Source organism: Chlamydotis macqueenii, chromosome Z (genome assembly GCF_036417535.1).
Source record: "Chlamydotis macqueenii isolate bChlMac1 chromosome Z, bChlMac1.mat, whole genome shotgun sequence".
In the NCBI taxonomy this organism is placed as follows: Eukaryota; Metazoa; Chordata; class Aves; order Otidiformes; family Otididae; genus Chlamydotis; species Chlamydotis macqueenii.
The window spans coordinates 11,239,396-11,303,825 of NC_141593.1; the positions used below are offsets into that span (position 1 = coordinate 11,239,396).

The window sequence follows — 64,430 nt, forward strand, 5'->3', positions numbered from 1 at the left end:
GCGTCGTTGTTCGTTTTAAAATGAGGGATCGGCAGCCTCTCCCGGTGTCTCGAAAGCGGGAACGATGCTTGACAGTCCCTGTCCCAACCGCGGCGGCTTCCCAAACTCAGCCCAGGGAAACGCGCGGGGTTCCCAGCCGGGCAGGCGGGGCGGGACGGGAGCAGGAGGCAGCGACGAAGCCGCCACCGGCGAGTACCGGGGCGGCGGAGGGGGTGGAGTGGGGGTGTGGTGGGCGGGGGGGGGCGCGGCCGCCCGCCCTCAGCACCCGGGAGAGCTCCGCCGCCGCACCGCGCATGCCTCGGCCCCACCGGCGCGGATATAACCGCGGCGCGGGGCGGGACCAGCGCCAGCCGCTCGCACCCGTCGGGACGGAGAGAGCGCGTTCCCGCCCGCCCGCCGCTGGCCCGGCTCCAAGCAGGGGGAAAGGCAGCCGCGGACCCGCCGGTCTCCCTAGCATGGGATGGGCGAGCCCTGCGAGCGCAGTGCCTGCTCGCCGGCCGCCGGCATGAAGGAGGGAGCGGGCGAGGAGCCCTGGGAAGGGCCGCTGGGATTCCTGGAAGGCGCCCCGATGGGCAACAGGAGTAACATGTCCTTCCTGCAGCTCTTCAAGAACGTCAACCTGGAGCGTGCCGACGGGATGCAGGGGGACAGCTCCGACGTGGTGCGGATTCTCATCTCCCTGGTGTACTCCGTGGTGTGCGCCCTGGGGCTGGTGGGCAACCTGCTGGTGCTCTACCTGATGAAGAGCAAGCAAGGCTGGAGAAAGTCCTCCATCAACCTTTTCGTGACCAGCCTGGCAGTGACTGACTTCCAGTTTGTGCTGACCTTGCCTTTCTGGGCAGTGGAGAATGCGCTGGACTTCAACTGGCTCTTTGGCAAGGCAATGTGTAAGATTGTCTCATATGTGACAGCCATGAATATGTATGCCAGTGTCTTCTTTCTCACTGCCATGAGTGTGGCTCGATACCGCTCTGTGGCTTCAGCCTTGAAGAATCAGCGGCAAGGTGACCCGCTGGGTGGCTGCTGCTCGGCCAAGTGGCTTTGTGCACTCATCTGGCTGTCAGCTATTCTGGCTTCCCTGCCCCATGCCATTTTTTCCACCACTGCCACCGTCTTTGATGATGTCCTCTGCCTTGTCAAGTTCCCCGAGGGTCGAGGCAGCAATGCCCAGTTCTGGCTGGGTCTGTACCACATTCAGAAGGTGCTGCTGGGCTTTGTGGTGCCCCTGATCGTCATCAGCCTCTGCTACTTGCTCCTGGTGCGGTTCATTAGTGTCAAGCACGTTGGCAGCACCTGCAGCGGCGCCAGCACCAAGCGCCGCTCCAAAGTGACTAAGTCAGTGTCGATCGTGGTGCTGTCTTTCTTCTTGTGCTGGCTGCCTAACCAAGCGCTCACAATGTGGGGCATCCTCATCAAACTCAATGTGGTGCACTTCAGTACTGAGTACTTCCTCTCCCAAGTGTACCTCTTCCCCATCAGCGTGTGCCTGGCACACTCCAACAGCTGCCTTAATCCCATCCTCTACTGCCTGATGCGCAGGGAGTTTCGCAAGGCGCTGAAGAGTCTTCTCTGGAGGATCACCTCACCGTCCCTCACCACCATGCGCCCTTTCACCGACACCACCAAGCCTGAGCAGGAGGAACAGGCCCTGCACGCCTTGGTGCCTGCCCACCCCATCCCTGCTGCTTCTCCTCCTGCAACTGTCCAGCCAGAGGTGGTCTACTACCCCCCTGGGGTGGTAGTGTACAGCAGCCGCTACGACCTACTGCCTGCTAGCACCACAGAGCAGCGCTGCTGAGATGGGCAGGGGGCTCCGTGGGGTGGGACTGGGGGGGTTTGTGCAAGATGTGGCCTGGGGATATTGAATGCCTGGTAGGGACAAGGGGAGGAGGGATGGGGAATGGAGGGCTTCTGTGTGAAAGGTGCTCTTTTGTCTGCTGGGGTTGTGTCTGCTCTCGGGAGGTTGCTGGTGAAAACTGTCTTGAAGATGTCCCCCAGATTGGAGAACAGGAGTAGGAGGAGGCAGCGGTGGTGCACTGGGGATTGAAGTGTGTCTGGGACATGCTTTTTAGTGCTTGCACCTGCTCTGGGGAAGAGGAGCTGGGGAGTGTGATGGGACTCCATTCTGGGAGGATGCAGGATGTTCAGGACACCAGAGGGAGGAGAGGGGCTGGATGGGGTAGAGTGGGGCTGGGAGGCCTCAGCTGTGTCTCCCAAAACTGTAGGTGGAAGCAGCAAGGGGCCAGCAGCCCTCCCACCCCTGTGTGTTTCTGGCAGGAGGAGGGAGCTGGGCTGCTTTCTCACTGCTGTGTGGCATTGTAAATGATGCCAGCCCAGCTGTGGTCGCTGCTCCCCAGGCTCCAGTGAGGGCACAGGGATCAGGCAGCCTTTGTCCTGTTTCATACCTGCCCTGATGGTAACAGCCAGGACAAGTGAGTACAAGGCTCCAGCTTTTTCAGGCTTGGCCCCTTTCCCTTCTCTTAGGAACCCAGAAAAGAGAAGGGAGAAGGAGTGCTGTGCTCCCCAGTGGATCTCTGCAGGACCTGCTTTTCCAGCTCCCCTGATCCCCTCTGCTGCCGCCGAGAATCAGAGCAACCCAGACAGCCAAGGAGAAACCCAAGAACAGGACTTACAGCTTCACGGAGAGGTGTTGCTTTGGAGAGGAGAATGTGAGCCTCCCAACATCGTGTTCTCCAGCCCCTCCAGGCTGTTGGGGGGCAAACCCACAGCCCCAAACTGTGTGTGGCAAGTCAGGGATCTCTCCTAGGGCACTGATGCTGCAAGCTTTGTTCTTACTGTGCTTCAGACTTTGTATTTTGCTGCAGGAAATACAGCACAGCTATTAAAAAAAAAAAGGGGGGGGGAATAAACAAATCATAGCAACTGCAAGCTGTTTGCTCTGGGATGCTTCTGGATTCAGCTAAAACCAAGCACAAAGGTTTTTGTTCTGCTAAAATGTTTGTTAAGGGTCTGCACTGATACTTGCCAGTGTTTCAATTGACTCCAGTTCAATTCCTCTGGTGTGAGCAGCCCTAGAGCCCGGTGTTCAGTGCTCTCACATCCCAGAGAAGGGCAGGGATGATGCCTGTCCCAGCCTGTGTTCCAGATAAACATCTGGGAAATAATTTGATGTTGATCTGAAATTAACTTTTAAGAGCATGAAAAAAAAGTGCAATTTTAAGCTGTAAAAACTTTTATGGTAAGATTATATATCTACTTTCTAAAATATTTTTTTTAAGTTATGAAGAAAAAATAATTTAAAATAAGGTCAAAATATTTTTTTTAAAAGTTGGAAAAATGCAACAGTTCTGGTTTTATTGTCAGAACACAAGTTTGTTAATCCCCAATACTGCATATGGGATGAATAGATAAATACAATACTGAAAACCTCTCCCAATTTCCAGCCCCTTCCCCTGCACCCTAATTTGAACATCTGCCTGACTCTGCTAAAAAAACATTTCTACAGAGGCTTGTTTGTCACTTCTAAGTATTGATGCAGAGCAAACTTGCTATTTCTGTCCAGATAAAATTGCAGTGCTGTTAGTGGCAATTATGCTTTGCAGACTCTGTTAGGTTTACTGTACATGTCATTAACTCCTGTTGTAGAATTCAGGTTTGGTCTGGAAGCAGCTGGTTCTGCTACTTGCCAGGAGAAGCTGTTGTTCTGTTTTTTTTTTCAAGGCAGAAGAGACTTCTACTACAGCCTTGGGCAGCTGCTAACTGGGAAGATACAGGTGCCTGGAGGAGAACAGTAGAAGTGAGCTGGCAGCTAATGGATGTACTTACACCGATGCAAAGACTCTGAAGAAATCAGATATATCCACAGAAGAACTTGAGCATCTAAGTACTGTACAGCGGCCCCTCTAAGTTCCTAACTCCTGACTTGGCTGCCAGTTGAAGTCTGTAGGTACTTAAAGTTTTTTCTAGTAAAATTTTTTGTGCCTAGAAGTCTGCTCCTGAGCATGCCTAAATTAGGTTTAGTCTGTAGCATATTTATCTGTGCTTCATGGGGATCTCTCAGTCAGGACTGGCCAGAGTGTGTCCTAAGTGAGGGAGGCAGCTCTGCATCCTGACAGAGAACACCCTGTGCCAGAGGACACTAAGTTAGGGGGTGCAAACTTAACTCATTCCCCCCATCCCTTTGTGTGTATGTGTAGATATGCTTCTCCCGTCCCATGTTCAATGCATGTGCAGATTATCTCCTTCCTCTTCACTTTTGAAACAGTAAATAAGTGGGCAGAGCTTTTGCACACAGCCTAGGAAACAGCTTCCCCCTTTCCACATCACTGGAGAATGACTGAAATCTCTGGGCTACTCTGTGAATGTGATAAAATCCTCTGGCTTGAAACAGTTCCCTGTTGCATGAATTGGTCACCATTGCTGTACCGCAAAGGGAAAGCAAGCCCTTGAACACTGCTTTGCAGCATAGTGGTTAGGGTGTGAGCCCCAAAGAGGAAGTGCCAAGATTTTCTTCCTTGTAAATATGGAAGAGAAATTGGATCCAGGTCTGGATTCTAGGGGTCTCATTTCCAAGAAGAATGATTAACTTGCTTCCAGGTCCTGGTTCAGTTAAAATTTAAATATGTCATGCAAGTGCTGAGAGCTTTCTAGACCAATAGATCCAGCAGCCTAATGTGCCAAAGGATTTGTAGGAAATGCATTTGTCTCACATGTTCTGGGATAAAGCCCTGGTGCCTGTGCTAGCAGATGAAAAAAATCTACCATGACGCGTGAGAAAAGGGTACCATGAAGACTTAACTCCAGAGTTCACAGAGATCTAGCTGTATCTTTATAGGCTGGGAGAAATTAATTTCTTAAATTAAGAAAAGGGGATAAATCTCAAAGCCAGACTCCATTGCTTTTGAACAGCATCGTTTCTTGCTTGACTTGCTGGCATCTTGATCCCTATCCTGATGCTTAAATATTCTTGTGTGTTACATAGAAAGCTATCCAGGTGCCTAAAGCATAACTATGAATTTCAGTAGATAGCAAATTGCCTAAAGGACACCTTCTGCAGTCCTCAGTGTGACAAAACTTGTGTGCTTTTGTGGATGTCAACATAGACATAATTTTAGGCCAGCAGAACAGCACAGTAAAATAGACGATGTTTAGACCAACCCATAGTTAACCCCAGAATACTAGCAAGATACCATGCTCAGAGGAAGCCCCAGGTGTCTGATCACTAAAGATATAGAAATCTTGTATTTGGTGAATCACCCAAATAGAAAAATGCCTTGAATGAATAGGGACTGGACTATGGACTTAGAGGGCAGCTCTCTCTTAAGCTACTGATCCACCAAGTATAGGTCATGAATCAGACCAGTAGTTCAGGTGTGCAGGTTAGTGTGTGTCCAGCGTGGCCAAAGAGCACTGCTCTAGCTGGGCATGAGCAGAGGGAAATTTTGCTTCGCTTGTGCTGCAAGTCCCAACTATCAGTGCATGAAATTGGGGCTCTGTGTTGCAGCCTGGGCACCGCAAGGAAGGAGCAATTGCTCTGATTGTACGGGGCATGTGGCATGAGCAGAGGGTCTTTCCAACTTTGAGACTACATGTCAACAGCAACAAACCCTACTGGGTATCTGGGGGGTTTCCTAAGTGATCAGTACAACACTCTTCAAAAACACTCCTGTTTCCTCCAAAGTTCATGTGTTCATTTGTAACAATCGCCTTTTTCATGGACTAAAATAAACACAGCTGAAGGGTACAAAACAATACCTACAGAGTTCTTAACGAGCTTTTTGTGACCGGTTTCCTGCTGTTGGAGATTCCTGGTGGGAGGGGTGCACATTGCTGGGGAGTGGTGGGGACCCGAAGGTGCAGGCTGACACCTAGTGACAAACTGAAAGAACCTTTAAAGCCCAGGTACTCTCATTAGGCACTGACTTTGATTGCCTAAGGACTTTTAAATAGCTCTCCCCCTTCAAATAACTAACCAAGCTCTTAATGTAATAACAGCCTCCAATTGCATTTCCAGGTTTCCATTTGAAAAGCCTCCTCAGTACAAATACTGCTCCATTTTCTCTTTGAGTTATTTTGGCACTCACTTTACCAGTAAAAAAAAAAAAAAAAAAATCCCGTCCCCTTTATTCCCATTCACAACTGTCTGCTTTAAAACTTGATTATTCAATTGAGTGCCTGCACAGAAGCTCTGATCTCATCGGTGTCCCTGAGCTTGAGCAGGCATAGGTGCGGTGTGGCTCAAGGGCAGTAGATTGCGAGCCTGCATCTCCAGTTTTTAGTGAGGGTTATTTCTCTCCTGCATCAAAAGAGAATTTTGATTAATCCATTCAGAGGAGGCTATTGAAAATATGCTTTTATCATGATTAAGCAGTTACAAGAATCTCCTCCAAGTACATTCTCAGCCTCAGCCAGTGCAGAGGTGGTTGAGGCAAAGTCTGCAAGAAAAGGCTGGGCAGCCAGTTAACTTGTTCCTTTGCTGAAGTGTAGCTGGTAACATGCCTTAGACATATTCCCTACTTGCAAGGAGTTGTCTTCCTTAGAACCAGCTCCTTCAGATCCCACATATGTGCAGGTGTCTCAGTCTATTTTTGTGCACATCCTCAGAGTCCTTCCCAAAATTGTAACTGTAAAATACAGACTCACAGGATGCCTGAGCAAATTGGGCAAAAAAACCCACCTGGAGACAGAAATAATTTATTTAGTTGTGCAAGCTTTTAGAAACTTTGACCTACCTGCTTGGGGAGTGCTAACAAAAAGTGAAGGTGACCGATTGCAGACTATTCAGTGTGGGAAATAACAAAATAAAGGCAGCTTACTCAAATATTAACACTCTCCCTCACTGATCTGTTCCTTGGGACAATGAGAGATTATTTCTTCAAGGACCTCTGTTGTTCCTTGCACAGACAAACCGAATGAGCACACACATTGCACAATGATCAAATTAACTATTCAGCACTGACTTCTAGCATCATGACTCAATGAACCTTTCCACTTCCATTCAGCAGTCACATCTATCCTAATGTTGGATAAAACCAGAGTCTTGCGGAAAAATTACTTCTTTCTCTCTGTTAAAAAGTCTCTGATCAGCATAGACAAGAAATCTGAAAATCAAATGCCTTCATTTTTCTTTTCAGGCCAAATCCTAAAACTGAGATAATAAAACTGCTATTAATTCACAGCTACCAACAATTAGCCAAGAGTTAAGACAATGGGGAAATCATGTTTGACCAAGCTGGTAACCTGCGATGAGAAAACTGGCTTGGTGGGTGAGGGGAGAGCAGTGGATGTTGTCTATCTTTACTTAAATAAGGTTTTGATTCTCTCTCCCATGACATCCCCATAGACAAAACAATGAAGAATGTCCTAGGTAAGTGGAAAGTGAGATTAATTGAAACTGTCTGAATTCCCAGGCTTAAAGTGTTGTGACTAGCAGCACAAAGTCCAGCTGGAGGGCAATGACCAGCTGTGTGCCCCAGAGATCAATACTGAGGCCAGTTCTGTTCAACATCTTCACTAATGAACTGGGACAGAATGCACCTCAGCATCTTTGCAACTGATACAAAAGTGGGAGGAGCAGCTAATATACCAGAGGGCTGGGCCACCATTCAGAAGGCCCTCAGTGGGGAGGAGAAATGGCCTGTCAGGAAGCCCAGGCAGTTCGACAAAGGGAAATGCAAAGTTCTGCACCTGGGGGACAGATAACCCCCAGCACCAGTACAGGCTGTGGCCAATCGACTGGAAAGCAGCTTTGCAGACGACTTGGGGATCCTGGTGAACAAGCTGAACACGAGCCAGCAATCTCCCCTTGCAGCAAAGGCAGCCAACAGCATCCTGGGCTGCAGTAGGCAGAGCATCGCTAGCAGATGGAGGGAGGTGATCCTTCCCTTTTGCTCAGCCTGGTGAGGCCACATTTGGGATGCTGTGTCTGGTTCTGGGCTCCCCAGTACAAGAGAGAGATGAACTTGCTGGAGAGGCTCCAGTATGATGGAGGGCTTGGAGCATCTACCATGCAAGGAGAGGCTGGGGGTGTTCAGCCTGGAGCTGAGAAGGCTCAGGAGGATCTTATCAATGTGTGTAAATATGTGATGGGGATGGGAGTTAGGGAAGATGGAACCAGACTTTTCTCAGTGCTGTCCAGGAAATGGACAAGAGGCAATAGGCACAAACTGAAATTCAATACATTTCATTTAAATGTAAGAAAAAAAACTAAGCCTTTTTTATGGTAAGTGTGATCAAGCACTGGAACAGGTTGCCCAGAGAGGTTGTGGAGTCTCCATCTTTGGAGACACGGGGAATCTTGAGGGGACACAGCCTGACCAGCCTGCTTTAGCAACTCTGCACTGAACAGGGGGCTTAGACTAGGTCATCTCCAGAGGCAACCCCAATTATTCTATGCTTCTGTGTGATTCTGTTATGGCAAATAAATTGCTATGAATGTGTCTTTATTCCAATGCAGTAGAATTAGCACGTGTCTCTCTTGTTTGACCTTTATTCTGAAAACCCTCTAAAAATTGTATGCCCTCAAAAAATCTCCTACTGTGTATTTCAAATAATCTACTGTATGTTTATGGTCATAAACAGATTTCAAAAGTGTTGGCACTGCTTTTTATTTCTGCTGAAACAGCTGAGGGGGCTCAAAGGAAATACGCTTTTCCTCTGCTCCATCACAAGGCATTTCACGCTGAACTCCAGTCCCTTATTTGTAGGCAAATGCAGTGGTGCACACAGAGGTAGAGCTACCCATGAGTTCCTAAACAGAAGGTAACAGGGATCCTACAGCATTGTATTAAACAGCTGCTCAACCTGTACAGCCAATCAAAGGTAGTGAAAAGAAGACTCTAGTTTGAATTTCAGATATAGGATTCTGTTTTCAGAGACCCAGACTGAAATCTTGGATTTTGAGTACAGTTGATATAAAGTCATTTCAAGCTAAATATTCCAAAACCCCAAATTCCTTTTCAAAAAAGAACAACACCCTTTGATAAGGCACCATCTCTCTCTCAGAGATAACCATGGCTCTAACAGTTGTTTTATTGCCATGTTTTGCAATGCTATGGCAATCTTACAGTATTTCAGATATATTTCTTAAAAGTCTGCTTATTTGGATTAGGTGTTATGTTGGCATTTTGGCACTTATTAAAGAAACAAATGCTTCAACCCTTAAAATCCCTGGAATTCGATAACTTGTGAATTGTACTGCAAAATGGCATTCATTTTTTTTTATTAAAAGAAAAAAAAATCTGAATGTTGAAAAGCAAAACAAATAATTTGAGATACATTTGCACTTACATAGTTATCTGCCAGCCAAGCAACTCCAGGCTGGTGCTACCAGCCTTTAACAGAAGACATCTCTGCCAGAACCTTTTGCTTTCCTTCATGTAACTTTTTAGACCTTACAGTTCTGCTATTTTTCCCTCTCCTCCTCAGCACCTAATGAGCAGAGGGGCCCTGAAAACAGGGGTGTAAAAGACCCTTTTGCTGCCTGTAGTCCTCTCTATCTGCTCTGACCGCTGTCCCTGGCTTCCAACGCACCTCACTTGTTGGGAACCAGTGCAACAAAAATTCATCTGCCAAACAAATGGGGGATGGCTGCAGCACAGGATTAACGCCTGGCATCAGCATTGAAGGTTTCAAAGGCCAGATTCTACCATGACTCTGATGCTAAGCATGCCCTCGGTGGGCTCCTACCACCACGTGTCCATACAGCGGGGTCTTCATTGGCATGACAGGGCTGGGCTACAACTAGTAACAACCAACTTTCCTTTGTGGTCTACACGCACACACACACAAAAAAAGAGACCTGAACTGCAGCAGTTCGTGACTATAAGGAAACTTCAGAGTAAGATGAAGCAGAGGGAGAGGACTGCGGTTAGAAAGCAGAGCAAGGACAGACAGCCCTGACGCGCTGGAGAAGTGCTATAAAGTCATTGAACACCGGGGGGCAACCAAGCACCCAGCCTTGGGGGGACAGAACCTGAGCCTTAGGAAGGCAGCAGACCCATTCCCTCTCCTTGGAGCAGATAGAGCCTTTGATAATTATCCTTTCAAAAAGCATACAGTTTTTTTTTTTTTAGAAAGTGTCACAGATCTCTCTTCTTGAAAGTATCAGGCAGGATCTGCTTATCTCGTTCTGCTGTGCAATCCAGCATGGAAAGCACCGAATTTTGTTTTCCCAGTACTGCAAATACTTACCCGGAGCAACATAAGGCAATAACTCTCTGGTTTGAGATCTCTGCACGACGTGAAGTAATTATCTTTAGTACACAGGTAAAATATTAATACACAGGGAGAAAAAAAGTTCATTTCCAAGAAGAAACTTTAGGAAATACAACTGATTAACATGCCTTGCATGCCTAAAGGAGCAATGTAAGAAACTGAATACACAGTAGAAAGCAACAGAATTACAAATCACTTTTCACAGCTTAGTCTTGGACAAATGGCCCCGAACATTTGCTGCTTAAATAAACAAAGAAGGAGCAGCCATCGAATAAGAAATGAATGCTGGAAACTTAGAAGGAAAAGTTTTGTTTTATAGATAATTTTTAATAGCTTTATCATGCCAAAAATAATTTGAAGACATTTTACAGCAGATACTTGCACCCTTTTCCTCCATGAAGCAATCCTTCTACTGTTCAGAAATACCAAATGTCATCTACATTTACTTACACCATTCTCCCTATCTTTTGACATGCTGCGGGGACTGGGACCGATTCATGGCCACCAATGCTAAAGCTGTGACTTCTGCCAAGGCAAAGACATTTATGATCCACCCTGACTTGTGTAGTTTATCTGGAAGAAAGGTATCTCCCACAAATGACCTGAGTTGCTTGTTTTTAAGGAAGTCAAAGAAACGTAATGAGATCACTGTGAAAGGCAGAGTGAACATTGGAAAAAAAACCCCAACAATTATGACGTTGCTAATACTGTAAGTCCTCTGAGCAAGAGAACCAAAACTTCCTTGAATGGTTTGCTTGCATGACATGTCTGCTTGTTAAAAGGGAGTAAGTGGCAGACATTCTTAAGAGAAAGAAAAAGGAAAGTATCATGAGGATAAGATGGCAGCCTTGTTTCCTGCCTCATTTCATTCAACCATAACTTGGTTCTGTTAAAGAAGGAGGGAGGAGGGGTTGGTTATCTCAGCACATCTTCATCTAAATGTATCATTTTCATAAACACAATGTGGAGAAGATGTTTATTGATTTGATTTTCTGTATGTGCAATAAAGCCAGATAAGAAAGATCAGACCCAGGGTACTACTAACTTCAAATTTCACATCATTGCAATAAAAGCTGATATTAAGTACAATAACTGATCATATTGATAACTCAAGTCCTGAACTCATGTAAAAGGACAGAAAAGGTGGAACTTCTTAAATTAGTATCATCACAGTACAGTTCTTTATAATTTTTCATATTTTAGTATTGCTGAAATAAATACTTATTTTATCCCTTCTCATGAATTAGTAACATTTTAGAGTGTTTTCAGTAACACACGAAATACATTTTCCATGTCAGAATGAGCACCATCATAATTTTTCTCTTTTAAGCACTGTTTTTCAAATTGTACATAGTTTTTTGTCTGCTTGCTATTTTTGATGAAGACCCATTAAGAAAGATACTATTTTGAAGTCTTAGAAGCAAGAATAGGATGTTTTTATGGAGAGATTTCCAAAGAAAAATGGACTCTATTCTGTGTCCTGTAGCATGCAGTGAATTTTAAAAGGAAAGATGATGAGAAAGATGATAATGTGAGTTCCTGAAACAGTTTTCCCTGAATAAATTTGTAAATAAAAGCACTGATATACATGATGGTCACATCTCCCTTTTCTCTGCGGTTCACAACTCTTGTTACGTTGCTATGGACCTACAGGCACTCTGTGGGCCTGAATCAATCCCAGATCTCTCTTTGTGTAACAGAGCAGAGATAGCAGTGACCATTCAAATTTTTTTTTGTTCTGATGACGTTAATCCTCAAAGAAAATATTGACAAAGACATAGGTAAACATTGCAAAGTTCCTTTCCCAGCCTCACACTGGAATTGAAGCTTTATGTCCTCAGCTCCTGCAGCATGGGTTTACATGGTGCTTCAAGTCATGCAGTCCTATAAAACCAGATCACCTCCTCCTTTCTCTATTTTTATGGCTCCACAGAAGCCTCATTCTTCCCTTAAAAATACCTCCTCCCAGGAGATATTGAATTAGTGGAAGTTAGTGAGTTAAGTTAATGATGGCATAAAGTGAATCAAGAAGACAACCATCCCTCATTTTTCCAGTCTTCTCCTGTTTGCCCGGATTGAGACCCTCGTGCTCCAGCCATCTCAGCACCTACAAAGTCTTTCAAGCACAGTCCAGGGGCTCAGTCTTCCAAGCTTTTCTCTTCCATGGGTGTGACATGAAAGGGATTCGTGAAGAGCCACAAAATGAAAGAAACCATAAAACATGGCAGGATGAAGGAGCTGTGAAGAAAGGTAAGGTTTGCCATGCACTGAGCCCCATTTTGGGAGTGGAGACACTATCATCAAGAAGAAAAGGCAGCTATGGGCTTGTTGTAATTAATAATAGTTTGCCTAAGGGAAAATTGTTTTTCCTGAGAAGAAATTACTCACTCTACCCTTGAAAACATACAAAAACAATGAAGTTGGTGCATCTTGACAGAGGCATCTTATGCTCAAATCTGTTTATTTGTAATTTTTTTTCTGTTTGTATCATGCAAAGCTTCTAAGAGCTGATCAGCTCAACAGTGCATTTGACTGAACAGTGTTGATTATATATGTGCAACATTAAAAACAAACAAACAAACATCATACCTGGCAACAGTCTCCCTGTGTCACTGTTCATTAACAATATTGCATTAACAGAAGGCTTCACGTGGCTTAGCATATAATATAGCAAATGGCATGACAGTTTTCAGGACAGAGGAAGCACAGCATAAATGCAGTGTATTACTTTCACAAACATAGGATTTTCAAAACTCTGGCAATATTATGAAAATAAGAATGAAGCTTCATATGCAATTAAATACAAATAACTGGACTTAAGTATTACTGTACAATGATCCCCAATAATGCTTTGCAGAACAGAATTTATTTACAATATTCTGTAAAAAACAAACACCATTTCACTCAAAGCTAGATGCATGCAGGAAAATAGAGAAAACAGAGATGCTACTTTAAGGTAAATACCGTCATATCCAACGTCAAGATTTAAGTGGCTTACAACCATTTATAAAATTCTTATTTTGGCCAAGTTAATTTTTTTCCCATTTCAGTATCTAGGTCAGGAGGACAATTGTTTAAGAAGGAAGAAATGGCAGCTGTTTCCTGTAGATGGATTGTTTAGGTGCCTACATGTGGCTTTCACGATGAGCTCAGGCAGTACTTTCATTTCATTTCCACAGAAGCAGCAGGATCCAGTATGTAATTACTTTATAGTTATGCTTTTAAAAAACAGACTTCAATCTTTTTTTTTGTATTCCAATCATCTTTGATACCCAAATCTGCTTTTGACAGCAGCTGGGAATTAACAGATCCCATTTAACGGTACTACCCAACTGCACCCTGCGTGGCCTCTGACACCTCTTTGATCCTCCTGCAGCTTTTCACTACCAGAGGGAAGAGCCCTAACCCTAAAGTACTTGACAAACAAGATAAGTAACAACTTTCTTCCTAACTCTGTACATTTTTTTAACTTCTTCAATTTATCACATACTTCATCAATTGACTTCCACAAATTGGTAATGAGGAGTCTTTTAATGACTCCTCAGGTAAGGCATCGAGATACCATGGGCATACACACCGTCACGTGTCATAGCATGTTAATGCACTGAGGTCAGCAGGAATGAAGGAATAAAGCAGTCAACATACAGAAGCTTTCAGTCTGAGGCATTAGGCAACAGTTTTGTCAAGTCTCCATGTTGTCAAGCTCTGGAATTGCAACCAGTCCAAGGAGGTAAGAGAGGAGGACGTGCCAGCAGCATCCACACAACAACAGCACCAGTGTTCCTGACCCAGAAAGAAAACGCTCCCCTAGGGAGATTCCTTCCCATCACTTCACACAGTCCTACTCCACATACTGAACACAAAAAGCAACAAAGCAGCAGCCGATCAGTGCCACTGTAGATGCCGAAATCACAGTGACCACGCTGCCGGCAACGCTAACCAAGAGCCCCAGGCCCACACCTAGAATGATCTGGGCCAGCTGGACCATGCAGGTGAGAGCAGCACAGTCAATGCCCTTCCCTCGCCCGTGCTCTACAGCTTGTTCCCCATCCTGCAGCTTCAGGCTCTGCAAACAAGCACAAAACAAAACCCAGTGAAACGAGACGGCGCTGACAACTCGCAGCTCTCAGCCAATGTGCTGTCACAGCCCCCAGGTGCAGCAAGACACGCTGATAGCTCTCTGCTTCCCTTCCATTTTTTCTGCTTGTCCCACAGAGGTGATGGAATTCAAACAGAGATTTTACAAGTGATAATGAGTTTTCCAAGCTCCCCCCAAATTATGCCATTTCTCCTATCTGCAAATTTTTGTCTGTCCCTTCTCTCAAGGAAATAACTGAAACTTGATCAGAAAAACTAGCTGTTTTCTTGAAGTTCAGGTCTATTTAACCTCTGGCAAACTGACATCCCACAGTACAGGACACCTCGTAATGGATAATTTAGTTCCAACTCTCATGGTTGAAAGAGAGCCTCAAAGGGATGCTAAGATGAGTCATACTATGTCCCACACACATACAGATCATAATTCATTATAATGGAGCACTGTGCTCTGAAGTTATGCCTCAAAGCATATAAAAGCGTTCAGTACTAAAATCTAAATGTAATGCTTTTATTGCTGGGGGAAAAAAAAATCTGAAAACAAATGTCCATACTAGGATTTTTCTACATTACAGAAAATCATTATTAACTACTGATTCTCTATATTTCTGCTATGGTATACATAGCAGAATAAAAGGCTTCATTTACTATATACAAGCATCTTGTATATAAGCACTCTGTGAAGGTAGGTGATCACTGGAACAGACTGACCAGAGGGGTTGTGAAGTCTCCATCCTTGGAAATATTGAAACCAGACTGGAGATGACCCTGGGCAACCTGCTCCAGGTGGCCCTGCCTGAGCAGAGGCGTTGAACTACATGATCTCTGGAGGTCCTTTCTAACTTCAGCAGTTCTTGTGATTTCCTCCAGGAAGGAACTATTTGGGTTTTTGTTTTTTTTTTTTTTTTAAATTATGTGAGAGTTTACATATTTAATGTTGTTCTTGCATAGGCCGTCGAATGGAGAAGGTTGTATTGCAATGAACAAGAGGTTTCCACACTGTAGGCTAGCTGTGCTGCTGTCTTCTGGTGTCCAAACACTCTCAGCCATGAAGATGCTTTTTGCTTTTCGCAAGACTTATTACATTGCCTTTGAGCTGTTACCGCACAAAGCTCAGAAGTTCTAGAGACAAACAGTCTTTTCCTAATCCACTAGACGAAATTGAATTTGGATCCTAGGGAACAGCAGCATGGAATAGGAGTTGAAATGGCAGCATTTTAAAACTCAGCACATGATTTTGGTAGAATGCATAGTGAGGGAAATGTCTGTTCTGGAATGATACAGTCCTTTCACCTAAAGTATTCCAAATTTTAGACACAATTTTTTTTTTAATTATATCTATTTTGCTTAGCTGTGCCCTGTGTTCCTATGTGCCAGTAGTTCTGACCACAATTATATGAATGTGCAAATGAATGCAATCTTACACTTCATGTTTCCTCTTTATTTTTTCTGTGTTGTACATTATAGAAGGTTTGAGCTAAACCTAATTCTGTTAATATCAGATCTAACGTAGACTTATATTTCATTTAAGATCTGGCAGAGCAAGTACCATACACCAAAAAAAGAAACAATCAGTTACCTTAAAACTAACATTTGAGTATATTAGCCTATTAAATATAAGGTCCCTGCACACTCCAGCATATTTTATTTTACTTCTGTCTTGGAGCAGCTCTGAATCAGAACTAGACTAGGATTTTGCCTTTACTCCCTCTCTCTGAGTTGGCTGGCCTAAGGTTAGGATCGTGATCTCGCCCCAAACTGGGTTCATTCCTTGTCCTTTGTTATATCTTTCTAAAACTCTTCATCATGATCATTCTCTGTTGGAAGGAACAGAGAAATTAACTGAAGAATTAGGAATCAGATCTATGCAACATTTAACCACATAGAGACATCCTCCTGGGATTCAATACAATAATTAAGAGTTTTCTGGAATTAATCATTCAGATGGTGATGCTTAAAAGTTGTACAGAACAGTAGGACATGTTCTCAAAGACTTGATCTAGCCCCGTTCTGCTCTGAACTATATTTCTATGTTTGTTTTTTTTTCAAAAGTTCAACTATTCTTTTATTATTTTCTTCAAATATCCCAAGATATAATGAGAACTTTTCCTAAGTCCTCACAATTTTCCTTAATCCTCCTTGTTTCCAGCTCTCTCACTAACTTAAGACACTTGAGAGAACTTTTCCATTAAAGAGCTTAACACTTTACAGACATGAAGATCCTACTGTGCCCAGTAACATGATATAAGGAATGAAAGCTTTTCCATATTTTCCTTGGAAACAGGATTTCATGCTGTGGAGGACCAAAAACCAACTGCAGACATTTTCAGAGATAATGAGAACGCGGTATATAATTTAATACTGAACTACATATAACTGTATTTGAATGTCATATCTTTATTAGCCACCAGTTTTTGTAATACTTTGCAGGTAATTAAAATTCTGCCAGTCTTTACAGTGTAGTTTTTATCCTTAGGAACTCAGAAGTCAAGTCCTCAGCTAATACAGCTTGAAGGAAGTACATAAAGAAGGTAGCGCTTGAAGGCAACACAAACTGGGGACCCTGTTACCTCCTTACTGCCTGAACATGTACTCTGAATGGCTTTGTTTCAGCTGTGATCACAAATAATTATTTGTCTTGCTGCAGGACTGTTCCAAGAGTTTGTAGTTGGGACCTTAACTCTCTCTGTTAGAAACTTTCAATTCATAACATGTGTCATCATAAATAGTTGGAAATCAAAAGCTGCTCACCAGTTCCATCCAGTTTTCTCCCAAAACAGACGAAACAGACCCAGACAGATACAGACTTACCCTTCCTTAGATATTGAACTCACCTCTTCTTCCCTGTGGTACTCTGCAATGAGGTGGAATGGCACCGTGTAGAGTGTGCTGGACATGACGCCAAAGAGGGAGCACAGAGCCAGAGTGGAATAGACATTGGGAAACAAGCCAATTAACCCAGTGCCCAATCCAAAAAGCAGGTATCCAATGAAATAAAGTCCCTTTAATCCTATGTATGGCAAAAGGATTTTTTGCACGTCTGTGGAAAAAAAGTGAAAATGCAGATAACACTAAAACAAAACAGGTCACATTGAATCAGGGTGCTCCTTTAAGGGGTTTTATTTTGTAAAATGCAATAAGGGAGACAATCTCGCTGATTTTGGAAGTTGCCTCAAATTATTATGGGTACAAACTTGCCAAAGAATACATGAGCTCTCTGGGGATAGTCTTATTCTGGCATAGCCAACTCCAGAGAAGAAGTAGTTAACAACCATTCTGGAAGAACTGCCCTCATTGACAACCTCAAACATTTCCACTGTCTGATTATAATGCGGACACTTGGCATCAACCTCCGTCTGAGCTGAGAAAGTCACTGCAGAGACGCCAGTAGTTAATCTCCAGAGGGGAAAAGATTTCCCTTGAGCCTCTTTTAGATGCTCAGTTCAGCCCCCAAAATGCTACTCTTTATAGTTTTCAGATCGCAAGTAGTTTTTTTAATCCTTGGTAAGAGCTATGGTGAAATCTGTCTGGGCAACTGTGCTAGCATATTTACATACAATTTTGGAGAGCAAGGTTCATGCTTCTGGCAAGAACTTCTGCACTGTGAAAAAGTTATGAGGAACGCAGATGGGGAGAGGCTATCAGAGGGACCTTGGACAACCTACAGCTATAGGACTGCTAGGTGAAAGAGCGTCTCATAGTGATGCTCATGGCATCCATTCTAGTCTGACAATTAACTTCAGGATGATTTTCAGTGTTCAGGGTCAGTTCACAAGCAGAACAATGCCTTACTCGCAAAGTGACCCCTCATCCTGTGGTCAAGCACTGTTCATGTTAAGCTATGAGTCTCTAAGAATGCTGGGAATGTAACATTTCTTAAAGTTTTACTGTGGAAAAAAAACCCAGTTAATTTGGCATTGCTTTATTTTTTTTTTAACAATGGCAAACAGCGAACAGTTTAAACACTGTTTTGAAATAGTGTTGGAGTACCTTCCTGGGTACTTACAAGAATAGACTGATGAGGAAATGGCATTGATACACAGCCCCCAGCATCCCACCTCTACTCCTTTTTTGTAGGTAAGGTAAAGTGTGGAGTTATGAGGTGCATAAGGACTACCATGGTACACAACCTGAAAGAGACCACAAAGATCACACAAGGCACGGATGGACTGCAGGTATATAACACCTCCTTCTTACGGGAACAGGATACCCAACACAGGGCCTCATTCCTGCTAGGGGAGATAACTGGCACTCAAGACATCTGTTAAGCAGTGCCCTACCCATTCCTTCACAGTTCTCCAGGTCTCACACTCATTTCTCCCAGACACCCCAGGCTCCTCCTCATTTATTCCCCTCTGCCTTTTCCACTCCACACTGCCTCGTTTGCTCTTTTTCCTTTGGGTGTCTTATTTCCCACTCTCATTCTCTCTCCACTTCTGCCTTAGCCTTTCTTCTCTAATTTATCTACAATTATTTTTTTTTTGTTTTATCTTTCAGGCTTACCCCAACACACTAATTTTTCCACCCAGTAACTGTCTTATTCAGTTCCTTACCTAGGCAAGCAAAACTTTTTATTTCAGTTGTTCATATACATGGCAGGAAAAAAAAACCTCACTCTCACCTACGCAGACCAAAAAAGGCAAGGAAATGGGAATACTGGGTGGAAAGCACAGAGAAGAAGGAAGCAGCAGTGAGAGGATTTGTGCCAGGAGCGTATTTGTACCCTGGAATAAAGGAGGCAGACAGGTACGTATAAGCAAGAACCACTGGCAGGAACATACAATCTTACTGCCTGGGAATGGGGTGTAAAAGGGAGGATTTGGTATCATGAAGGCACAGAATTGCTGGCAGAAGGGACCCAGGGAAAGGTTTAAAGAGGTATGGCAGCGACAGCCAAGTTCAAGGAGACAAGAGCCTTGAGCTTACCAAGTAGCTCCTTGTGTGCAAACGGCCTTGTGCCAACAGTGCCCACGCACCAGGATAAGGCCAGCTGCACCCAAGTAACAGCAACGTTCCTTCAGGTAGGAAACCTGCCCATCTCAGAGCAGCTCCGAAGCCACAGCAGAGAAGGGATGTTTGGAACAGCTCTGAGAGCTTCATTTGAAACATTAGACACAAATAATCTTACAAATGCTAAAAGCTTTTCTCTCAAGACCAACAGAGTGTCTCAGAGCGAGGGCTTGAGATCAATTAGCTGTTTTACAAAACCCTTCTTGACCCATCCAGATACAACCTCTCTGCCACCACTGTTGTTTCTTCAGGATTATAACACTGTCTCATTTCTTTTTGGTAGAGGAGGAGATGCTAAGAGGAAGGAGAAGCGAGAGGATTTTACACTTTTACCTGTCCCATGAAATCCGTGAAGAAGAGCATGTTGGACAGAAAAGCCATCCATCCGAAGAGGTGGCTCACACACAGATAGCGATAATTGGATGGCATGCTTAAAAGTGTCTTCAAGAGTGATTTAAGGGTCATCTGCCTTTGATCCTAAAAGCAAGCATTGGACAATAATACTGTATTATTGCCCTGAAGGTTAATAAAATAGCAAATGCCGAAGGCCTCAGCATCTTTTCATTGCTAAACTTCCAAAGTTTTAAATTTGTTTTTGCTAGGAAGGGTTGCTTGGGTACCAAATGTCCTTCACTATATATTTGTAGAGCCATTGCCTAATAACATCATCCAAAAGTTTCACAAAGACTCTGGAAGAGCTGGGGTACGTCAGCAAGGATATAACATTTCTTGCTGTTATAATCGTAGGATTATTATTTACTTACAGAATCAAGTGAAAATTTTCTGCCAAAACAGATTCAGTGGAGTTTCAAAAAAATCCAAATATAGAAACAAAAAGAATTTCTTTATTGAAACAATCAGCTTACTCTTGAAAATTTAAAGCCATCAGGGAAAAAAATAAAAATAAAAATACTTCCTGAGAATTAAAATGTATCCATTTTAGAACATGGCACTTCTGAGATCCCATTCCCATTCCCCTCTGTGTGCTAAATTCCCCAGAAAACTTTACCTCTTCTGGTGTATCATTACCATGAGATTTCCATGATGTGCTGTCCTCCTCTCCATGAAGCAGGGGAAGACTGTGACACATCACAGGAGATGCAGCACCACTCAAAATCCTAGAACCTAGAGAATGTGAGCTCCTGCACCTGAACACCTCATCCCATGGGAGAAATAGCTCGTTTCAAAACTAAATTACTTTTGGTGCTGGTTAACAAATCTCACTGAAGAGGAAAAACAAAATTTCTCCCCACCTTCAATGCCCCACCTTACCTCCCTCATCCTTCTCTGAGCCCTGTGCCACAAAACTCTCTCTCAACTTCTTTTCCAGTCACATTCATCTGATCACTTGTATCACTTCAATTTTTTTTAGTATGGTGGCAACAGTGTGGGGAGAAATGGTAAGGGAAGCTGTCATGAAATGTTTAAGAACTGTAAAAGTTAGGTTCATTACTGGAAAGCTGAATTTTGTTTGCAATTTGCTGTAAGATAACAACATTCTTTCCTTCCTTCAATGTTCTACTTTTCACAATTCTGCTTTCCTTTGAACTAGGTTCTGCTGCAAGCTACTCTATGAAAAATCGCCACATATAAAGTTGGAAAATTCTTTGCTCCAGTGGGAGATTTTTAATCCTCATAGGAATGCCAAAATTCAAGTTGCTGACTTTCACCTTGGACTGCATATTGTCCAAATCCCTTGGAATTTCTCTTGGCATCCCTGTCTCTTTTAAACAGGGTAAGCTTTCTATTCTTCTACAGTTATAAAAAAAAAAACAAACAACAACAACAAAAAATATTTCCATATTGTCTTATTGGTGTTATTTCAAGGATAACTACAATCGTTTGACTTGGCTATTTTGACTTGTTCAACTCTTCCACAGAGTTCTTTAAAACAGCCTGTCCCATCGAAGTCCTAACATAAGGTCAGGGAACTACAAATGACACTGCTGTAATTACAAACAATAATTTGACAGCTACATAGAAATGCTTACTTTCTACTTAGATATTTTAGAGACTGGAAATGGAAACTGATCTGTTTAATATACACATTCAATACACACCAACACACAAACCCTACACTAATTTAAATGATATGCTAAAGTCTGGCTCCATTTAAGTTCCTTATCCTTCAAAAGCTCACAGTACCCAATAATTTTCTCTATAAAATCACTACAACTCAAGGCCTAAGATGATTCATAAGTATACCGAGGAATCAATATGATTTGGGTTTTATGGCAGTAGATCCTGAGCAATTTGGCACCAAACTAAAGTACAAAAGACAAATCACTTTGGATATCTGTTCATACTGTAACAGGTCAAATCTCATTATAATCATGGTAGCTATTAGCATGTAAGAGCACAGTCTTTAATTTAGAAGATATAGGGCCCTGATGCCTGCAGCAAAAAAAAAAAAAAGAGACACAGAAAAACAGGAAGCCAAACCATTTCTTCAAGGAAGCAATTACAGTAATGAATGAACTCAGAAAAAATGTGCCACAAGAAACAGACCATTAAGGTGGTGAGTGTCTAGAATTTGTACATATTCAGGCACATCAAAGAAACATGAGACAGATCAAAGCACTGTAAGCCTCTGACAGGCTGTCCAGTTAAAGTATAGAGAGGAGGGCAATGGCACAATCTTGTCCACTCTGGGTGCCAGACCTTCATCTCGGGTGTCAGACATTACCGATTCTGTAGAGTTAGTTCTTGCCAAGGTAGAGGCTACCCCAATCTGTAGTCTGCTCCCCTTGCTTTCACTGCATCTGCTCTCTCTTCTTCATTTGCCTTCCTCTCCTTACAGCCCACATCGGCCAAGCTGTCAATGACGCTACCAACAAACTCTTGCTTTGCTGTCTGCCCCTCTCTCTGTTTGTCTGGCATTCTCATCAGGCAGTGTTCATCTTCTATTCTACCTGTGCAGAATAAATCCCTTTTATTTGTAGCTTAAACATGAGTTTAGGTTTCTAACTTACAATCATCTCCACATTCTTGGCATTTTTTACCTGATTTATCAAGATGTGTATCAGGGATAGATGTGATATTAAAACAACAAGCAACTGTTTCATCACTTATTGTTATAGAAGGAGACAAACACATACATTAGGCTTTACTTACCTAGGGTACCATGAGAGTGCAGTGAGAATTCCTAGCACTGGAAGTCATCAACAAAAGAGTAAAAACTATTATCTGTTCCTAAAACCATTCTAGAAATGTGGTCTCCAGATATTTTTCAGGCAGATTCACCTTTTCCTAGTTGCCTTAGATTGAAACACTCTCCCACAGAAATGCAGCAGAGACAAAATAACAGTGATGACTGGAAAGCACTCGCTATGCCCTGCCACCTCTAATTTCTGCCAAAGACACAGCTACACCACCACTTCAAAATAAAACTAGAACTCCAGAAGCGAGGCAGCTTTGCTGTAGAAGTAGCCATTTCAAACACATCAGTACTGGCAATAAATCCTGAATGAAATGTTGAGCAGCAGCAAACCCAAATGTTTACTAGACCAGGGAATAAACAGTTCCTACATGCTACCTATGAAAATATGTGGACTTCAGTGGCAGTTACAAATTCATAGCAAAGATTAATGGTCTGTAGTCCTTGTCCACAATTTGATGTTAATTCTGTCAGGACTAAAGGACAAAGAAGATCCTCTTGACAAAATTCACATGAGGAGGATATCAAGAGACTGACACAGCACAGAAACCTTAACCTGGTTCCCTGCCAGTTGTTCAAAGCATCAGGACAAGTCTGTTCCATCCCCCCTGCTGGAAATACTTTATGAATTTAAAAAAAAAGATAAAAGAAACCAGGCTTCCTCCTGACCTGGTGGAGGACTCTTTTTCTGTGTGTGTGAAAGGGCTCCATTCCAAATCGTCAGCATTAGCTAATTTAAGGGTCTCCAAGGAAGCAGCGATACACCTACAAAATCACCTCTGCACTTACCTCTGTACGTGGCGGAACAGTGCATTTCCTTGGTTTAGCTGCAGCCTTTATTTCAGTACATGTTGATTTTAAGTAACCATTCTTGATTTCCTCCTCTATGGAGCTATATTTGCAGGATTCAGTCACTTCCAACAACAACTTTGTCTCTTCATTTTCATATCTGAGTGAGACTTCAGGAATACTACGCAGATGTACGATAAGGCAGATTAGGAAAACCAAGGCTGCGAAGAAGAAAATCACCTGGAATTCCGATGCTAAGGAATATCCTAGTACAGTTTTACCCCAATCCACAGCACCTGTCAGGTAACCCAGGGCTCCTCCCAAACCTACAAGGGTGGGAAAAAAAGGAGAAAAAAGACCTACTGTTATTTATAAAACAAACGAACAGTACACAATACCCTCAGCATGTGATCCCCTCCAGAAATGACTGAATCATCACTCTTCAGATATTAATCTCAAAAAACAGGAATACTGAGCTGATCACATACATAAGCAGTTACCAAAACATCTCTTGAAAAATCTCCTCAGCTCTGGTGGACAGAGCTCTGCAAAAATGCCTGAACATATAGCAACATGGTCCTTCATCGCTTTTCTTGACTATTTTAAGTTTTATTTTCTTTGAAATAGTGAGTAATACAAAATAAAATTCTATTGAAATTTATGAGTTTTTAAAATTTCATATAACAAACAAGAGTATCTATAGTTTAGACTTAGTAAAATGTATTTTATATAGCTGAATCTAAACAGAAGTACTGTCTCCATGTGAAATTTTTAAAAAAAGGAAACAAACCCAAAACCATTGTTTTTTTTAGTTACCAAAATCTTGGTACCTCACCACACAGAAGAGAAAACAAAAAGGATCAAATAAAAATGTGTAATTATGTTTACTGATTTTCTCAGAGAAGTTAGAATAAAAGGTAAAATTAGAATGCTACCTTGTGTCTTAACAAAACCTGTGTTCAGTCCAATTTTTTTACAATTTCTTCTTTCTGTTACCAGTACACAGTTTCAGAAGCATGAGCATCCAGTACAGAGCTCTGGTAGGGGAAGTAGCTTTGTAGAGTCCTGACACGTCGTGAACCAGGTGGCTCTGCAGGACGTGGGAGTTAAGGAGGACAGAAGCACTTGCAGGACTTGGAAGTATTTCTGCTTTTCTGCTTAGGAGAACTGAAGGCAATGTATGGCAGAACCATTCTGTCTAACAAAAATTAACAGAGGTAACGGGACCTACATTTACTGCACCTACAAAACATGGGATTTTGAGTTCATTCTGAGCTTTCTGTACTTTTTTTCCCTCTTGGGTGTGATTGTGGCCCTCCTTTGTTGTGTCCTACTGCATGTTACAGGGGACTGCATCCTTGCTCATTCTCATGAAAATCAACTAAGTTGTTAAGCACTTTTTGAAGAAAACCTACACTAAATGTTTGCACAGAGTGAATGTTTGGTGTTTGAGCTTGTCTTTGCATACTGTTTTGACAAAAATATTATAATGCATCCGAATGTTGCATGTTGGGTATGTGCACTCTTCCTTCCACTTCTCACTGGTCTAAGTTTTGTAACAGCAAAGCTATTGAGCCTTCTTCAAGCCTTAAACTGAAGACAAACTAGTGAGCAAAATTTTGGAGATATTTAGTATAGAAAGAAGGAACTATATAGGGGAAACAAAATAATACCTAAAACAGAAGCTAGAAAAGAAATGGGAAGATTGCTGTCTATGTCTAATAGGGATAGAATGAGGAATGATAAATGCAAATTGTAGGGAATAGATATTAACATTAACATTAACATTAACATTAGATTGTAGATGTCTAAGAACAAGGCCAGTAAAGTGCTGGAACAGACTGTCTTGGGAGGGCTGCTGAACCCCTGTCAAGGGAGGATTTTAGGTAATTACCTGTCAGGAAGGGTTAAGATACTGATGACCTTGCTATAGAGGGCAGAGGATGCTGGACCAAATAATGCAACCTGTTCCTGTCTTATTTGATGTGATTTGTCCCACATCCCTTTTCACAGGTCAGTATACAAATGAATTGGCTAAATCTGTAGCTCCAAATTTGGAAATCAAGCCTTTTTAGTATCAGCCAGGGAAAAATTGCAACCAGGGTTCTGCTGAAGGTAAGACTACACATAGAGACTCACTCCCACCTCCGTCCAAACAAGTAATTGGTAAAAAAATTTTCTGTCAGTTTCCAACGGATAATACTGATTCTTTCCCCTGCGCCTTTAAGGTTCCCTTATAACCTGTGCTCCTGGACAGAACTATTCCGTATGTCCACAATCACTCTGTTATCAACAGCTTCTACACGTCCCTCCTCGACTAGAGAAACTGCCACCGAATGTACATGCCTCTGCTCTTGGTGTGGCTCGGTAGCTGCAGAAATCTGCACCAACACAGACTGCATGACTTCTCATCTCGTCTGCTTTTTGTTTAATCCTTTCGCAGTGACTGCTCTCAGACGTGGCTGGAAGCTGCTCCCGATTCACACTGCAGGTACACAGCCTTATGCCGCTTCCCTGTGCATTTTCTCAACAGGGGGCTCCTGTAGTACAGGTTTTCTCGTGTATAGAAGGTGTCCTTCTGTAACTTAGCAACATTTCAAACATATGTGAGGGCAAATGAAGCTCTCAGGTCATTTGCAAGAGCCTGGACTGAACAACTTGGACTTATTTTGTGGAAGTTGTGAAGCTCTGAATTTTACACAGAAGTCCTGTTTCTATAGAGGAGGGCAGCACATATTAGACTGCTGCTGAAGAATGGAAATAAACTGTACTGTTCTGTACAGCTCTTGTGCTATGTCACATGCTGAGTCAAAAATGTGATTTTTATGTGCTATGGCAATGAAACAAGTTACATCCCTGAATTTCCGCTTCACCAAAGACTTGGAAAAAAATCAGAGCAAGCTAAATAAACAGTACTTCACTTTTTAAAATAATTAATTGCTCTTACTTAAATCACAGCTATGTTGCTGTAAATGTTTATGCCTGCAGCCTTCTGCAGCAGAGTTCTTGTAGCAGCAATCACAAGTTGCTGTTCTCTGGAGTAGTGAAAACCCAGCAACAAAAGACTCGTGACTGAAGTGCAGGATCAGATGATCAGTTCATTCAAGATTAGAAACACAGTGAGAATAAAATCCATGCAGTTACCTTCTCCTCCTTCAAAAGATAAGGAGGAAAGGAAGGGATATGAGTACCTGTAAAGAGGGCGTGGTAATGCAGACCCTTCTCTTTATCCTCATGAGAGCACACATCAAATAAATATGCTTTGATGGGGCCATCAATAAAATCAGCTGCAAAATCAAAAAGCACTACTCCCAGCATGGTAATGACTATGGCCCACGTCCGCCGATTGTCTTTCTCACCGATGAAAGCTACAAAAAGAAAAACACCCTCATTCTGACAGCAACAGTGCCATGTTCTGCAAAACCACATTTTATCTTTCCTGATCCCTCCAAATCCAAACAATGCTTAGTTATGCAAGAGAGAGCAGTGATACCAGAACCATATCAGAGAAGCGAGGTAACCGAGTCTGTGTAGCGCTGAGCTGTGCTGGGTTGGCTTACTGCCTTGAGTCAGCACAAGCTCAGGGTGCTCCAAGCTCCTCAGTCGAGAGCATCGCTAGCCTTAATCTGCTCCTTTGCATCTCCATGGCATGCTCTGGTAGCCTAACATGTGCATTTTGTAGTACTTCTTTGGTTTACTCCATTTGTCCCACCCTTCCATCGTTTTAGATAATGAAGAATTGACTGTAACATCTCTTTTTGGGCAAATGCATACAAGTATGTTCAATACCAACGACATCCAGGAAGAGAGAATAAATCAATCGCAATAAATCAAACACAAGCCTCTCCCCTCTGCCAGCTCATCATAAACAACTTTCATAAACAACTTTTCTGAAGTTACATCTCAAGCTGAAATACAACAGTGTCTAGGGATGTCACTCCTGTCTGATTTTGGACATTCCAGGTGCAACACAGATTCCAAGGAGTTGCTGATTTCTGTTATTCACCAGCAAAACACATTCCCGAGACAAGCCAGTGCTGCAGTAATTAAAGACACGTACTTTGAATGCTAACCCATCTAAAACAGGGATTAACAGATATTCAGTTTGGATGTGTATTACATCACACAAACAATATTGATCTTTTAACTGAACAAGGTAGATTTTAGTTCTTAAAAACTCCAGGTCTACTTGTATGAACTGATTCAGGCAACCACACCAAAATACAGCATACTGTAATCACACCCACAAACCACAGAACACTTTGTACAGGGTACAAAACATGCAGCATTAGGATCGAACCTATACGAAGACTGCAGCGTTCCTCAGGTCCTTCAACAGAGCTGAGTAACGTGAAACCCGATTTTAACACCCTGTTTGATCAAGGAATAAAGGAACCCCTCTTTTCTTGCTCATTCAGAAGGCTAGGATGAGTTTTGTCTGTCAGCACAGTGTATGCTCCTCACTCACCTGAGATCATCACGTCCCCATTGAGGTACAAAGCCATGCCTAACAGCATTATGATGCCCAGACCCAGAATGTAAGGTCGCCTCTTGCCCCAGCTACAGGTGCAGTGATCACTGGCTGAACCTACCACGGGCTGCAGCACAAAGCCCAGGATAGGGCTGATGAGCCACACCAGGCTGTAGAGGCTCTTGGGCAGCCCTACACTGAGCAGCACTGGCGTGACAAAGGCGGCCTCCACGGCATAGCAGAACTCCCGGCCGAACATCACCATGCTGTGCATGATAAGCCTTCCCACCGCTCGCTTCCTTGGCACCACCACTCCAGTCCTCGTCACAGATTTCAGCAGAGCCTCCTCCTCTCTGGTGCCATCCATGTTGGCCTTGGCCACCTCAGAAGGGGGTGGAAGAGCCCCGTGGAAACTCTCTTTCGTTAAGGTCATAGCTCTGGCTACGCACAGCGCTCCGGCAAGTCAGTGCTGCCTGTCCTGGCTGACATGGAGCCCAGATCATATGCTGGGTGGGATCGGTCTGTGCCGGGGGAGGGACTCACATACTTTCATGGCTCTGCGATCACAAGTTATGCAAGGAAGGGGGCGGGGAAGCCTGTGTTAACATTAGCAGATCCGAGCTCTTGGGCATCTGCAAAGCTCCCAACCATCCACAACTAAAGAACTACTGTTTAAGGACGAAACACACATATAATGGGAACACGCATCACATGGGCGAGGCGCAGGATCAGCCTGACATAAAGCTATTCCTCTGGCTGCTGTAGGACAGCAGTGATAACAAGAATCTCGAGCCCTCATCTTTCTGTTCAGCAGAAAACATGAGCTCCAGACAGAATGCCGATTTCCTGTTGATCAAACGATGAGGGGGAAAAAGAATCTAAAATGTATATCCAGAAAAGGATTTCAATGCACTTCACGAAGATAAGGGACCTACCTATTGTCCTAGAGTGTTAGTGGCAAACAAAAGCTCAACAGAAGTCTGTCAGAGTGCAACTGGTGAATATTTTTTGTAACTGCTGTGTGCCACCTTTAATGTAACTGATAATTTTGTGGCTTTCTGAAAAACAAAGGCTATCTGGATCACTTAGGTTTTCTTTAAACAGTCTTACCTGCCAAGAGAAGGCCTTAAAACAAATCTGTAGTGACATAACAAAACTGTACTTTTCAGGTTAGTCACCTGACTGAGGCAGCTGATCCGACCTTTGCTGAATCATAGAATCATAGAATGGTTAGGGTTGGAAGGGACCTTCAAAGGTCATCTAGTCCAACCCCCCTGCAAGGACCAGGGACATCCCCAACCAGATCAGGTTGCTCAGAGCCTCATCCAACCTGGCCTCGAATGGTTCCAGGGATGGGGCATCCACCGCCTCTCTGGGCAACCTGTGGCAGTGTTCCACCACCCTCAGTGTAAAAAAAGTCTTCCTTCTATCTAGTCGAAATCTACCCTCTTTCACTTTAAAGCCATTACCCCTTGCCCTATCCCTACACGCCCCTATCGAAAGTCCCTCCCCAGTTTTCTTGTAGGCCCGCTTTAGGTACTGGAAGGCCGCTATAAGGTCTCCCCAGAGCCTTCTCTTCTCCAGGCTGAACAGCTTCAACTCTCTCAGCCTGTCCTCGTAGGAGGGGTGCTCCAGTTCTCTGGTCATCTTTGTGGCCTTTTCTGGACTCCCTCCAGCTGGGCCATGTCCTTCTTATGTTGGGGGCTCCAGAACTGCATGCAGTACTGCAGGTGGGGTCTCACCAGGGCAGAGTAGAGAGACAGAATCACCTGCCTCAACCTGCTGGCCATGCTTTTTTTGACACAGGCTAGGATGCGGTTGGCTTTCTGGCCTGCAGGCGCACATTGCAGGCTCATGTCCAACTTCTCATCCACCAGCACTCCCAAGTCCTCCTCAGGGCTGCTCTCAATCCATTCTCCGCCCAGCCTGTATTTGTGCCTGGGATTGCACCAACCCATGTGCAGGACCTTGCACTTGACCTGGTTGAACTTCATGAGGTTGGCACGGGCCCACCTCTCCAGACTGTCTGGTCCCTCTGGATGGCATCCCATCCCTCCAGTGTGTCGACCGCACCACACAGCTTGGTGTCATCAACGAACTTGCTGAGGGGGCACCTGATCCCACTTAGGTATGCTGGACATGACATTTGAGAACGTTTACTGTTCTCCAACACCATCAGATGTATCTGGGACTAACCAAATTGTCAAATCTTACTGTAAAGTTGTATAATATTCAGTAATTTACATTAGAGTGATTATCAGCTGGAAACTTATGATGCTTTTGCTGATTGTTTAAGATGCTTTTGCTGACCTGCTACGTAATTCTTGCTTCCAGGCAGGTGTTTATGTAGTAGAACGTGAAAGGTTTTTTTGCTGACATTTTGGCATGACACATGTAAAATGAGCTAAAATGTATCTCAGCTTTGGAAGTCTTTGTAAGCAATAAATTAATCTGCAGCAAAGTAAACACTGACAAAAGTATCAAAAAACCCAATCTCTCATATCATAATTCCTAACAAGTCACACTAAAGAAAACTGTGTTAAGGCCATATAACTATTTCTTTTTGAAAACTTTTTTTTTTTTGCCTTGAAGGAGACTGTTTCAAATGATGGTTTAATTTTAAAGGAAATTAAAACCACCACGAATAACCACTGTTTAAAACCTGTGCAGCTAAGCTGCCTACTATTTTTCCAAAAATGGAGGAAAGGATTAATACATGGCAGCAATTTTATAATAACAACTTTCATTCTGAAGTGATTTTCTAGGCAAACTGAAATTCCAAATGTAATATAATCAGGAGACTGCACTAGGAAAATGTAGTCAGGCTATTAAATAAAATTACTTTATGATAATAACTCTACATAAGAAAACAGCATTATTTCAATCTTTTTTTTGCATAATAGGGCAAATGAATTAATATGATAAGGGAGAAAAAAATCCCTTCTAATCTATGGGTAAACAACACAATCACTTGTTTAGAAAGAATATAACTATATTTTATGAAAAGTATTGCCTTATGTAATTACAGCATATATGACAAATCAACAGCATACCTAAGAACTAAAAGAAACAAACATTTTACAGGATATGATATTTAAAGAAATATTTTGAGGATTTACAGCTGCTAACTAAGCAAACTCTGTAGATCTTCAGAGCACAATTTCAGTACCATTCTAGACTGCAGACCATCCAGGTACACAAGTACGTAACTCACATTGTTCTCAATTAAATTTAAAACTTAAATCATTTTAAAAAATATTTAAAAGCTGTATCATGCAAACATTTAGTTGTCATATAATTCAATTTTAATGCATAAAAACTTTATTAGCCTGAAATTTCTCTGATCTGCATAGTTAGAAATTATAAATTAGCTTTTGGTTTACTGAATTCTATTACTTTATCAGAACAAAGTTTAGCAATCTCTTCCTTAGTAAATCCATATTCCAGAAGTATCTCTTCTGTGTGTTCTCCTATAAAAGGATCTCTTTTAAATGATGGAACAGCAGGGGTCCTTGACAGAAGAGGAGCAGGTCTAGGACTTATCTCTTCTTGATCATTTTTTATAAAAGAACTTCTTTCTTTGTTATGCTGATGTGAGGCAACGTTATCAAAGGACAAAACAGGAGTTACACAGGCATCAGTACCATCAAATATGCTGCACCACTCGGCTTGTGTCTTCTGTGCAAATATGGATGCAAATTTTTTCTTCATTTCGGGCCAGTCGGAGAAACTCAACTGGCTGGGGAGTTTATCTGAATCTAGCCCAAGACCTGAAAGGAGAAAAGCAAAGTTTAACTGTAGTATAGCTTAGATAAATCAAAGTGCTGCTCACAGCTAAGTATGTTCCTCAAGAAGCTAGTATTTTGCAGGCTGTCCAACACAGCAGAGCATACTAACTAAAAGTTCCGTCAAACTTTATTAGGATATCTATGATTGCGGGGGAGGGAGAAGAAGAATAACATGTTCTATTACTTGCAGTTAGACTGAACGGCATCAGCTCCAGCCTTTTAACTAAGTACATATAATAAACACTTATTTGTATAAATCCTTTGTAAGAGCAGCAGCTGCCTAGAGATAACACTTTGTCCTGAGAACATTTTCTATAATAGATATTGTATTCTCCACTTGGTAGATGCAACACAAAAGTCTGCTGAATGAGTCTTGGACTACAGCAATATACTTAGCCAGTACATCTGCCAGAACCGGACATTCAACAGGCTACAGTGTGTCCAACACAATCATGTTACTCCTACGCCAGAGATGAGAAGATGGTGTCAATGGATATACCTGCTGCCGGTGCCTGCAAGCTATCTGATGTGTTTCTTGACTCCCTCAGTCCAAATGGACTCCAGCAGTGTTTCCTGCTCTCCTTTCTTCACCACACTTTCCAGGTTGGAACTCTTCACTACTGGTCTTCTGGAAAAGTGAAACCCATAGTCCTTACACTCACTAACTCTTTAAGAACTCTGCTTCCCAGAAGATCAGCTGCATGGACCACCTAGCTATGCAATATGCACATCCCTTCTGAGACACAAGAGCAGAAGATGGACACACAGGCTTTGTACTGAAAATTTCCTGAACTAGGCAAGCCCCAGGTCCTTTGTTTAACTAAGCAGCACCTTCCCTCTCATTGGGAAGTTTACTTCTCTCCTGTGCAGACAGCTTTCTATCTCTGTTTCTGTTCTCATGGATTCTGCTCTGTGCACTCCCTACTCTTCCATTCTCCTACTTCAAGGAGATGCAAGAAATGTTACCACTTCTTGTAGGGTTTCTCTCAAAAAGGAGGTGAGAAACAAGAAAGAGAAAAGGCAATTAAACCTGAAGGTGCACAAGTCCATGGGACCTGAAGAGACGCTTTCACAGGTCCTGAGGGAACTGGCAAATGAAGTTGCCAAGCCACTGTCCATCATATTTGGAAAGTCACGGCAGTCTGGGGAGGTTCCTGCTGACTGGAAAAAGGGAAACATAACCCTCATTTTTAAAAAGATAAACAAGGAAGACCCAAGGAACTACAGGTCATTCAGTCTCACCTCTGTGCCTGGCAAGATCATGGAGGAGATCCTCCTGGAAACCATGCTAAGGCACATGGAAAATAAGGAGGTCACTGGTGACAACCAACATGGCTTCACTAAGGGCAAATTGTGCCTGACCCATTTGGTGGCCTTCTGTGACCTTTATCCACCAGTTACAGCACTGGTGGATAAAGGAAGAGCAACTGATGTCACCTACTTCTACTTGTGCAAAGCATTTGACACTGTCCCACAGAACATCCTTGTATCTAAACTGGAGAGACATGGATTTGATGGATGGACCACTTCGTGGATAAGGAGTTGGCTGGATGGCCGCACTCAAGAGTTGTGGTCAATGGCTTGATGTTCAAGTGGAGACCAGTGGCAAGTGGCATTCCTCAGGGGTCCGTATTGGGACTGGCCCTGTTCAACCTCTTTGTCGGCAACATGGACAGTGGGATAGAGTGCACCCTCAGCAAGTCTGCCAATGACACCAAGCTGTATGGTGCGGTCAATAGGCTGGAGGGAAGGGATGCCATCCAGAGGGACCTTGACAGGCTAGAGAGGTGGGCCCATGTGAACCTCCTGAAGTTCAACCAAGTGCAAGGTCCTGCACATGGGTCGTGGCAATCCCAAGCACAGATACAGGCTGGATGGACAACGGATAGAGAGTAGCCCTGAGAAGAAGGACTTGGGGGTACTGGTGGATGAGAAGCTGGACATGAGCCAGCAATGTGCAAGTGCAGTCCAGAAAGCCAGCCGCATCCTGGGCTGCATCAAAAAAAGCATGATGAGCATGCTGAGGGAGGCAATTCGCCCTCTCTGCTCTGCTCTGGTGAGACCCCACCTGGAGCACTGTGTCCGGCTCTGGAGCCCACAGCATAAGAAGGATGTGGACCTGTTGGAGTGGGTCCAAAGCAGGGCCACAAAGACAATGAGAGGGCTGGAGCACCTCTCCTATGAAGACAGGCTGAGAGAGTTGGGGTCGTTCAGCCTGGAAGAGAGAAGGCTCTGGGGAGACCTTACGGCGGCCTTTCAATACTTAAAGGGGGCTTATAAGAAAGATGAGGACAAACTTTTGCAACAGGAGAAGGAGTAATGGTTTTAAACTAAGAGTTTAGACTGTTCAAGGCCAGATTTGACAGTGCTCTGAGCAACCTGATCCAGTTGCAGATGTCCCTGCTCCTTGCAAAGGGGTTTGACTAGATGACCTGTAAAGGTCCCTTCCAACCCAAACCATTCTATCATTCTGTGAAATGAATACATGCTTTGAAATCTTACTTCTGTACTGCAAAGGAAACCACAGAGAAATTGTCAATTTCCAGACCCAGAAATACAGCCTTGCAGTTGTTCATGTTTAGAAGAAAATGAACACAGTCAAAGACTAAATAAGCATTTTCACATCTTATTAGAGATTCCTACAGATACTTACAGGGTGAGTATTACTACAAGGTAAACATCAGTGCTTATTGAGTTACCAAGTCATGCACACCTTAAATCTCTAAACTTAAGATCTAGTCTTTGTAACGATTCATATTATCCTAAAAAAAATCAGCTGAAGACTACTCATACTGGCTGAACATCCATAACTAAATAGAAGCTAACAATACTTTCAAAATTAATTTGATTATTAATCTTCAGAGTATAATACTAAAGATGAACAGTGCAATATATTTTACTTAAGAACTATGTAAGTGTTGTGGTTTTGTTTAGTGAGGGGGGGGCCTAAGGTGGCAGCTTCTGTAGGAAACTGCTAGAAGTCGCTCCCCTTTGTTCAGGGGACTTGGCCAGGCCTAGGGCGGACCCGCTGCTGGCCAAGGCCGAGCCGATTGGTAGCAGAATGTTCCGTGATAACGCCTCTGCGATAACGTATTTAAGAATGGGAAAACAGAAAAAAAAAAGAGAAGAGAAGATGTGAAGAAGCTGAGCAGGGGCAGAGGCGCAGAGGGGGAGGCGCAGGCCTCATGGGCCTTGCAGGCCTCACCTTCTGGCCTCTCGCTGGGCAGCTGACTGGGCCCAACTCGGCCCGGCCCGGCTGCAAGAAGTGGAGATGAGCTGGATGATGTGAAGAGATTCTAAGAGGCATCTGCCAGCCTGTTGTGAAGAACTTTTTGTGTGAGAGGAGCGGCTGCAGACGCCAAGGTCAGTGAAGAAGGAGGGGGAAGAGTAATGTGGCTCCTGGCCAAGATTCCCCTGCAGCCTGTGGTGACGACCATGGTGGAGCAGGTTGTCCCCCTGCAGCCCATGGAGGTCCACGGAGGAGCAGAGATCCACTTGGAGCCCGTGAAGGACCCCACATCAGGGGAGGTGGATGCCTGAAGGTGGCTGTGGCCCGTGGAGGGCCTGCTGGGACAGCCGTTCTGGAGAGACTGCACTCCGTGCAAGAGATGACCCACGCCGGAGCAGTTTCACGAAGGACTGTGGCCCGTGGGAGGGACCCCACAACAGAGCAGGGGAGGAATGTGAGGAGTTCTTCCCCTGACCATGAAGCAGCGACGTAAAACAACGCGTGATGAACTGACCGCAACCCCCATTCCCTCTTCCGCCCTGTGCCACTCGGGAGGGGAAGGAGGTAGAGATGTTGTTAAGCTTGGGAAGAGGAAGGGGTGGGGGGAGGTTATCTTGTTCCCTGTCTCATTATCCTGCTGTTTGTAGTAATAAATGAATAGTTTTCCCCAAGTCGAGTCTGTTTTGCCCATAACGGTAACTTTAAGGATTTCTCCCTGTCCTTATCTCAAACCTCGAGCCGTTTTTCCTTATATTATCTCATCCTATTCTCTCGGAGGGTGGGGGGAGTGAGAGAGAGACTGCGTAGTCTGGTCCCAATCGGGGCTGAACTACAACAGTGAGGCAAATTCATCTTCCACAATAAGTAAAGCTAATTAACAACACACTATCTGAGATTCTGTCTCAATCATGGAATCCCGTCAATTGGAAACACTGTTTCGTAAGTATTCATTTGCTTATTAATTATGGTTTGGGTTCTAGTAGCCAGTCCAACATGAACAAAGCTCTACCACTAACTACCCCATTACACAATTTTATTTCAAGATCATGCCAGATGGAAAGTTGGCTGAACCTAACTGTACATGCTCTAGCAAAATAGAACATTGACCACTGAAGACTTCAACTTTAAACAGCATGCAGTGACAGCATTTAAACACTACAGCTTATCATTTTCCAGCCTGTGCTAACCATTTGTGGTGCTGATGAACAGCAGGAGCGACTGAGTCAACAAGGAAACCATTACACAGCACAGAATTGTTTGGGATACCACAGAATACAGATTTCACCCAACATAATCAAAAGTAAATATCTGGTAAAGCAATCACAACTTGTTTCCAAGTTTTTTTGTTCCAATTTTCATCTAGGGATTTTTCTTTATAAAAGCCCAGTAATCTACTCTAGTACAGTTCTGAAATAACGATTTTTGAAAAATGAAAAATTAAGTATCCTTATCATGATATAGCTTTAAGTCTCTTTTAAAAGCTTTATTGACATATATCTGCATGTCATTTATTAATGCAACAAATTGAATTTCTATTTTTACAGAACTTCTTAGACAAACTGCAGTAAAATTAGGCATCTATTTCAAAAGAGAGAAAACAGTAAAATTCATTAGATAAATCAGCAAAGTTGCTTTGGTATGTTGGAAATAAAGTTTCTTACAGTATTTCAGATATACTATTTTAAGAGATTATTTAGGATCCCTAGCAGAGCTTTGTTCAGGATTTTCTCATTTTAACTTGCTGATTTTCTTTTCAAAATTGTATGCTCATAGCACAGTAATTTTGAAATTATGTTACCACAACATGACTGAATAAAATCATCTAGTACAGGAATCCTTAATTTTGGCCCAAACCACAGCCATAAGGTGTATGCTATTGCTCCCTATCTCTCTAAATGTAATTCATTCTCACTTGAGAGGGAATCGAACTTTAGAATATTCCATGACAATAGTGAATTTTCATTAAAGTAACTATGTAAAGTTTTTTTTCTGCTCAAAGTTTTTGAAACAAAATAATTTTTTAGAAAGTGACAGCTCAGCAAAAAGTTGATCAGGCCCAGAGCACTACCACAGCATCGCTGCAAATGCCTCCATACCTGTACTCCAAGTTTACATATTTATCACAATTGCAAATGTTTTGGTACAGCAAGAACCTAGCCCTATACAGAATCTGTACAATGTTTCAGGCCCATCATGATAAATAAATTCAAATAAAACTTAATATTATGTGTAACTCAGGGTGTCTAAAATGTAATGAGGAAACTGTATGTCCACTTTGCGTGTCTTAATGACAATAGGTCTCGTACTGAATTCAGTACATGAACAGATTTCTAACACAGTACACAATACAATCACAAAATTGAGAGCCCTGTGGAAATCTTTCATAATGATGTAAACTATGTTTTTCAAGTGCTTCCTAATTTTTTTTCCCTGTTTCTAAATAGAAGTCACACAATTTAGGAATATCAAAATAGTATGAAAGGAGTACTATCAAATACATGCTCAGAACTTTAGTGACCGTTAGTGGTTTTCTCATCAACGTAAGCTGATACTAAGTTCACCTTATGTAAGTGAGTTTACACCACTTGATAACACAGATCCAAACCTTTACTTCTCACCTGATATACAAAATGTACTGTGTTCTGCAGGCCTCTTGTAGCCTGGCTACAGCAATACTAAGCACATACTGCTAACAATCAAGAGAAACCTGCAGAAGCAATTTACAGGTCAGTTGGAAGACATTCTGTCTCTTTTTATCAAAACATTGAGACTTAACATTAGTAGCACATGTTTCTTACATCAGATTTTTCATAAGAGGCAAAGGTATTTTAGTTATTTATTGGCTGACTTTCATAGTAATAAAATTATTATAAGTTAACGGATTACAGTATGTTTGTGAATAGCAAAGAGTCTATAGTGAGCCCAGAATACAACTCCTAAAACTACAGCTACTACAGCAATCACTTACCGTGTCTACATTTTATATAGCTTCAGTTTCTCATACAACCTTTTTAGAAAAAAAATTATAAAATTGTGGTAAGTAGAAATTTAATTTTCCCTGCCAAGTGCAATCTACAAAGCCAACAATCTTCTCAAACTCAGATGCTGTATTTTCTTAAAAACTTATTTAGTTTCCCTCTGCAGACCTTTCCTCGCCATATCATTAACCGCACTTTGGTCCAGCACTGAGTTCCTAATTCTGCAGGGAAACACTGAAGTGAACCAAAACCAAAAGGAAATTAGTTTCACTTCTGCTAGCCAGAATTCTATGAGCAGTGATAAATGGTTCAGAAATCATGTTCCTTTCTCAGTTCTGCAATCTTTACATCTCCAGCTCCTAACATCTGCAACACCCATATCCTTGTGTTCTCATCATATAGGAGTGGCAAAAGTAACCGACTCTCTGAATACGGACAGAGAGACAGAAAGTGGGTTTTGAATATATTTCATCTGGAACAGCACCAAATTGTTCACCAGCAGAACCGACTAGAATTATGGGAAAAAAAGTATGAAATAAAATTATTGAAACTGTAACTGGAACATACCATTTTAAAACTACTTCAAAGTAGAGAATTAATGCCTTGAACAGACAACTCAGCCTAAGTCAAAGCTCCTCGGGTTTGTGAAAGAGCAATAACAATTCTCAAAAGTGGCTTTTTCTTCCCTATAATGTTAAAAGGCTTCTATTCGGAATTGAATTTCTGCAATATATATCCCAGAAAGGAAAAAATCCCTAAGTCAAAAGAAGGATCTGCTGTTCTAATTTAGTATGCTATTGCTTCAGAAAGCTTGCAACTGTAACTACTGAAAGTGCTAAATATTTCCTATGTGAAAATTTGAACAATTCATAATATGCACCTAAAATACAATGAAGAAAGACTACTTATTTTAAATGCAATATTGTGAAAAAATCTTGAGTTTGGTCTGATACTTTGAACAACAGGCTTTTACAAAATAAAAGAAAAATGACTGACTGTAAACAAGCACAGATTGTGATACAATTACGGGGAAAAAAGCAAAACTTCCTTAGAAGGCTTTAGTCTGTTTGTTGAATTTTTTAAATATGATAGAAACAGACTGAAACACAGGCACAGCTGTGATTGCACTTGTCTACTTACGAACAGATACATCACATCTTTATTGCTAGAATAACTATTTTTGAAACTTTAGCTATCAAAATCAAGCCATTTCTGTGCACGGTAAGCATAAGGAATACTTCCAAACATGAAAATACAGTTGTCCAATGTGGGTGCCCTAATACAAGCAGATGATGAATTCATAGATGCTACTCCAACTTTGTGCTCTCAATTTCTGAGCAACAATTAAGAGGAAAATAGAGAATTTTAGCATTTTCCTCAATAAAGAGTTATCTAAATAAAGACAGAGACCAGTCAGTGATCACATTACATTGCCTGACCACTGGATTCATCCATCAGAGGCTTCTTTCTAAATAAGCAGTCTGTCTGGTTGAGAGAGAAAAGCCTGAGTTTTGCCCTGTAGCAACAATCAGCTCCTTCTGTGGCTGGAGTGTCCAGCAAAGGTTCACTGAGAAGAAGTGACAGACAAGACCAGGCTCCATTACAGAACTTCTTTTCTTTTTGAACAAATATAGATTCCATCCCACTCCTGTAGCTTAAAAGTAAGTGCTATTCAACCTAATCTCTAGAGAAGAGTAAAATACCACAGCCACAAATACTGCAGGCCAGTGTTTGATCACTTTAAGCCAAACATATGGGTATTTGAGTAAGCAGCTTTATTCTTTTCTTTTTTTTTCCTTTGTATTTAACACAAGCATTCTCCCAGAAGACATGTATTGGAATTCCAAATTCCCTAACTTCCAGAGCAAGGGCTTACATTTTACTTTGATACAGTTTTATATTTATTTTTGTTCTCCATTTCTTGCAAGCAAAAAAATTTCAAGGGATTGGATGAGAGTAACATTTCAAAGAACAGCAAAGTGTGGAATAATCAACTGTACTTTCTTTACCAAGATCAAGGAGCAAACAAGTTATTTTCAGGACAATGACGGATAAAGTACTGGCTTCTTCAGTCAAGAATATGGCTCTCCCAAACCTGACATCTGAGCTTGGTGCAGCACATAATGCTGGACATGTCCCTGAGTCACTCCAGGAGCCTGCCTCATCCATTTCTTGTGTCAGCATGGACTAGTTTGAATAGTTTAGGCAACTGCACAGCCCTTTAAAGGTACACAGAGAAGCAGCCATTTACAGCCACAGATGTGCAAGAACTGTGAACCACAGGTTGCAAGACAAAAAAGCCAAAGTGTGCAGAACAAGATCTCTCTTTGGGATTCTGCTCACCAAAGGCACATCCCACCTTACAACCCCATACCTTCATTTCATCTTACCGTGCTCCTGAATTTCAAAAAATTCCTGGAAGTGCAGGCCTTGGCAGTGACTACACTCTTGTTAACACAACATTGCTGACTGGGGCTGAGCTTGCAGTAACTGCTTGTAAGAGAAACTGTCATGGTTTAACCCCCACAACTAAGCAACATACAGCTCCTCACTCGCTCCCCCTTCCCCTAGTGGGATGCGGGGAGAACTGGAAGGGAAAAAGTGAGAAAGAAACTTGTGGGTTGAGATAAAGCAGTTTAATAATTACAAACAAATAATATTAATAATAATTTTAAAAGTAAGGAAAAGAGGGGAAAAATAACAAAGGAAGAGGAAAATAAAACCCAGGAAAGACAAGTGATACAAATGAAAACAAGTGCTCACCATCAACTGACTGACACTCAGTCAGTTCCCAAGCAGTGGCCACCCTGCCAACTTTCCCTCTGGTTTATATGCTGAGCATGACATCATATGGTACAGAATACCCCTTTCGTCAGTTGGGGTCAGCTGTGATAGCTGTGTCCCCTCCCAACTTCTTGTGCAGCCCCAGCCTACTCACTGGCAGGGCAGTGTGAGGGGCAGAAAAGGCCTTGACTCTCTGTAAGCACTGCTCAGCAGTAACTAAAACGTCAATGTGTTATCAACACTATTTTCAGCAGAAATCCAAAACATAGCCCCATAAAAGCTACTGTAAAGAAATTTAAGCCTATCCCAGCCAAAACCAGTACAGGTATCCACACTACAATCTGAGGAATAATCACGGGGGAAAGACTGAGCAAGAACAAGGAGGTACTCCACTGCCACCCTTACTCGGCAAAGATTTACCGCATGTAAGTCATGCATGTACAAAGGTGGTTCATGTGACACTGGGTACATCCACTTTAGGTACACGTCTTGTTGGTATTCTGTGGGAACAGAGAGTGCAGCATGGCTGTCTGATATTGAAGAATTTGAGCTATGTCCTTGAACACCACTTGCTCAATAACAAAAACCAGCAATTAGAACAAGATAAGGAAATACCTAAGGCAAAAATAGTAAAGACAACTAAAAATCTATAACCAATCCAAATGAAGTTTAAGGCGCGTGAATAGTATATAGCTACCAATTGAATTAGATGATTAAGCGCGTGCATTTCGCATGTAACTTAGAAAAGATATAAAAGACTTATGCTAATGGACAATAAAGGTCTCCAGTACACCATCCACCGAGTCCGTGCCCTTATTGCAACAGTATTCCTTCTAATCATTAAGCAAAACTAAAATCAGATTGAGAACTTTTTATATCCTTCATATTCATATGCAAAGAGAATGGATACCAAATTATTTAGTGACTTTTAATACATTTTCATAAATTCTGTATGGAAAGCATAGCAATCTACCAAAGGAGCACAACAGAAAAAAATCTTTCTAAATTAAATAACCACTAGGAAGCTAAGGGCACATCTGATCAAAAGCCTGAAACATACAAACAGTTCAAAGGTAAAGAGGCACCTGCAAATTTCTGTCTTACCTTCACACAATTATTTTGCATGACCCATTTCTCAATTTGATAAATCATAGTTATATTTAAAGAGTGTTCAGTCAAATACAAAAATTATATCTATATCTGGGCACTAAAATAATTCTGAAATTGTGTGGTGGAAATAAACTTAGAAAGCTGACTTTGCAGCTAGAAAAATTCCATTCACTCAAGAAATACTATGAACTACTTCTAATGAATATTCATTTCTGAAACAATTTAAATAGTTTAATTTTAAAAAATATTGCACAAATAACTGAAATTGCTTGGAATTTTATTTGCAATATGAAAGAATTAGGTCTCCTTTTTGAAGTATATTCACAATCTATTTTAAAAAGTGGTTTCCAAAAATAGTTTAGTGCTCCAGCCACATCACAGACTACCACTACCACAACTCCAGAAGAAAACTTGTAATTTAAGTGTAGTGTCTGAGGGTATGGTGAAGAAAGGATGAAAAAGAACGAAATCAATTGCTGTAAGAATAAAGTAAAATAAACTGCTACACTACTACCCAATTAGTTTCAAGTAGTGTTTGGCTTTTACAAAGAAGTCAACGTAACCAATGTCATGAATCAAAATAAAGTATTACAGTATTAATTCAGTCATGCTTTGCTGATGTGAGACAACTGCTCCAAGCTACTTACCTTTTATTAACTGCTCATAGAATTGAGGCTCAATGGCACCAACAGCCATGAATTTTCCATCAGAGGTCTTGTAGGTTTCATAAAAAGGCGCACCGCTATCTAGCAGGTTCTCACCTCGAGGTCTGTTCCAAAGTCCCAAATTTTGCGATTTCCACAGGAAAGAACTTAGGTATGCTACTCCTTCTACCTTGAAGATTTACAGGAAGAAGTAATAGCTTCAGTAAGTTAATTGGTATGTTACTTTAATTCTACACAAAACAAATAGCAAAAACCTACTACCAGTTGTGTCCTTTGTTAAGATTTTTAATGACAAAATCTCTGGTAAGCAGTTTAATTTCTTAAAATTTTCAATTACTGTTTATATTGCTTATGTGAAATAATCTAAAATTAGAGAATAAGAAGGAGCATAAATCTAATAATGCAGCCTCAGATAGATAACACACTTCAAAACGCACAGTTTCCTAGCTTAGAAAGTTTATAATCAGTAGGAGTTCACATAGAGAATCTAAGTAATTTTAAGGGATGGGACAAGCTTCTTGACTCGGCAGAATATTAAGTATCTTACAGCTCTCAAGCCTTCTAAACCTCTGGAAATCAAGATGCCTATACCAGCCCTGTAAGTATATTTCAACGTTAACTTCTTTGAATTTACTGTTTATAGTAAGACTGCTATATTTAGAAGAAAACTGGAAGGAAATCAAAGATTAAAGCTCTCTTACACCATGGGAACTGGGAAGCTCATCTCCATCACTAAGTTAACAAAAATTATTCTCCCACTCTCAGGACTGGCAGGCACATAGACACATTAAGGTACTCTCTAAATAGGCAAGTGTCTGATTAATACAGCACTAGAAAACATGGTTAATCCTGTTCCAATTTGCTCCTTAAAATTTTGGCTGTGTGGAGTACAACCAGATGAAAATTCAGTTTGTTCAGCCTTTCAATAATTATCAAGCTTGTAACAGTCTTGGTACAAGCAAAATCGTATCCTACAGTTTTGCTCACCAGCAGAATCCATTTTCTTCCAACTGCATTAGAAAAACTGTAAGAGAAGATGAGGCAGTGACAGTATATGGCCAGAAACATCCCAGTGGAACAGAGAAAAACTTAAGCTGTATCATTTCGAGTATCATTTTGATTCATGCATTTTCAGCTGTGTAAAATTAACGTAATATTGTCTATAGAGAAAAGAACAGAGATTGTACCAAAATAAAAAGCTACTGAATTTTCATGTTGAGCAATATATTAGTTTCTACTTTCTAAGCAAGAATTTAAAACACGGAAATCTTTGAAGTATGCAGTCATGAAGGCTTCTTCATTTGATGTGTATTACTTGAGCTATTTCTTAAGTACCTGCCACAAGGACAGGAATGCTTCTGCCCTACTTGTCGTATGTTCAAGTCAATTAAAGCACCTTCATCTACATGCTTGCAAAATGATTGCAAGGATATCAAAACAGTGTTAGGTTTACTAATGATTGATCTTCTCCACTCATGTTAACAAAAAAACCACAAAAAACATTGGAAGTAACGATAATAAAAGATGCGGATAATATCAGAATAATTTCTAACTGCAAATAAAATTTTGGTGCTGATGAACTACTTACAATACCTACGTACAGTGCCACCTACGCTGGAAATACCAAAAATAAAATAGCACATCTCGTTTGAACTGGTATAGGGAATTTAGAAATATCCCTCGTTGGGCAACTGGACAACTAGCTTCTGCCTGAGGTCCACTGCAATTCAGAGACAAGGAAAAATAGTGTCTAACATAGAATCATAGAACTGTTTGGGTTGGAAGGGACCTTCAAAGGTCATCCAGTCCAACCCCCCTGCAAGGAGCAGGGACATCTCCAACCAGACCAGCTTGCTCAGAGCCTCATCCAGCCTGGCCTTGAACGTTTCCAGGGATGGGACATCCACCACCTCTCTGGGCAACCTGTGCCAGTGTTCCACCACCCTCATTGTAAAAAATTTTTCCTGATGTCCAGTCTGAATCTACCTCCCTCTATTTTAAAGCCACTACCCCTTGTTCTATTGCTATCGGCCCTGCTAAAGAGTTTCTCCTCGTCTTTTTTACAAGCCCCTTGTAGGTACTGGAAGGCCGCTATAAGGCCTCCCTGGAGCCTCCTCTTCTCCAGGATGAAGAGCCCCAACTCTCTCAGCCTGCCCTCACAGGAAAGGTGCTCCAGCTCTCTGATCATCTTCGTGACCCGCCTCTGGACTCTGACCTGGCATGCTCTGGTTACACCACATATACATTAATGTCGTCACTTTCTTTTAAAACACGAAAAGGACAACATGGGAAGACTCACTTAAGCCTAATTGCAGAATGATTTCAGTGACAGTTATGTGTTTCACTTATTGGCTCCCTCATGCTAAAAGCACTAGTGGTCTCTGAAGCAGCGACAAGAACCCAGAGGCATCACCCTGGTGGGTGACCTGTCTGCTCCAGAAGTCTTCTGTCCCTTCTGAAGAGTGAAACAGTTCAAACAAAACTGAGAATGAATCCACGCCAACCTAATCTTTATCCTTGTGACTGATGAATGCGTCTAGGATGTGGGAGTTTTGGTTTGGAATACCTCCAGGCTGAGGAAAAACCTGGAACCTCAGTCTTCTGCTGGATAGCTAAATGCTCTTGCCATGAGACTATTATGCGAGTGATCATTACCACCATCCTCTCCTGTGGCTCTTTTCATAAAGAGTGAGTCATGCTTGGTCAGATGCCTACCATCAGCAGAAGTCTCTGTGTCTGAAGTTGGAGTGAACTTAAAGTGTGGCCCTGACTCACATGACCCTCTATTCCAGTGTGATGCAAGACTGTAGATGTACAGTTGTGCCTGCCGTATCATATCGCGGTGTTCCCTCCACATCCTACTCAGCACACGGGAACTATCAGGCTCACTGTAAAAAACCTGTGATCCCTACAGAGTCAATGAGAGGAGAGAGCAGTTAACATCAATCCATTCAGATCAGGCACTTAATTCTTCTGAGCTAGACAGCTGAAACACAGGACTCAGTGTCTATCTTTTACACAGAGCAACGATAACACTGGACACTGTGAATAGATGATGCATATCTACACCTCGGCCTGATCCTCTCTACCTTCTTTCAGTATCGGTTTAGTGAAACTAAACTACAAGAGTTCCTCATGTATATATTTCTAATCATAAGAATGCTCCCAAGCCATTTTCCAGCTTTCAGCACAGTAATTAGAAATGAAAGACAAGTAATAAATTCTTCTATCACAAAAATTTGGATCTCAATCTAGAATTAATAACCTCAAAGACAAAAAAAAATAATTAATTTTTTTTAGATTACTTCAGAAAAAAAGACATTGTAATAAATGGAAAAAACAAACAGTAAAACAACCAATGAAGTAAGATGAAAACTTAATAAAAGTAATTCTGAGGACACAAATCTGATAAAAAAGAAATTAATTTTCCCTCTTCTACCATAGAAAATTGCACCACGTCAGAGTCATGAACATATTCAGACTACCTAAACTGTACAAAAACTTAAGTAACAGGTCTATTTAAATAAAAAAGAATGTTAAAACAAAATGACAGCTGAAATGTTGCAGTATTGTGATTTTAAAAATATCTACTTTCATGAAACAAACTTAGATCTAAAAGCAGGCTCATCAAACCAGTCTATTTAACTGTCTTTGCTGTTAATGATGCATGTATGTCTTTCATCAACGGTCTCATTGAAAGTCTGTTCCAAGTGAAAGGAACGTAACAAAATGCCAGATAAAGTATATCCAGTGATACTGGACAATATTCCATCCATTTCACGGGACACTAGGAACACCAGCAGGGAACTGTATATTCCACAATAATGAGACAATAAAAACTGAAAGAGAGAAGTTTCAAGAGCTTAAAAAAAAACCCCACAAAAATGACAACACATTCCATTCCCCATGAGCCACAGATGTCATTAGGACATTAGCAGATTTACATTGATCCTTTTTGTAGCAAATTCTTTTAATGACTTAAAGCATCAGTAGTGAAGACTAAGTAATACTCCAAACTACAAGAAATACATTTTTAAATATTTGAAGACTTGTCACAATTCTCCACAATTTTTATTTCACAAATATACAAACACCTTCAATTTTCCTTTGTAGGTCATGTTTTTAGACTGAGATCATTTTTGTTGTGATTCCTGGACTTCCTCAAATTGGTCACTTTTTTTTGAAAGATAATGGCCACTGTCAGAAACAGTATTTTCCTGAGGCCTTATAAATGTTGACTAGATTAAAAGAACTACTTCAGAAACTTTGCTGGTTCTATTTCCTGTTTATACATTCTAATACAGTGTGTGTGTGTTTTACAACGGCATGATATTGTTGACTCATGTTCAGCTTGTGACTGCTACAAACCTCCAGGATTGTACTTTAGCCAATTGTTCTCATATCGCATTTGTGCAGCTAATTGTTTCTGCCCAAGAGAACTACAGAGCAGCATCTCCAAGAATTTCAGCTAATTCTTTTCAGGTCATTTCTCCAATCTGAAAAGGTCATTTTCAATTCTAATCCAAGTATCCAAGACACTTGTAGTTCTTCCCACATGCACATAATTTGTAAATTTACTAAACACAATCGCTCATCCATCATTCAGCTTTTGGGAGAAAACACTGAAAAAAACCCAACACGTCTGTTAAATGCCAGTTGACAAGTTTTCTATTTTGACAATCAGCTACTAGTAACTATTGCTGGGGTAGAAACACCAGACCACTTCTGCACTGATCCTACAGTATTTTAATCTAGACCATAATGCCGTGGCCTGTTTCTGAGAATGCCATGTGAACTTGTCAAAAACTTACTCAAATCAAGATAGCTAATCTGTCTTGCTATTCTCCTGTCTTCAAGATCTCTTCAACAAAGGGATTTTTTTCAATTAATATAATTTTTTTCAATTTATATTTAAGTCCAAATCAGAACCTTCACTGCATCACATGTCGAAGGGAGGTCAAATTTTAATTGCAACACTCTTTAAACAGAAAAACAAAAAGAGAGATAGAGAGAAAAAACACCTGCAGATAATATAGGTTTCAAGGATAAATGTAAATACTTATTTTTCCTCTGTGTGTAAGTAAGTGGTCTTGCAGCGAAAAAAATCCGTAGCATTCATTATTAAGCTAATTTAGCCTTTCATTTATTTTACAGCACATTAATGCAAAGGGTTTGAAATCGACTTCTTGGCAATAATCCACAGCAGTGTAATTATTCAAGGGAACAGTGCTTCTAATAGGACATGACCTGCCACAAATTAATAAGCAGGATAAAGTATCTTGGATAAAGTTGATGCAATTCCTTATTTTATTAGAATCATCATTTTTGCTGTTATGCATGAATTTGTTTACTATACACGCTATTTCCATACACCATAGCTACTCATCAAATATATACAGCTAGTATTTCCTGAAGAAGGCAGACTGGTAAAAGGAAAGATAGGGAATGGCACAGAGGGAAAGTCACAGTATGTGCCCCATGTCATAAGGATGTTATGGCAACAGCGATACATGAAGATTGTTTACATGTGAAGGAATAGCCATTTTATGAGACTACTTACTTTCCCCTTCCCAAGTTCTCAATTTTAAACTTTACGAATAGCTCCAATTTCCTCTCTTCTACAGACTTAGAGTAAGAAAAAACCAACACAAGCAAAACCTAAGATACCTCACCTTCCTTGAGACCAGACTTACCATACTCGCATCAATGATCTGCCCTTTGCCAGATCTGGTACGTTCATAAAGGGCGGTAACAATCCCCATTGCGCACATAACACCGCCACCAGCAAAATCAGCCAGAAGATTTACGGGTGCATAAGGATTTTCATCTTTTCGACCCAGCTTTGACAGCACACCTGACAGTACAGCAAACAAAGCAAACGTAAGTATGAAATTTACTATAAACATTGATTTGTACATTTCTAAAATTAAAGTTTAATTCTTTTCAACCTATGCAAGTAAACAAGGGATAAAGCAAACTTCTACCAACAGTTTTCTATCTCTACTTGGCAAATAGTTGCTCTTTAGTTCACAAAAGAATAGAACATATGAAATCATATTAGTGAAGATGCATTTAATTAAAGAGATTAATAAAAGCCTCACGGAAAAAACAGTTAAAATTTGGCTATACAAAATTTAGCCCCAAAAACTTGTGTGCAATAACTCTGTATTTGTACTTTGTACATGCATAGAACCTCCCCCATAAGAATTCAAGAGGCATTACGAACATGTCTCAAAGCAACTTTGTTACATTGTTCTTCTCTGAGTCTTTTAAAGTCAAAACAGATGTACAGTCTTCTGTGCACATAATCCATTAATTAATAATTATAACAAAGGATTTCACACTGACACACTTTCACACTCCCTCTTCAGCTACCTTTGGAAAGAAAAAGGTCGCGTACAAGAGGAACAAGTGAATAACACAGAAAGGTTACCTCTGATTGCATGCAACACAGACACGGGGTATCTATGTTTATGCCAGCAATTATGCAAGGATGAAAGGAAATAGTGCAAAGACTAAGCCAGTTTACTTCAGACAGAGCTTTGAATCTGTTAGCATTTCTCTGCCATCCTAAACAAGCTCTTTACTGTCACCTTACTCTTTGTAGTTCCCTCACAGCGATTCCCTCTGGGCAAGCAAGAAACTCTGCAGTATGATCGTATCTCTCTTATGTCTGTAGCCTGAGGTCTGAGACTTGCAGCATAAATGGTCAAAATTTCCTGAGAACTGCATGATTCTGAGGCACTGTTTAGGTAGCTAATGGCCTAATGCACTTCCTAAGTGCAAGCAATTGAGTGCACAGTATAAAGAAGTTTCCAAAGCCTGTAGCGCAAGCATAAAGCCCTGTGGCTGACTAAAACGTCACTTTTAACAATCTAAAGGTCATCACAGGCACCAGCAGATTAGCATACTAACTTAAATCTGGAGTTTCTAATACAAGCCATTTTTAGTTGAAGAATTCTAAAGCTCATCAGGAAAATACTCAGAATATGAGATCTAATTTTTGAGGAATGATACCTGACAAATACCTTGTCTATTTCCTTTAAATAGGCAGTAAAACTTGACCTGTTAAATTTCAAGCAAAATTTTTTTCATTTTAGGAAGATAGCACTAAGCAAAATATGACTGATCAAATCAGCTCCAGCGAAAAAAAAGCACTTCTTTTTGTAAACAGAAAAGTACTACAATCTAAGGAAGTGATGGGCTATAGTTTCTGTACCAACTCTTTCTCTAGGCTAATAAGAAATAAAAATAATTTAGTACTTTGAAATCAGTGGACATGAAGTCAGAAATGTTTCAAATGAGGCATCCTTTCTTTAGTCTTTTTTATTCTCTGACAATCTTACATAACGAGAGAAGACAGAACTCATCCCTGAAGAAATTCCACATCCCAATGACTCCCCATAGCAGGTAATACCAGATTGCCACATGTGCAGTGCCCCTGCTCTGGCCCTTTTCTGAGGCTAAAAGAAATGCTTTATCCAGTTGGAAGCCAAGAAGTTTTGGGCTACTTTCTCTCCTCCCTCATAGGCTCGGAGGAGCAGCAGAGACAGAAGCAGTGTGAACAGCAGTAGGTGGGGCCATGGATGACACACTGACTGCTATCACCAGAGTTGGGTGGTTTGGTTATTGTTTATTACTGTACACTTGTAGAATCATGACACTTAAAAACAGCATACTACCTACAACATCTTAATGAAACACAGCACCGCCACTTTATTTTAAGCTTACTTTCTTTTCAGTGGGTATCAACGGAGAGATATTTACAGGAGAAAAGCATAAGAGCTGCCTATTTTTCCTTCACTCAAAAAAGCTGCTTACAAACATACAAAATAATCTGCAGCCCTTTCAGGATTATAAGTGCACATATTTTCTAGCAGAGAGGCCCCAAAGAAAGACAAAAATGCATAAAAACGTCAATCTTCTGTTCAAAGAGAAAAATTTTATTCAGATAAAATAGCACAAAGGAAGGAAAATACTGTACAGCCTGAGAGGACATGCTGATCCAGCCTAACAGCTCACTGCTGCTGCCAAACGAACGGCCTGTTCAGCCCGTTTCCTCCTTTCTTGTGCTGACTTTTTATGTTTGTTAGATCCCTTAATGAATTGCTTCACCTCAATAACCTGGCAGAAAAACATCCTCATTTCTCCTGGCTAGTTCTTGACTTGTGAGGGAGCTTACAGAGGGGTTAACCAAGCACCAGAGCTGACTGGAGAGAAGGAAGCAGGGAGAAGAAAACTGAAAGAGAAGGAACCTCCTTTCACTGACAGAGATGCTTCATATCTGCTCAGCTGTTTCACCAGATTGCAGCTCATGAGCTATCTGCAAATAACCTTTTAATAAATTCTTGAGTCTTCAGTTAAGGGGAGAAAAAAAAAAACTTATTTGATAGGAAATTTTACAGCCTACCTGATAAAGCCAAATAATTGATGTCATGACCTGCAGACCTGGCATATTTTCCTGTCTGGCCAAATCCAGTAAGTCTAGCGTAGATAAGTCTGGGATTCTCCTGTAGAAGGATCTCTGGACCAAGCCCAAGTTTTTCCATGACACCTTAAAAAGACAAAGGCTAATGCTAATTCATGTTTATTTTTAATAAGGCTCAAAATATCCATGGCTCAAAGTTAAATTATACAACAACAGAACTGAATTGCAATTTATGAAGTAATACTTTCTAGTTCAGTATCCATATTATATGTGAGCAACCAGAATGTTATAAACTACTACTACAACATACTGCATACATTTTGAATACGAGCCAATTAAGTGGAAATTAAGCTTTAGAGTCCTTTCTTTTTATTCAGCTTTTTTTCCTGTTTTACTCCCCCAAAAAGACTGCCAGACAGCTTGCTGTAATTTGTATGCTGTTGAGTGAGAGTTTTAAAAAAAAAAAAAAAAAGAGCAAACTCTTATGTTTTCCACATTAAAATGACCAGAAATTGCTTCCATTTTTCACTGGAATATACTTTCCTCACTGTATTAACCTCTCAGTACCGTGCATATTCCTGTATCATTCAACTCACTGATGTGAATGGACCATGCCACAATTCCACAAATTATTTGCAACAACTGCACAAAAAAAAAAAAAAAAGTGTTCTTTTGTAATGCAGTGAATAAGGAACTTTAAGAAATCAATGAAATGTAGGTTTGGTCAGCATTGGTTTGCAGTAATTAAGGCTAAAATTTGTATCTTGCAGTTCCAAAGCAGTGGTTTTAAAAGAAGCAAATTAACGACACATTTTCATTGGCTCAGTGCAGCTTAGTTGGACTATGCCCTATAATCTATACTGGCACTGCAGAGTCACACATTTTGGAGGGGAAGGAGTAACGTAATTCCAATGCCTGCTTCACCTCAGCATCTATTACTGCAACTTGTTTCACAGACTAGCCCATAATATTACTAAATCTTCAAATTCCTTAAGATCTATTTCTATTGTATGACTTACTGGGCAGTGGCAAGTGATTAACAACAAGGACAAAGAGGCAAAATTCGGTAAAGAACAAGAATTTCAAAAGCACAAGTGAGAACTGTGTGGCAAAAGCCCCTGGTGTCACAAAGTCATTGTCGGAAGGTCAATAGTACATGTGTGTTTAAAGAAACTCTCCTGCCACTTGGGCCCTCATGTTGTCATTGGTTCACACGGGCTTCATGCTTATCACTGGTTTGTCTAGCTTAGTTACAGGCCCATAAAACCTAATGTCTAGTTACAAAATTATCTGCATTTCCAGATTTAAAAAAAAAAAAAGGAAGTGTATATAAAACCAAAGAAAACAAAATCATGAAAATCACGATAAGAAAAAAAAGTACCACTAGAAAATATGAAACTAGCTACACTGAAAAATAGAATTTAATGTCTTAATTATGTTTGCACAGCTTCTGAGGAACAGACAGGTAAGGTAAGGTAAGGTAAAAAACATGACAATCATAAAACCCTGGTTTCAGATGAAAAGCATTACTTGTGACACAGGATATGTAAGCCCGTTTATGAGATGTGATGTTTAACTGATATAGCCTTCTATTTCTAAACTGACTGCAGAAACCGCAAAAGACTTCAGCTAGCTTCTCACTGAAGCATGATCACAGAATCATAGAACAGTTTGGGTTGGAAGGGACCTTCAAAGGCCATCTAGTCCAACCCCCCTGCAAGGAGCAGGGACATCTCCAACCAGACCAGGCTGCTCAGAGCTCTGTCCAACCTGGCCTTGATGAGACTCTTTGTAACAGAACAGCGTCCTGAACGAAGAGCAGGGATACTGAGCCCATGCATTACATCAGATGAGCGCCTGTGTATGGTTTATGAACTGCAGAAGAGAGCATGTTCATCTCTTGTTTTCAGAGGAATCACAAGCTCTGACACTTAGACAACTCTCTGTTACATCTTAACCACATTACAGTTGGACTCGATGATCTTAAAGGTCTCTTCCAACCTAAATGACTCTATGAGTCTATCCTTATAAATGTGAGTCACATTATATCAGCAGGCCTGGAACTCACTGCAGGACAGATGCCCAAGCTCACACATGACCCCTCGGCTCAGTCACCCCCTGGTGCCGTCCAGAACTATTTGTTCAGCATCTCGGTCAGCAGGGCAAGGCCCTGGCTTACCACCTTCCGCGTCTGCTTCCCTGCGGTGTTGCAGGCCTGTTCTACTTCACAAATCCCGGGCGTCCCACAGCATTTTTCCAGCCGGTCACAAGACATGAACCCCCAGCAGCTGTTCCCCCTTCCCATTATGCACTTCAAGAGGAGACAGACCGACAGCAGTCCCCTCAGCGCCACACCACCTCCCTGCGGCTGCTCCCAGGCCCCGACCGCACCGCTCCCCCGGCCCCACCCTGCTGTCGCCGCCACCCCTGAGGCCACCGCCGCCTCACCGTGGCGGAAGGGCTCGATGAGCACGTCGGCCCCGCGGCACAGCCGCCTCAGCACCGCCGCCCCCGGCGGCCGCTTGAGGTCGAGGGCCAGCGAACGCTTGCCGCGGCCCTGCACGTCGGTGGCCATGGCGGAGCGGGGGGTCCGGTCCACCCGCACCACCTGCGCCCCGAAATCGGCGAGGATCATGCCGCAGAGCGGCGCCGGCGCCAGGCCCGCCAGCTCCAGCACCCGCACCCCGCTCAGCGCCATGGCGGCCGGCGCCTGCCGAGCGCCGAGACATCGATTCCCGCCGCGGTTCCGGTGGCGGGCTCTGCGCCGCCCGCTCCAGGGGTGCCCCGGGAGGAGCGGGCTGTGCCGCGCCCGCCTCTCCCCTGGTATTTGGCTTTACTCGCCGGGGCCTGACGAGGCTTTGTGTGGTCCCTCGCCTGTGGAAACGGCCCGTGTTTCCTCCCGATCCCCCGCGGCCGCCTCTCCTGAGGAGCAGACTTCACCGAGGCCAGCCCGGTTACCGCTCTGCATTGGGTTTTAGCCAGGAGAGGGGCATTCCCTTGCTGCTGGGAGTCGGGCAGACGGCAGTGGATGTAAAAATCCACACTTAGCTTTCAGGAAACTTCTCCAGCGTCCGCTTTATAGGACAGCAACACCCATGTTCCACCCAGTCCTGCTGCGGATGGTCCAGACCCACCCGCACCTCAGCCTCCCCGGGGTCGCGTTCCAGGATATGAGCGGAAGAGCTGATAAAACCCTTTATTTTCACCAGATGTGCCTTTAAACGGGGCTGTCTGGTCCTGTTCCTCCTGCTACAGCAGCTGTAGCCTCTCCCAGAGAGGCAGAGACCACGGTTGGGGTAGTGATATCTTAAGCAGTCCCTGCTAAAACTGGTCAGGACAGGGCTGGCACAGCAGCTTGTGGAAAGTGCACCACAGGGATTTTAAATAAATACAATTTTTAATCAAGATCTTGATGCTCGCAGCTCACCCCTGCAGAGCCTTTAACTCAGCAGTGCCACAAAGGGAAGACAGTTGCTCTGGAGGCCGTTGGCCCGGCAGGCTTTTGCCGGCCCGAAGCGCTGTGGAGCTTCAGCCAGGAATGCCTCCTGATGCTTTCACCGTTTCCCTGTACAGAGCACAGGGGCTTGTGCTTGGTTAAATCAGACCAGGTTTAATAAAGCCCGCATTCATGCACAGTTGCTCTTTTAATGCAGCCTCCCAGAAAAACAGTCACATTTGACTGGAGGCAGTAGTCGTTTTGTTTTTGTTTAGGCTGCTCACAGAAACAGACATCCATCCAGGAAAGGCGATGAAACAGGTGTTGGATTAACACAGCTTTTCAAACTTAGGTCCTGCTCATGGTATTTCAGGTTACTGGGTATGAGACAGAGCGAAAAGGCCCTTAAAATCAATTCCATGCTCATTTTATTTATTTATTTAAATTAGTTGGATTACAAAAATGTGTAAAGTCTGCAAATACTAATGCAGAATTTGTTCTAACACTGCAATAACAAACAGAAAAGGTCTATTGCCAGAATACCCTTTTTCCAGGTAGACACCTAGTCCTATACTTTAGGAGACACTGAGCATATCCAGTGCTATGCTGTCACCCACAGAAATGTTGGAGAGAAAATTATTTGCCCTTTCATTCAAATGAACCTGTCTTGTTTTGCTTATTCTCCATCTCCCTGAAATACACTATTCCATATAAAGGTTTGTTTCTGCATTTCCATCATGTTACTTGGGACACTGCATTTCTTTAAATGATTTTCAGTTTCATTTGTCCCCTCTCACCTTTAGGTCTTGGAGTTTGTGTTAAATAGGAACAGGCAATTTCTGTTGCTTCTCCTTAAGTGAGCAATCCTTTGCACCTGCTTTTTTGCTGTCATCCACCATTACAATGGGTACTCTGTGGCAAAAACATTTGAGTCAGGATCTTATTAAATTATTTCAATTTCAGGGACATGAGGGCAGCATTTTATGACCATTAAACCCACTTTTAAATCACAAAAATTTGGATTTTAATGAACTAAGAAAATAGGCGTGAGAGACAGATATTCTAATTAACCAATAGATGAGACTAATGCTCTGAAACCAGCCAGCTCTCCTGAAGCAGCAAGTTGGCCAGCAAAAAATATGTTAAAAACAAGGAGCCATCCTCTAGCATGGGCTTGCAGTGAAAACACTGCAGTGCTTATATATGCGATACCATTTCATATGCAGCATTAATATGCAGCAACAAGTAGGTGGCTGTATAGATTCAGCACTGCAGAGGGAACGGGTATCGGAAAGGAGATTGTTCTGAGGTTGAAACCCCAGGCTGGGTAACAGGACACTTGGTACCTTGTCAGACTGCTTTTGTGAGCTTGATTGAATGTCAGTGATTCGCTATCTGTGTCATCCTATGAAACGTATATAATTCCTACACTGAAATTGGTGTATTCCAAGTCAGTGTTAACAAAATGAAATTATATTTACTGTGTGTTACATCAGCATTTCTTGCTGAGGTACAGACACTTCTGTGATACAAGCTGACAACACTGCACACCAGACTTTTACAGTTTGTATCAGATTTGTTGTTTACAATTACTCTTACTTTCCAGTCCTTTGGAAAAATACCAAGCCAGGAATGTGAAGTTACAGCAAAACCTTGATTCTCCCCTTTCACATGCACATTGTTTACAATTTAGTGCATCTTAATACATGGTTAAAGAGATACTGGTATCAGTGCAGTTTGTGTTGGTTTTGTGTTGTAGTTTAGCCTTGCTCAGGACCAAGCTATGCAGTCTCTCACTCACTCCCCCCACCCTCCAAGGGAATGGGGGAGAGATAATAAAACAAAAAGCTCCAGGTTTGAGGTACGGACAGGGAGAGATCATTCAAGTTCCTCTTATGGGCAAAACAGACTCGACTTCGGAAAAACTGTTTCAATTTATTAGTAATAAAACCAAAGCAGGATAATGAGGAAGAGAACAAAAACAACTCCACCCCTCCCCTCTTCCCAGGCTTAACTTCATTTGGAGTTATCTTATCTCCACCTCCTTCCCTCCCCAAGGTAGGGCACAGGGGAAATAGGGAATGGGGGCTGTGGTCAGTTCAGCACAGGTTGTTTTTTGTAGCTTCTTCCTTCTCAGGGGAAGAACTCCTCACATTCCTGCCCTGCTCCAGCATGGGTTGTTTTTCCTCGGGGTGCAGTCCCTCCGGAACGGCTGCCCCAGCGCGGGCCCTCCACGGGCCACAGCCTCCTTCAGGCATCCGCCTGCCGCGGCGTGGGGTCCTCCCCGGGCTGCAGGGGGATCTCTGCTCCTCCGTGGGCCTCCATGGGCTGCAGGGGCACAGCCGGCCTCACCATGGGCTGCACCACGGGCTGCAGGGGAATCTCTGCCGGGAGCAGCGTTACTGCTGTCCCTCCTTCTGCACTGACCTTGGCGTCTGCAGCCGTTCCTCTCACCAGAAATTCTTCACAACCGGCTCAGGCAGACGCCTCTCAGGTTCTCTTCACATCTCCTCTCCTCTCCACTTCTTGCAGCCGGGCCGGGCTGAGTTGGGCCCAGTCGGCCGCCCAGCAGGAGGCCAGAGGGTGAGGCCTGCAAGGCCCACAAGGCTCATGCCTCCCTCTCTCTGCCCCTGCTTCTACTTTTTTTTTTATTATTTTCATCCTCTTAAATGTGTTATCACAAAGGCATTACCACCTTCACCAACTGGCTCATCCCTGGCCAGTGGTGAGTCTTTCGTAGACCTGGCCAAGTCCACTGGACAAAGGGGAAACTTCCAGCAGCTTCTTACAGAAGCTGCCACTGTAGCCTCGCCTTCCCCCCCCTACACAAAACTAGCACATTTTATTAAATGAAAAAGCAAGAGTTGCTTACATCTGTTATAATATGTCAAATCTTGATTATTACAATTGCCTAAAAATGCAAATAGTAGGTCAGTACTTAGGGAAAAATGTCTCTAGCCAATTCAAACGTATCTGCATTAATCTGAAATTGAGAACTTTAAAGATTCTTGTGAAATTTATGGTGGTATTTTTGTGTCCCAAGTTTATCAAAGCTTTCAAGCATAGGTGCTTTATCCTGAAGCCTGCAGTTATGCCTTGCCTGAATAGAAGTTGGGCTCCGTTCGTAGCACTTCTTGATATCCACAAAGAGAGTGTAGGTGATACTCCACATTTTGGACCTCATACTGTGTGCTGTTGTTACACAATGTCCCTCATACAACGCACTTGTCAAATGCAGCAGCTTAATCTCTGCAATTTCAATAGGTTCTTCAGTCTAGAGTGTCTCTTTGCCTTTCTGTATTTCTCTGTTTCTGTGTTGAGTGTGGATTCACACATTATTGCTCGCTTTCTCATACATCCCACTACACACCAGAAAAAAAGCCCCAAAGTGAATCTATCCTGAGATCGATGATTCCCTCTTAAGTAACTATCAATTCATGTTGCTTGGGAATCTGGCTCTGTCTGTAAGAGATTACGAATTACAGAATGAAAGCTCAGTCTCATCCACAGCAAGTAATTGTATAAACTGCCTTGTACTACTTCATTAAAATCTACATATCCTAGAAAATCGAGTTTTCTGGAAAATGTGAGTTATTTAGTCCAGTCAGTCACTGGAGTGATGATTTGGCCTTGCTGCAGTGACCAGCTTTGCCATTAATTTTCAGTGTCAGAAATTTGCCCCCTGATACTGTTAAAGCAGAGGAACAAATTGCTGATGCTTGTGATGATGATTTCTGTACTTTGGACTCTTACCCTTGTGCCTGAATCCAAATACTCATCTTTTATCTCCTTTGAGTCATGACTTTTGGTATAACTGTGCTTTCGTGATTTAGATGAAGAGACTGGCAAGTATCTTTAAGCTAATCTTTATATTGGCTAATGAGTAGAAAAGAAATATTTTCCTGCAAGTTTATTATTGACCACTGTTGTAGGGATTGGAAACTCTAGAGCAGGGTTATTCTCAGATTTTGTTTGCCTGGATACTGAGCTTCACCTCTGTGCTGGGCACCACATGTACTACTGCTTGGCCATCCTGCCCTGACTTATTTCCAGTGAACCATTCTGGCTGGTTAGTTTTGTCCACTGCATTTGTTAAAGACTTTCTCCTGCATTGCTAGTGCGATGGATGGGATAAGCCTTTGTTTTTAGGAACTGTTTCCGTCACCTTTCCCATGAGTTGTTTTATTGTGTCTTAGCTGTGGCATGATTAATAATTAATTAATGTTCTTCTTTATTTTGTGTCACTTTGATAATTTGAGCAAGCAAACATGGTCCTTTCTGAGAAGCAGGTAGTCTTGGAGGGAAGAAAGCAATGACCTGAAGTGATGCAATATCTGAAACATTTTATTCAAAGCAATCATCCTCCTACTCTTTTCTAGTTCAAAAGCTGAACGAGAGTCAAATTAAATTCCATCCAGCACTTTCAGCTGCAGACTAGGACTTTCCATGTGACAGAGTGGCACAAACTCTTAATTCCTATCTGCTGGCCTAAAGATCCAGTCGTTATGGACTTCCTTGGTCCTCATCAACTTTAGAGTGCTGTGAGAGCCTGGAGTGTTTTTCTTTCAAAGAATGGCTAAGATTGAGAAAGGAAGCTCTTAGAAACTTAGAAATTGCTAAAATGAAGGTTGCTGCTGTGAATTAATTCTGCTGTTCTTTTTTACATGTATCTGTACTCTTATTTTCTATAGTAAAGGTGCTTCATTATCTATACATTGGATGAAGTTAATTAATTAAGCTGTTCTAGATTAATCTCTTGCTATTCCATTCCAGTGTATGACCCATGCCTTATTCAACAAGCATCACATAATTGCTGCTGGATAAGGCCAAGAAGTAGCATGTGACTGTATGATGGGAAGAACATACTGTGAGACACGTTCGTAGGAAACAGGAGCTAAGGTGTTGAAGATGATTTTAACATGGATGTTTCCATTCTCGGTGTTGTAACAATGTAATTATTTTAAAACATTGCTTTTGTGGAATTTCTCACATCTGCTGGGTTGTTTTCAGAAAAGCAGAAGGATAAAACTCCATTTGTGCAATTTTTCACCAGTTAACACAAGAAGTCTCTTTGTTTACTAAAACCTTGCACCTCATGGGTTCTGTTGCTCTGTGAATGTATTCACGGAGGATGCCCTGCTCCATTTCAAATGCAAATGCATGATACGGAGTCTCTCCTGCTATCAGCTTTACAGTCTCAGTGCCAAAATCTATGCACTAATTTCATCAATCCAGTCATAGAAAAGAGCAACCTAGCCAGTCACTCCTATTGGGAGGAAATTGCCATATCAAGAAGCCATCATAGTATCTTCCCATGCCTGTTACCAGTCCCTGTTCCACCTGCAGTCCACAGGGATGGTGTACACACTAGTGAATTAAACAGCAACAAGAATTTCCATGTCCGGGAACTGCTGAATTGTAGTGTGTGTTGCCAAAATGGATGGGTTATACAATTATGTTAGCAAAACGGTCCTCTGAGTGCCTTTACCCCATGACAACAAGCTGTCTCCCGGACTGTTCTTGAGTACTACTTAAAAGTTAGTGCAAGGCATGGATCAGTCCTAGCAGGCAGTTTTGCAAAAGACGCCCTGCTGCGGAGGGTGATAGAGTATGATTGGCATTAACACAGTCAGATGATAAATGACTCTGGGCTGGATAAAGACTGTGGCACTGTTTTGAGGTTTTGGTATTGCTTTAACCAGAGAGCAGAGGGGTGAGGCTTGGGAAGTAGGGCTGTTCTTTGCTGCTACTCCGTGTTGAGTAATTACCTCAACGCAACTATTTGATAATGAAAATTAATGTGGCACTGCAGATGCTCTGACTCCTGCTAGGACTCTGTGATTTGACCTGAAGACTAAAGGAGCTTTTGCCCTGGTCATACTACGAAGTGCACATTTTACTGAGTTCTTTTAGTTTATGAAAAGGATTCCTAGAGTTTATGTCTTTCTTCACTGGTATCTGAGTGACATCCAGCCTGGAGCACTGCTTTGCACAATGCCGTTTGTTGCCTCAGATTTTTAAATCTGAGCTGATCACTGTCAATTTTTATTTCCTTTGGTTGCTGAAGCAGCACTAACTGCAAAATAGAGAAATTTTTCTACTGATTCACCAAAATGAAGAACTGTGGGCCTTTTCACACACCAGTGATTCCTTGTGTATTTTGTCCTTGTGTGATTTTTCTGGTTCTGGACGCAAAACATCGTTTCAATAATGTAAGATAAGTGAGGGAAAAATAAAGTTTTAATGAAAAAATCACTTTTACTAAAAACTACTTGAGAAAGCAATAGGATGTAATGTAGGAAACTCAATGTAAAATTTAGTGGAGAAGATGAAAGATCTGAGTGAAGAATGTGTTCGTTATTTTCCCTTTAGAAAACTGTTACTGTAAAGCACTCCCTTCGGCTCACAAGGTTTTCAGTAGGACTGAGGCTCTAAACTGTTGTCAATCTAAATTGCTTCCTCAGAATCAACTCAGTCACCCTCAGGCCATGGACTAGCCTCTGAAACTAAAACCATAGATGGATTTTTTTTTTTTCCTGAAGGATTTCTAATTTAAGTAAACTGAGCTGCTTTCCACTTTCTTCTAACACCACTCATGAAACTGGGACTCAGACCTAAGATGTTTTCCTTCAGTTAGATTTCATTCTAGTTAATGTTTGTCTTGCATGGAAGTTGTGTTTTACCTCTGCCAAGGGAGGTCCAACTAGCTGCTACGTTGCAAGGGTGTCACAGGGAAAGACAGTGGTCCCTGGGTCTCATGGGGAGGGAGGACCAAGAGTGAGGGCTGGTGTTACACATAGAGCAGAGCTCAATTTGTCTCTGTGTGGGGCAGTGTTTTCTCCTGCGAGGATGCCAACTCCTACCACAGAGGCAGGATATCGCCTACCAAACCACAGCTCTTGTGGCAGGCAGGAGTTTGCAGCCCTTGCCAAGTTTTGGTTAAAGCTGAGAGCTCGTGAGATGAGAAAGAGAGATATATAGACTCAGCTCAGAAAAGACAAGAAACCATTAAGTATGCTCCAAATTGCAGCTTTTGAGTTTCCAGAAGGTTTCTCACTCATGACACAAATTACAGGATACCACATATTTTATAACAGAGGAGAAAAGTCTCTGACAGAAGACATTTTGTCTTGAGCATCTGCTAAGCAAGAGGCTTTCACTTAGCAGCAGCAATGGAAAGATGACTAATTTTCATTAACAGTTCTCAGAAAAAAACCCCATGCATTCCACTTGACTTACTGAATATAAAACTTAATAATTTTGAGAAACAAGAACACACACAGAGATTTTTATATCAGCTGCTATATTTTGAAGGATCTTTGAAATCAATACATAAGTTAACAGTAAAGTATTCAAACATTCAGTCAGCAGAGATTGCATGCAATCACTTTGCAGAGGAAAGACTGTAGAGGTTTCGTACAATAACTAGGAAGTTTCAGACTTGATGTAAAAAAGCTCTTAGCTTTAACCTTGGAACTGAGACCATGCTACTGTTTGTTCGTCAGAAGCTTTTGTGGTGATTCTTACTTGCTTTCTGCCCTTAGCGGGCGAAGTTGCACAAAACTTGTGAAAAAAAACATAAAATGAAAATGGAAAAACTTGACTTTTATATCATGGCCATTACAAGAGATAATGTAAAGGAGCTTAAAATTAGTGCATATATCATAGTCTCTAAGTGCTTTACTCTGATGAAAATGGATTAAAATAGCCATGCCATAAAGGACAATTAAGTCCCCAAAGGAAACCCTAGGGATTTAAATTTTATATGCATATATATAGATAGATATATAAACATGTAAAATGGATATATTTTGACCCTTAGTGCTAGCTTTCTCCCATTCAGTAGCAAAATGAATGCTTAGGAAACACGTATTAAGAATAAATCTCCATAGTCTCCAAATGGTAAAGGTCCTTGGTAAATACAGATATGAACAAACCAGTATAGTTTTATGACTATTAATCTTTATTGGGTAAATGTATGTTTTACAAAATAAGCAAACATTCCTAACACAACAAGAAGTACTTTTTGTCAAGATTTTTCCTACTGTGAACATTAGCTCATGATGCCATGTATCTCATACAAGTTGTGCACGTATTCCAAAAGAATGACATTATCTGACTACCTGATGGGTGTGTTTTAGTTTGAAGGCATGCCAGAATTTTACTAAAATGCTTGTTAAAATAACACAGTCTCGGGTTTTGAAAACCTATATGGTGCAAACCTGACCCAAGTTCATAAAGAAACAATAAAACTCATAGGATGACAGTTCATTAAAGCTAATATTTTCAGTGGTTGTTGCATAAAACTAAAAAATCACAAATCATAATAATCAAGTATCAACATGCAGTTTTCATTGTAAGACGTGGTTTACACACACTGGGAAAGTGTACAAGGATATACAAATTCATAGGGCAGTTTTTGATGTGTTTGCTCTGTTGTCATGCTACTGGTATCTGTATCCAGTACAGAAAAATTTCAAATAAATGTTTTCCTAACCCCACCTGCTTGTTATATATTAATGGCAGATAATTTCTGGTTAAATTGTAATGTCTATTAAAATGTAATTTATATTTCATTAGTTTCTGTGTGGAGAGCCAGAATGTGCAGAAGATACATTCAGACTTCAGTATTATCTTAGTATACGTGGTGCTGATTCGGATGAAAAGAAAATAGCAAGACAGGATTTCAGGTACTCACATTTTGAAAAGCCGGTGGCAAATATTAATGCTGAAGAATGGCCCAGTTTACTATGACTAGAACTTCTGAGCCAGCCAGTGTTTGCTTTCACCAGTTAAATATTGAACTGGGTTAGCTGCTGCTTTGCCAGGCTGCAATGTCTTTTCCTGAAATACTGATTCTTGGAAGGCTGGTAGGAAAACTGTATCAACAACTTCACTGTTAAGTAAATATGCAATATTAAAATGTACATTCTTCTAAAAGAGCTCCAAACTCCAGAAAGTATGTGTTTCTCTGTTTGTACTGTTGGCATACCCCAACTTCTCCAGCGTATATGCCTCTGCTTTGATACCTTGCATTCAGTTACATCAGGTGTAAACAATTTGAAGGCTAGGAAGAAACATTACAGTTCCCCTGTCTGATCCCCTTTACACTGCAGGCTAAATTACTTTAGCTTCAAGCTGCTACTAAGACAAGAATTACTACCACTCTTTTTTTAAGAGAGAGTGAGCATAAATATTTACTAAAAATCTATGAAAAATGACACCAAATACATCTTCAGAAGTTTGAGATGGGAATGCAATAAACCTGAATCCTTGACATCTTTATTTTCACATTTTTTTCTTCTATTTGTAAAGTTCATTCTAGTCTAGTAAAAATGTCTTCCTTTAAATCTGGACTCAGCTGAGCCTGCTTATAATCCATTCAGGCCTGTTTCCATGATGCAAACTTAAATGAACGTGTAATAGGAACTGAATAAATGAATAGAAAAACATGAACGGATTGTTTAATTTCTGACATATACTTAACTAAAGTATATTTACAGACAAAATTGACTTTACTGTGAAACTGCTCTCTAAATTAGTTGAACTCCTTTTCCTTTGTTTTTCAGTGGCTTTGGAGAAAAGAGCAATAGCAACATTTAACAATTCAGTAGGTACAACCCAGATGACAATACATTTTCCATGAATCTGTAAGTGTCAACTACCCAATGTATTCAGCTCATCTCTGATACACACATGACAACACATCGCATGAAAACAAGCCTTCCTGGTCTTTCAATGGTGTAATTCTATCCCACAGTCCAGAGAAAAATACCAGTTCCAAAAAAGAAGTTTCCTCAGATAAACATCTGTCGGTTTGTTTCTTTATTTACTTGGTTTCAAAAAGAAGAAACCCGGCAAAGGTGGAGAAGCGTTGATGGTCCCCATGGAGGGCTCCATTTCCCATTCGCAGCCAAACTTCATCTCCCTTGGCAAGTTTTAGCACTGCGCTGTTTCCTGAAGTGTCTGCTTTCCCTTTTGATTCATAGCTAAGGATGAATATTTTAACAAGTCAGCTTTTCGTTTCTCAACAACGATCAAGCCAACAACTTAAAAAAAAAAATCCAAGAAAGCACATTGTTATCCTGAGCAAAACTCCCTTGAAAGGCTTGCCAACATTTTTTCAGCTTTATGAGGAAATTTTGGGGTCTTTCTGCATTTGATCTCCTAGTCAAATTTTGCACCTTAGCCTAATTGCATCATTTTGTTCCTTTCTGAAATTCTGGAAGTTTAACTTACATGGGTTTTTTTCCAGGGCACAGGAACAAATTTATTGTTTAAAATAAAACTCTGCTTATTCATCACAACACTCCA

The 64,430-nt window shown here is 41.7% G+C and overlaps 4 protein-coding genes across 6 annotated transcripts in view; 1 reads left to right on the forward strand and 3 right to left on the reverse strand.

Moving 5' to 3' along the window:
* The first annotated feature begins 460 nt into the window (after positions 1-460).
* On the forward strand, positions 461-1,798 carry RXFP3 (relaxin family peptide receptor 3). Its single transcript, XM_010126339.2, has one exon. The coding sequence runs from the start codon at positions 461-463 to the stop codon at positions 1,796-1,798; it is 1,338 nt and encodes a 445-aa protein (XP_010124641.1).
* Positions 1,799-14,017: 12,219 nt separating this feature from the next.
* On the reverse strand, positions 14,018-28,131 carry SLC45A2 (solute carrier family 45 member 2). Its single transcript, XM_010127943.2, has 7 exons — positions 27,696-28,131; positions 26,419-26,595; positions 23,228-23,553; positions 19,615-19,758; positions 18,278-18,401; positions 17,106-17,311; positions 14,018-14,242 (listed from the first exon to the last, which is right to left on the reverse strand). Exons 1-7 carry the CDS (start codon positions 28,129-28,131, stop codon positions 14,018-14,020), a joined length of 1,638 nt encoding a protein of 545 aa, XP_010126245.1.
* Positions 28,132-30,513: 2,382 nt separating this feature from the next.
* AMACR (alpha-methylacyl-CoA racemase) lies at positions 30,514-53,384 on the reverse strand. Of its 2 annotated transcripts, XM_086770659.1 has the most exons (5): positions 53,129-53,384; positions 50,663-50,806; positions 47,946-48,106; positions 42,235-42,421; positions 30,514-31,468 (listed from the first exon to the last, which is right to left on the reverse strand). In XM_086770659.1, the coding sequence occupies exons 1-5, from the start codon at positions 53,376-53,378 to the stop codon at positions 31,059-31,061; spliced, it is 1,152 nt and encodes a 383-aa protein (XP_086626785.1). In that variant the 5' UTR covers positions 53,379-53,384; the 3' UTR covers positions 30,514-31,058. The 2 variants fall into 2 exon arrangements, with proteins under 2 accessions (XP_086626785.1, XP_086626786.1); XM_086770660.1 differs by lacking the exon at positions 50,663-50,806.
* A 9,253-nt stretch (positions 53,385-62,637) lies between these two features.
* The window catches only part of C1QTNF3 (C1q and TNF related 3), a 16,457-nt gene continuing 14,664 nt past the window's right edge, over positions 62,638-64,430 (reverse strand). For both annotated transcript variants that reach the window (XM_010118907.2, XM_010118906.2), the window contains exon 6: positions 62,638-64,105. In XM_010118907.2, coding sequence (XP_010117209.1) covers positions 63,946-64,105 — 160 coding nt within the window. In that variant the 3' untranslated portion in view covers positions 62,638-63,945. The remainder of the gene's footprint in view (positions 64,106-64,430) is intronic.

What these genes read in the sequence shown, in the direction of transcription:
- AMACR (XM_086770659.1), bottom strand. Translation starts at nt 53,378, where the DNA reads ATGGCGCTGAGCGGGGTGCGGGTGCTGGAGCTGGCGGGCCTGGCGCCG. An exon ending in AGATCATTGATGCGAGTATG is followed by an intron (nt 42,422 to 47,945) that starts GTAAGTCTGGTC and finishes TAAATCTTCAAG; the next exon opens with GTAGAAGGAGTAGCATACCT. An exon ending in CTATGAGCAGTTAATAAAAG is followed by an intron (nt 31,469 to 42,234) that starts GTAAGTAGCTTG and finishes TTCTCCTTTCAG; the next exon opens with GTCTTGGGCTAGATTCAGAT.
- RXFP3 (XM_010126339.2), top strand. Translation starts at nt 461, where the DNA reads ATGGGCGAGCCCTGCGAGCGCAGTGCCTGCTCGCCGGCCGCCGGCATG.
- SLC45A2 (XM_010127943.2), bottom strand. Translation starts at nt 28,131, where the DNA reads ATGACCTTAACGAAAGAGAGTTTCCACGGGGCTCTTCCACCCCCTTCT. An exon ending in TGGGGACGTGATGATCTCAG is followed by an intron (nt 26,596 to 27,695) that starts GTGAGTGAGGAG and finishes TTCTTTTTGTAG; the next exon opens with CTTTCATCGGTGAGAAAGAC. An exon ending in TTACCACGCCCTCTTTACAG is followed by an intron (nt 23,554 to 26,418) that starts GTACTCATATCC and finishes CCACCCTTGTAG; the next exon opens with GTTTGGGAGGAGCCCTGGGT.